Source organism: Oncorhynchus clarkii, chromosome 19 (assembly GCF_045791955.1).
Source record: "Oncorhynchus clarkii lewisi isolate Uvic-CL-2024 chromosome 19, UVic_Ocla_1.0, whole genome shotgun sequence".
NCBI lineage: Eukaryota > Metazoa > Chordata > Actinopteri > Salmoniformes > Salmonidae > Oncorhynchus > Oncorhynchus clarkii.
Genome location: NC_092165.1, coordinates 22,216,324 through 22,272,046, shown reverse-complemented (window position 1 = coordinate 22,272,046; position 55,723 = coordinate 22,216,324). Strand labels below are relative to the sequence as shown.

At 40.8% G+C, this 55,723-nt stretch overlaps 3 protein-coding genes and 2 long non-coding RNA genes across 5 annotated transcripts; all 5 read left to right on the top strand.

Annotated features, from left to right (window-relative positions):
• Window positions 1-1,718: 1,718 nt before the first annotated feature.
• On the top strand, window positions 1,719-9,499 carry LOC139374167 (SPARC-like protein 1). The gene is made up of 10 exons (XM_071115179.1): window positions 1,719-1,772; window positions 1,906-1,971; window positions 2,174-3,313; window positions 3,605-3,716; window positions 4,152-4,273; window positions 5,415-5,532; window positions 5,768-5,904; window positions 7,345-7,493; window positions 8,898-9,046; window positions 9,282-9,499. The coding sequence occupies exons 1-10, from the start codon at window positions 1,719-1,721 to the stop codon at window positions 9,308-9,310; spliced, it is 2,076 nt and encodes a 691-aa protein (XP_070971280.1). The 3' UTR covers window positions 9,311-9,499.
• A 2,478-nt stretch (window positions 9,500-11,977) lies between these two features.
• Window positions 11,978-15,687, top strand: LOC139374166 (uncharacterized). Its single transcript, XM_071115177.1, has 9 exons — window positions 11,978-12,027; window positions 12,204-12,257; window positions 12,537-12,572; window positions 12,819-12,929; window positions 13,240-13,350; window positions 13,469-13,540; window positions 13,705-13,779; window positions 14,250-14,303; window positions 15,393-15,687. The coding sequence occupies exons 2-9, from the start codon at window positions 12,213-12,215 to the stop codon at window positions 15,513-15,515; spliced, it is 627 nt and encodes a 208-aa protein (XP_070971278.1). The 5' UTR covers window positions 11,978-12,027; window positions 12,204-12,212; the 3' UTR covers window positions 15,516-15,687.
• A 7,376-nt stretch (window positions 15,688-23,063) lies between these two features.
• LOC139375549 (uncharacterized) lies at window positions 23,064-23,849 on the top strand. Its single transcript, XR_011627805.1, has 3 exons — window positions 23,064-23,162; window positions 23,415-23,561; window positions 23,795-23,849. It is a non-coding gene; the product is annotated as an uncharacterized lncRNA (long non-coding RNA).
• A 565-nt stretch (window positions 23,850-24,414) lies between these two features.
• Window positions 24,415-24,935, top strand: LOC139374247 (uncharacterized). The gene is made up of 3 exons (XR_011627651.1): window positions 24,415-24,467; window positions 24,653-24,740; window positions 24,847-24,935. It is a non-coding gene; the product is annotated as an uncharacterized lncRNA (long non-coding RNA).
• Window positions 24,936-27,939: 3,004 nt separating this feature from the next.
• Window positions 27,940-30,856, top strand: LOC139374165 (odontogenic ameloblast-associated protein-like). Its single transcript, XM_071115176.1, has 10 exons — window positions 27,940-28,031; window positions 28,171-28,236; window positions 28,329-28,373; window positions 28,531-28,590; window positions 28,912-29,154; window positions 29,383-29,445; window positions 29,748-29,873; window positions 30,342-30,425; window positions 30,573-30,637; window positions 30,775-30,856. Exons 2-9 carry the CDS (start codon window positions 28,177-28,179, stop codon window positions 30,606-30,608), a joined length of 717 nt encoding a protein of 238 aa, XP_070971277.1. The 5' UTR covers window positions 27,940-28,031; window positions 28,171-28,176; the 3' UTR covers window positions 30,609-30,637; window positions 30,775-30,856.
• Window positions 30,857-55,723: the final 24,867 nt, after the last annotated feature.

The window sequence follows — 55,723 nt, the reverse complement described above, 5'->3', positions numbered from 1 at the left end:
CGCACCAGTGGTCTTGGACCCTGCTGTACCTTTTGGGCCCACATGGGATTTAGCTCTGGTTTTGGAGGCATTGTGTGCTGCCCCCTTTGAGCCTCTGGAGTTGGTGGATCTGAAGATCATCTCCTGCAAGAGATCTCTGCTCATGGCTTTAGCCTCGGCTAAATGTGTTGGGGGCCTCCACGCCTTTTCCGTACAGCGTTCCTGTTCACCCCTGGCGACTCTAAGATGACGTTGTATCCTAATGTGGCCTTCATGGTTATGACTTACATGTCTTTAGCCTTTGAGCTTATTTTCCTTTTCACCTCCTCCTTTTGCTTCTGTAGAGCAACAGAGGTTTCATGCCCTGTCCAGTACTAGCTTTATGCACGCACTTTGAGCGGACTCGAGATAACCGGTTATGTGACCAGCTTTTTGTCTGTTTAGCTAATCCAGCCTGTAGCAGGGCGCTCTTTAAGCAACGTCTCGCCTACTGGCTTGTGAAGGCTATCCCCCTGGCATACAGCAGCAAGTGGTAAGGGTTATTTAGCGGTGTACCTGCCCACTCGACCATGGGTTTGGCAGCGTCTTGGGCATTTTTTAAAGGATTGACTGTAGGGGATATTTGCGCTGCGGCAAGTTGGGCATCACCACACACATTTGTGAGGTTTTATAGCTTGGATGTCACTTCTCCCAGTGTAGCCCACAGTGTGCTTACAGCTGGGACAGGAGAGGGTCATTAGGCAGCGCACAGTGTGCATAATACCCAGACTACCTTGCGGGTGGAGGTCTGGGTGGTCTGCCATGGGCCATTTCAGTCGGTATCCATTGGGGTCGGCTTGGGGCGGGATTTGAATTCTCCATAGTTGTGTTGAACCGACAGGGTTTGATAGGTTACTTTCTAAATAGAAATCATTAAAGTTACTAGTTACCTGCCCAAACTTGTATCAGTAATGTCATTTTTGGATTACCCAAACTCAGTAACATAATCTGATTACTTTCCTATTAAGAGGCATTAGTAGAAGACACAAAGGAATATTACCAATTGAACAACATCTATTGCAGGATCAATCAATGTTAGAGTTTAGCTGGCCAATAATGGATGTTGCATTTTACTTTATGGGTTAGGTATATTTCTAACCCATTGCTTTCTACTTCAATACAAATAATAATACGATTGGGCTATATCTTTATGTTAAACAACATCTGTCAGATTTCTAGTCATTTCAGTTGATTAAATACATACCCCTTGATCTTCAAGAATATGACTTGGAAATATTGATTAGAAAATATTTTTAACTGAACATGACCCAAAATGAAGGACTTATTAGCCTTATTAGCCTACTCTGTGTATATTTGTGCTGTAAAGGACTGATAATTGCTTCAAAGCATTGTTGAAAAATAAATGCTGTTGTCATGGAATGGCAAGCCTTGAGCACTTCCCGAAAATGTCTATTTGCATGTGAAAAAAGATCACCTGGCCTGTTGTTAAATTATTTTGTTTGTGACACTTTATCTCAATAATTTCAGTCAATTAAAAGTGCACAAGTTTGAGCATGCGTCCGTTAGGCCTATTGAAAATATTAAATCAGCTCAAATTAGATTGAGCAATAAAAAGTCCCACTCGTATGATACAAAACAAAGGGAAAATGTATTTTGACTGCACTGGTCCTTTAAACTTTATACTCAATTATAAATACTAATAAATAATATATTCCATTTAATTTGATGTCGTCATAGGTATGAAGACCCGTTTAATATCCCTTTGGCTATTGGCCTCAGCATTTGCTGTGTCTGTAAGTACTGATAAATCCACTCTTACTTTATGAACAGCTTTTTAATAATAGTGTATGATGCCAATCATTGTAGCCCTGTTGAACAACCACAAGTCTAATGATGTTTTATAAAGAATTATTTGCTATTCCCAAGGTCAAAGGCAAACCTCACGACAAACATGAAGCTTTGTCCAAGTCCTCACACATAGCTAAACAGAAGGTAAAGTGCATCCAACTCCTGTATTTTAAATAGGTTCCATACTGTAAATAAACCCCATCTCTATAAAAACAGAACACATTGACAAGGATTCTCCAGAAAATGTACCTTTCATTATATGAATGGCAAAAGTTTGTCCAGAAGCTATATCTTTTGTTATATTTACAAAATGTTTTTCCAGAAACTTTTCATTTTGTTTTCCAAGGACATTGTTCCAGATGATGTCAATGAGGGGGAAGTCCTGCCGACCTTCATGACCTTTGAGTCTAGCAGTCAGGAGCAGGAGGACGAGGACATAAGCTATGAGGACAATGCTAATGTTAATGTGGGTCCCTCCAATGAGGGAGGGGTGTTTGAGGTGTCCGACAGTGGTAAGAGGAGCACCCCCGTCCTGCTGAGAGATAAGGCACTGGTGGACCTCCTCCAGGGGGAGTCAGAGGAAGAAGAGGTGGAGGAGGAGGAAGAAGAGGAGGAGGGAAAGATCGAGTCTGAGGAGACACAGTCTGAAGAGGAGGAGGAGGAGGAGGGAGAAGAAGAGGTGGGAGACTTGGAAAAGGAGGAGGAAGATGAGGAGGTGGTAGAGGTGGATGTGGAGGCAGAGAAAGAGGCGGAAAAGGTGAAGGCGATGGAGGATGAGGAGGAGTCAGTTGAGGATGAGGAGAAGAGGGAGAAAGAGGACGAGGAGGAACATGTGGTCGGGGACAGAGGAGTAGAGGAAGAGGTTCAAGTTGAAGAGACGGACAGCAACACCAAGCCTGAGATTCTAGAGGATCTGGACTACGCCAGCGACAGCGACAACACAGAGCCTCTTGAAACTGAGCTTGAGGAAGGGAAACCCCTCGCTCCCCAGTTCCTTTCAAATAAGAAAGTGGAGGCCGAGGTGGAGGAGAAAGAAGAACAAGCTAGCAAGGATGACGAAATCCCCACTGCCACTGATGACTATGAGTCCCAGCCAGACATACAAGACGCCGAGTTCACTGAGAGCCAGGAAGTGCTCGGCCAGTACAAGTACGATTCCCAAGAAAAGGGGACCAATAAAGACGCAGACACAGACACTGAACTCCAAGAGACAAAGAACAGTGTGGATCTTGATGAGACACATCTTTCTGTAGAAGGGGGAGAAGAGAAGGAGGAGAAGAACATAAACAAGAGTGCCAGTCACACCAGAGGCAAAGCCAGGAAGCAGAAGAAGAACCAGAGAGTGAGGAAGCACCCCCTACAGAGGGATGAGGCCCCACCAGGAGAGGGAGTCCCAGACCACCAGGGAGATGAGGGCGTGAAGGAGCACTACCGTACCACCGACAGTGCTGTATACAAGCCCAAGAGGAGAAGAGCAGGGAAATGGGTAACACTCATCACATATCGCCCATTAGCTATAATGCAATGTCATCCTAAAACTTCAACCTACATTGAACCATGTAACCCCTATATAAAGCTAGGCCCTTTTCTGCAGGTGACCTATTTGAAATTAAATCCATGGATGGATCTACTCTATTCCCAGAGATTCCCAAAATGTGTGTACTATACAATATAGGAAATAGGGTGTAATTTAAAATGCAGCCCACATCTTATCTATTAACATCTGTGGGTGGTTTGTTGACCTCTATTGAGATTTCACCTTCCGTTTCCTACCCAGGCTCCTCTGGTGGGAATGAACCCGGTCCAGATCAGGGCGACAGTGGACCTCTACCCCAGCACCAGGCCCTCTTTGGCGGCCAGCCTATACAGACCCCAAGCGTCCGCTGCCGGTAAGTGTAAATCTCAGCAAGGCACGCACACACACACACATACACACCAGGAATCTGCTGACTGGGCCTTTTCACTAACACTCCCAGAAGAATAGTGCCACGCTACCAAAACAAACTCCCTCTCGTCTCCGCTGGATTAAGGGGTCAATGAGCGAGCTCATGTTGAATTCGAGCACAGTACAAACTCAAATGGCAATGGAATGCAGGGGGTAATGGCTGTGGTGGTAGTGCTGGGGTTTCCATTGACATCTATAACCAATGTACATTCTTGTGAATCATAATTAAGACATGATTAAAACATTAATAACACATGGACAAAGTATAAATACAATGCCTTAGTGAATCTAGCAGAAAATAAACAATGTTCACATCAATGTTCCACTGTTACAAAATTATAGGGCATGAGTGTTATTAGGTATTTTTTTTCTCTTTTAGACCCCTGTGAGAACTTCCGTTGTAAACATGGAAAGACCTGTAAACTCAACAAGGAGAAGAAGCCTGTGTGTGTGTGTCATGAGCCTTCTGCCTGCCCACAGAGTGTCACTGACTATGATCATGTGAGTATGAACAGTGGTCCTTGGGGTGGCCAGGTGCGTTTCAGAGTTTTAAATTGCCTCTGAATCAAATATACTGTAATGATCAGGCATGGAGCAGGTCTCAAACCCTCGACCTTCTAGCCCGAAGTCCAGCACGCTATCGACTGTGCCCCAAAAGCATGCTTGAGCCGCAGAGTCGATATCCCCACTTATAAACCCAATACTATACAGTATGTTACAAAACTATACAGTATGTTACAATACTATACAGTATGTACTGCTGCGAGCATGGGTTGAACCTGACCCACTGCTCTAGCACGTTCTCTCTATCCTGTCGAATAAACATAAACAATACGAAAGGAGTTCCTTTCAAAACATTTGGGAAAAGTTGCTATTAGGTTCAGACCATGGAAATTGATGTTACGTTGGTATGAAGAGATTCGGGAGACAGGCTCAGGAATGCAAATTACAGCGTGTGGTGTAAAGGCACGGGGACGAAGACCAAACAAACACGTGACAAAAACACAGGGTTGAAACCCCCCTAAAAGAGCGAGGAGTACCTAAAATAAATAACACTAACGCACAATGATTATCACACGGGACTAGACCCGTAATCATCTGCACAATCCACAAGGGCACGAAAGCCCAAAACACACAGCACAGGTACTCACACGCACCAACGGACATTATAACAATAATCGACCCCACTATGGTGAACAAAGGACACATATATACAAATACAATCAGTGGGAACAGGGGACAGGTGTGCACAATGAAAGTTCCAGAGATAACTCTGGCAATTGATAAGATCGGTACCACAGAACTATGCCTCTATAAAAGTTCAGATTTGGATAAGTATTCTGATCCTACATCTGTATTTCGAGGAAACTTGAAGGAAAAATGCCACGAATCTGGCAATGGTAGGTACAACCCTGACATGATATTCTAGCAACATTGGGGAGCTGTTGGTTCTGTCTAGAATTGTATCTGCAGACCTCTGTTCCTAAGACAGGTGCACTAGCCTCAGTCCCGATAGAGTTGACTATATTGGAAATATGTGATGCTTAGTTGCTTACCAAGAGCAGGATCACTACAATATCTTTATCTGAAGCATGTTCTTTGTTAAATCCATAACTCATGAACTCATTTATCTTTCATGCAGGTATGTGGAACTGACAATGTCACCTACACACCCTGTGAGTTCTTTGCCACTAAGTGCAACCTGGAAGGCACCAAGAGAGGCCATAGACTTCACCTGGACTACACTGGAGTCTGCAAATGTAAGACAACTATAGTCAGACCACCTCTACAGTTTCTGACCAATAAAGTAACTAACATGAAATAACTACATAAAGTATAACACATTTTTGTCAATTTCTTCTGCTCCATATATTTTTATTTCTCTCTCTCGTTTGTTTCTCACACTCTATATAATTCCCTCATCTTACCTTGTCTCTTCCTCTCCTCTCTTTCTCACTCTCTCTCTTTCTTCCCCTACCTTACTCTCTCTGTTAGTCATAGCACCGTGTATGACTGGCGAACTGGTCCAGTTTCCTCTGCGTATGCGCGACTGGCTGAAGAACGTCTTGCTGCATCTCTATGAACATGACTCCATGTCCCCTGGCTTCCTCACCCCCAAGCAACGCATCAGAGTGAGTAAACATATTTTTTTATTTGGATTTCATTTTTATACATTTTTATTTAATTGAATATCATTGGATCCATAGATTTGAAAAAAAAAACTCTCTTATGGACACACTTAACTATAAGCTTAAAATATGAGGGTAACACTTTACATTAGACATACCATCTATAAAGGGGTTATAGTAGTTTAAAACCTCTTACTTCTACCCCCTCCTTTTTCGAACATTCTGTTAAAAATCGCGCAACTTTTCAGCGTCCTGCTACTCATGCCAGGAATATAGTATATGCATATGATTAGTATGTGTGGATAGAAAACACTCTGAAGTTTATAAAACTGGTTAAATCACGGCTGTGACTATAACAGATCGTGTGTTTCATTGAAAAACGCAAGAAAAACTGCTCTCTGAAAGCTAAAAATAATTTCCATAAGTCACTTCCACGAGTTGTTAAAAGAGAACAGAATTTAATATCGACCTGCCTGCAATTCATACAAATTCCACACGATGTCGCCATTGTCCTCATTTTCAATTGAATTAATTGTTGGAAAATCCATCTATCTGGCATCCATTTTCCCAGTCTTCACCCGGATGTAGTTGATGAAGACATTAGCAGCCATTGATTTGCAAGCGAAGACCTATTGAAAATACATCGCCCTGTAATCATTTTGATAGATTATAAACGTTTACTAATACCTAAAGTTGGATTACAAAAGGATTTCGAAGTGTTTTGTGAAAGTTTATCGTTGACTTTTTTAATTTTAAAAAATTACGCAGCGTTTAAAAACAATGTTTTTTTCTGAATGACACAGCTTCCATACAAAGCTATTTTGGGTATATATGGACCGATTTAAACGGAAAAAAAGACCCAATAGTGATGTTTATGGGGCATATAGGAGTGCCAAGAAAGAAGCTCGTCAAAGGTAATGAATGTTTTATATTTTATTTCTGCGTTTTGGGTAGCGCCGGCTACCGCAAAATCTGTTGTTTACGTGTCGTGCTGGCATTTTGGGGGGTGCATGCTATCAGATAATAGCTTCTCATGCTTTCGCCGAAAAGCATTTTAAAAATCTGACTTGCTGGCTAGGTTCACAACGAGTGTAGCTTTAATTCAATACCCTGCTTGTGAATTTTGATCAAAGATTGAGTTGTAACGAGTACATTTAGCATTTAGCGTAGCGCATTTGCATTTCCAGGGGCATACTTGAGACGTCTGCGTCTCAAGTATGGTCAAGAAGTTAATTATTTATGTTTTCAAAATAATTTATATTCATATAAAGGGGCTTTATGAAGTTTAACCAACTGCATTCTTAGTGATTGATAGTATACATCTCAAAGACATAAAATCACCAGCACCTCACAACTGATTTTCTTGTTAGCACATATTCATATTCAATTCAATACAACTTTTATATTCATGTGTGACCATAAATGATGATGTCAATCTCCCAGGTGAGAAAGATCCACGAGAGTGAGAGGCGCCTCCATGCCGGCGACCACCCCATTGAGTTGCTGGCCCAGGACTTTGAGAAGAACTACAACATGTACATCTATCCCGTGCACTGGCAGTTTGCTCAGATGGACCAGCACCCTTCTGACAGGTACAGTACTTCAGGAGAAAGATGCATTTGTTTGTTGATGTCATAATCATGAAAAAGAACCAGAACGTAATTTTACACTGAGAAGCAAGATCCTCTTGCTTACGCCAAGCTTTCATTGAAATTAATATGAGCGTCTGTAAAAAGTTACACGCCTAGTGCAGCAGGCCAATATTAAAGAAGTGTAGCTATATGTCTTTGACATGATTCAAGAGTGAATAGCTTCACTTGTAGCTGTTCATCTACACAAGACATTACGGTTCGGTTCTCTGATTACGGTTCTCATTGTGAATCAGATACATGGTGGGTCTGAATCTAATATGAGATTATTAGAGTATACCTTAAAGCCCCATAGAGTGGGTGACACAAGTGGAAGCACAGCTGGGATATTACTGGAATTAGTCCCTTTGGGTAAATCCAGTTCAGACTGTGTGTGAATCGGTTCCAGTTTTGGGGTCAGACTCCCCCATATGCAATCCCCAATGGAATAAAATGGAGTGAAACAGGTAAGCACGATTTCAAAATCAAATCAAAGTGTATTTGTCACATGCGACTAATACATCAGGTACAGTGAAATGCTTACCTACAAGCCCTTAAACAACAATGCAGTTATAAGAAAAAATAAAGAAAGTAAGAGATAAGAATACCAAATAATTAAAGAGCAGCAGTAAATAACAATAGCGGGGACATATACAGGGGGTACCGGTACAGAGTCAATGTGCAGGGGCACCGATGTTGAGGTAATTGAGATAATCTGTACATGTAGGTAGAGTTATTAAAGTGACTATGCATAGATAATAACAGAGAGTAGCAGCAGCGTAGAAGGAGGGGGTAATGCAAATAGTCTGGGTTGCCATTTGATTAGCTATTCAGGAGTCTTATGGCTTGGGGGTAGAAGCTGTTAAGAAGCCTCTTGGACCTAGACTTGGCACTCCGGTACCGCTTGCCGTGCGGAAGGAGAGAGAACAGTCTATGACTAGGGTGGCTGGAGTCTTTGACAATTTTTAGGGCCTTCCTCTGACACCACCTGGTATAGAGGTGCTGGATGGCAGGAAGCTTGGCCCCAGTCATGTACTGGGCCATACGCACTACCCTCTGTAGTGCATTGCGGTCGGATGCCGAACAGTTGCCATACCAGGCAGTGATGCAACTCGTCAGGATGCTCTCAATGGTGCAGCTGTAAAACCCTTGAGGATCTGAGGACCCATGCCAGTCCTCTTAGGGGGAATAGGATTTGTCGTGCCCTCTTCGTGACTGTCTTGTTGTGCTTGGACCATGTTAGTTTGTTGGTGATCTATGTGCCAGTAATGCACAATTAGAGACACATTTTTGTTTTCTGTTGCAAAATGTTTAAAAACGTTCTCCATTGCATAGGCTTATGAACATGACACTGGTGTTCCTATCCAGGTTCCTGTCCCACTCTGAGCTGGCCCCCTTGAGGGTCTCGTTAGTCCCCATGGAGCATTGTACCTCCCGCTTCTTCCAGGAGTGTGACGCAGACAAAGACAAACATGTGTCCTTCAGGGAGTGGACCCACTGCTTCGGCATCAAGGATGGTAAGAGTGGCAGTCTTATACAAAGTGAAAGCAATTCATTGACCAAAGAATGAGGCTTGCGTGACATTGGCAATGTTGTAGTAGTTACATGTGAGTGAATGAATGAATGCTGCATTACTGTAGCTTACAGAAGGACCATGGTCATGTGCTTTCACACATTTGATAGTATGACCCTGCATTGTGAACTCTTGTAAAGATGTCATCTCTTGTGATTTCCCATTTTCCCCCTTTGCAGAGGACATGGATGTCAACCTGCTCTTCTGAGTCCAATCAGTACCTCATCAAGCAACCAGCTTAAATAAGCATTTAACAAAATAACCTTCAATTATGGCAGAACCACCTACCTTAATTGGAGAGTCACTTGTGTTGATTTCAACTGTATGTTTTTGGGATGTTCTGTAAAGTTAGCCTGGTGGAACCAGTCTGATCTCTGTGTTCACCATTCTATTTAACTTCACATATCAGTCTGGCATTGCTCCTTATTGAAACTGTAATGAGAGGCATTATTCAAAACTAACTTGTCAGTGATGAGATCACCTTTAACCAATCAAAGGACGACCTATTTCAAAGCACAGGATTTTGGGGGTGGGTTTTCTGAGAGGATGCTGATTTGACCAGTAATTTCTTGGTTTGTCCAAAACTCCCATCCATTGGAGAAAGCCCAGATGTATATGTGCAGTAATCAGGTCGGTTCCACCATGCTACTGCAAAGTACAATTGACTAAAAAGTAAAAGTGAGGATGGACCACTGTCCTTCCATGTCTTATGTCAGATGGAAGAGGAGGATAGTTCATGTTGTCTTATTACAGTTGTGGTGGTTAATTTCTTTCCTATCAAATGAGTAGAGACAAACTTATCACACAAGTCAGAGTTATACTTAAACTAAATCTTTAGTAATAAGAGCTTTGCAATAGCAATGACCTTCAACGATTCACCATTTCTAATGATCCGTTGAGAGTAGCAACACAATGGCTACTGAGATTTTTTATAGCAAAGTTCCACCCCCTAGTTGACATAACAAACCACAGATATTAGGAACAGTTCACAAAGTGAGACTTTATAAATGAGAAAGGAGTATCCCGTAGCCAGATAACATTCGCTATAAATTATTGTTCAGTTTGGCACCTAAGACGAGGTTGCTATCTTGTTCCTGTTACTCCTAGTACAAAAACACCAACTCATCCAATGGCATAAATCAATTGTCAACTCTAGACACTACCACACACATCCCCCAAGGCCAAAGGAGGGAGTGACTGGTGCACAGACATTGTGGAAACCAGTAATTGGTTCCCCATTAATCACACCATCCCTTCACATGGTTTAACAGATACATTCACATATGAAGACAATGTTCCCTCCTGTCCTCTTCCCTTTCTGATATTCTGCATAGCACCAGGGACATGTGAAAGACAAGCCTGACCTCTCCCCTCTCTGGGCCCCAGTTGTCTGAACCCCAGCTGAGGGAAGAAGTGCAACTGCCAACACCAGAGTCCGAAGGGAAACATTCTAATAACAAGTAAGCATATTATGCAGATAAGACATCTTTATTATCTGTTACCCAACTAATTCTGATTCATCCACCACACAGTGTAGCTATTACAGTGAAATACTACCATGCTATTGTTTGAGGAGAGTGCAGAGTCATGAACTAGAAAATGTAAACCAATTAGGCACATTTGGGCAGACTTGATACAACATTTTGAATTGAAATTAAACGGTTCTTTGGATCAGTCTAAAACATTGCACATACACTGCTGCAATTTAGTGGCCAACATCTAAATTGCGCCTAAATTGGAATAATACATTGTGGCCTTGCTCTTGCAAGGTAAAGCACATTTGGATCTATAAATATGTGGATGTTCTGTGATACTGTATAGCTGATAGTGGTATTAGTAGAGTAGGTGATGAGATTGTATTTTTTAAACAATTACAATGATATCAGTGTTATGAACACATTCCAAGAGGGGGAAAGTTTACGAGTGCTTTTTGTAGATGACAATAAACAAAACAAAAATGGACTTCTATGCAGGTGAAACAAATCACTTGACTTTTTGGCCAAAATATTACAGTATTTATTTTAAACATAAAAAAGCTATAGTTTTATGCAGGTGCATTTTTTGTATGGAAACCATTTATAATTGACTCTCACAATAAATTGAGCTTGAATATAGTATTTATTTCTATGTCAAAAAGATACATTTTAATGGCAGTAAATGTAGTAGAACATATGATGTTGACAGAATTACTAAGAGTTGAATGCTGTAACTGTTTTTTATGTCTTGCCTGATGTAGCTACTTCACTAACGATTTTAATAAAAGTAATGTTGACCTCATCGGATCTCATCACATTCCTGTTTGATTGTTTTACTTCATGCACAATTGAATTGAATGTAACTTTATTGATCCCTCCCACGAGGAAAATGTAATCAATAAAGTTATTTCATGCACTATGATACTATGATACATTTATACAATGAAGAGAAACTACTCCAGTATTTAGTTTTTAGGTTACACTGAATTACACTTAAGCCTTCTTTATATTCTTATTTGATAATTTGTACTGTACAATGACATAATAGGGAAGTCATTGTAATAAGTTGTGGTTGGTGATGTCACTTTCACGTCAGTGGTGATGCTTTGTCTCTTTTAATTTAAATGAAAATAATAACCGGCATCTATTTTACACAGCCACCACAGGTGAACAGTTGACTCATCCAACAAAGGCTTATAATAAGGACATAATCGTAATATGATAATATGGTTCAGATTCCTGGTCTGGGTTTGCAATCCATGTGATTTTGAATAAGGCCCTCTTTGGGTCAGCAAGCCACAATTGTGAGATCAACATTTAGAGCTGTATTCTGATTGGACTGTTACCAGTGGACATGGAGGAAGTGGCTCTTTATAAGAGCAAAACTAGAAACAACATGTCATCTTCAGAAGTGTCTTTGTGAGTTGAAAAACTGCCATCATTCACAGAGGTATGACAGATGACAACTTAACCATTTTCATGGAACAGCCTTCATGCAATTTAATCACATTTCAAGTATTGATTTTGTATTGATTGAAAATTTATGACACAGGGTTATTGCTCCTATCGGTTATATGTTTCCAACAATGAGATGCTTTTCTGACTTTCTTTTTTTGTTTGGTAAAGCAGAGCAACATGTTTTGTATGCTGTGGATCATCTTTCAGACAATGCCTCTCCTGGTAAGACACATTTAAATATTTATTCAATACTGTAGCTACCATAGCCTGGGTTCAAATACTTGGAAATCCTTTCGAATACATTGAGCATTTGCTTGAGTTTGCTAGTAGTGCCAGATTTGGCACATTCAGATTCAGGGTTTCCAGTTTTGGGACTTTTTAAAGTTAATTTAACTACATGTAGGCAAGCTCAAACAGGCACAAAGTATTTGAAATTATTTTTCAAGAATTTGAGACCCAGGTCTGATAGCGTCCACTGTGCTTTCCTGGTTTCATTTGTAGGTGGCGGCTGGAGGACAGTCTTCAGGTAGTGGTGAGGTATTGTGTGTTTCTTAAACATCTTAACAATAAGATATTGTTGATAAAATTGTCTTAATATACATTTACTTTCTGAGCTTCTTTACAATCACTGAGAGTATTTTTTACAATAATGTTATACATAAATACAATATAATACACAAATGTATCAATACAGTATAAAGAAATAGTGTGGACAGTATGACTCAGTGAGAGAAGTTAAGGCATTATGAGCTAAGTAATAGGATAATGTGCATTACTCCCCAGGGTGGTGGTGGTGGCAATGGAGGAGTTGTGAATGTAGGCATGGTCGGTAATGCTGTTAACCCAGGGGTTATGAATGGGCTTGCCTTAAATGGGCGACCCTTTCTGGCACAGGTACGTATACAGTGTGGGTGGTTAAAAAGTGTCCCTGCGCTGCAGCACAGGTTTAAAAAAACTGCAAAGTGAATATAACTACACCATCAGTGGCATATTTCAGAAATATAACTTATATATTTAATTACATAGATTTTTGTTAGATGATTGCAAGCAAACTTACTAGAGAATCATATAGACGATGCACTGGTGCTGCAGTACAGGCATTTTAAAAAGTAACTTTTGAACCAGCATCTGTACTATGGGCTACCTCTCTAACATGTCATATTTCTAATATAAACTGTTTCTCCTGGTCTAAACTATTCCCCAGCTGGTCCCCATTGGTGCTCTTCAGCAGAGTGGGGCACTTCCTGTAGAACAGGTGGGAGCAGCCAATGGCATGCCACTACAACAGGGACAGCTTCCTCAACTAGCCAATGGGGTTTGTCTCCTTTGTCCAACTTCACTTCTCTAACATTTACCAGAAGCCTAGAGATATCAGGAGTTTCTATTGAAAATAATCTGTGTTACAGTGTGACTGTTTAAACATATCTTTACAGGTTGTACCATTATTTGCAGTTCTGCCACAGGCAAATGGCATCGGAGGCCCCCAGGCTTCAATGTTGATGCAGGTATATCATTGCTGTTGTATCAGTAGTATGTCTTATAGTGTCGTACACCTAGATATCTCAATGCACCAAATACATCCCATTTAACAGTGTTCACACCTTGATGTCAATGACCCATGATGGTGATTTAGGCTCTCTCATCCTCTCCTCATAATCTCTCCTGTCAGATTATTCCTGTGGGTGGAGGAAACAATATCCAGCAGCCAGCTGCTGGAGGGAAGGCAGGCAAAGCTAGAGTCAAGGTAACATGATGGGCCACCTCTACTCATTAGTCATACAGTTGAGGGCACTAAAAAGTTCCCCAGGTTGACTGTGCTAAGCGGAGATGGCTTAAGTATCCGGTGAATGAGATTGGGTTGTTCTGTGGTATTAGTAGAACAATTGCCACAATGCAAGTGTGTGCAACACGGCCTTAACATATCCTAACAATACATCAATATAAAATCCTGTGCACAGGAGTGCGCCTAGATCCAGGTGCTGGCTTTGGCAGGAACAACTACTGTAGTATCCAATAATATACAGTAGTTTGGCATAAGTATAGTAATAGTTTGTCACAAAAACATGTACTGTGGCACCAGATTATAAAAAGGTTTTAGTGCTCACAACTGTAGATTGCACAGACTACATCGCAGTCACAAATAAATGTATTATGGACCTTGATATACTTTTGCAAGTGTTTCACCTGCTCTCTCATTTTAAATCCCTTTCACAGCATTCTGTCCCTTTCCATGGAATGGCCACATCAACAAGAACAAATACTCCACTGGTATATTCTCACAGTTATTCCTCCTCTTAACTTCATTTCTGACAGTGTGATTGCCCTTATAACCCTCATCATGTATTTGAATGAATTGCCCTCAAATAAAGATGACTCATTTCCAAATTACCAAGGCATCTCTCAAATTAACCTTTATCCATTGTTCACGTTTTAATGACGTTTTCTCATGAAACATGAGGCAACTCAGTGGCCTTGTGGTTAGAGCACAGAGTTTCTAAATCCAGAGGCGCAACATCGCGTGTCATCCGGGAACGCTTGCGAAACAGACCAAGCAGACCAGAGCGGGGTTTGGGGTTTGAGAAGTCAATGAGAGAAGTTTAAAAAAATGTTTCCATTGCTAATTTTCTCTTAATAATGTAAAGGACAACCTAGATTTGAGCCAATTTCTTAAGTAGTTGAACATGTTATTACTCCAACCTAGTGGAAGTGACAAATAGACACTTTTTCATTTTCATAAAAAATAACTTTATATCGAAGGAGTGCCTTTGATTTGATGGCCTGGACATGCACAGTTCGACTGCAGAAGGCTGTTAGACCCGATTACCTGTTTCTGAACATGAGTTTAGCTAGCCAAAGTCGCCATGACATTGCCTATTGGAAAAACTGTCTCTGCCTATCTGTAATCTGTACTGTCTTCGATTAGAGTGTCCACTCTGAGATTGGAAGGGTGGGGGTTCAACCCACAGTCAAGTCATACCAAATACTCTAAAAATGGGAACTTATGCCTCTCTTCTTGGCACTCAGCATTAAGGAGATGTATTGCGGGTAAGGCCTTGCGACAACTAGTGTCTTGTACATGCAAAAGACTAGCGTCTTGTACATCAAGCTGCCTCATGCTACAGAATCAAGACATACTGTAGTCTCCTGCCCCTATGGGCTGTTACGGCTCAGACAAGGCTTACTTGTCCAAGGTGTACTTCAAGAAAAATGTATTTTCATGAAACATGCATTTAAATACGTCACTAATAAACTAAGGTTGTAGCAATACATTTGTTGTTAATATAACACTTGAGGAAACAATAACAAATGTACAAAGTAGCTAATAATGCTTCTATCATGTTCCATTCTGCCCATCAGACGAAGGTGACTACTGGAGAGGTGGAAGAATCCTCTGGCTCAGACTCACCAGTGAATGCTGAAGTGAGGCTGAGCATCTCAAACCTGAACAGCATTCTAGCTATGGTTGCAAAATTCTGGTAACTGGGATGTGTGGAAAGTGGGAAAGTTAACAGAATTGTGCAACCCAAAATTAACTATATAACCTGTAATATCAAGTACCAGAATCTCGTCAAGCTGCCAATTCCAGATGACAAATGACCTCCACAGTTCAATTCCTGGGTGCGCTACTATAACTTGCTGTGTTGCCTTCTTGTTTGCCCCCCCCCCCTTACTTCAAAATATATCTCTGAATAAACTTGATGAAAGAAAAGTGTTATTCCAGTCTCCTTTGACAGAAACTAAAACTAGATTAACAGACTGTCTGACTGTATCTCGACTGTGTCCATATACATGTTTTGTAACGGCGTTCCCAATATTTTGAAAATGATTTTATCACAGCTGATGTCTTTGAATAAATTTATTCAATGGATGTCAATCTTTGCAGGTTCTATCTCTTCATGTCCTGCAATCTAATTGCTATTCATTCCCTATTATTATTATTGACCATTGACCAGAAGAAATTGCTTTCTTGGGAATATGGGAGAGATCTAGATAGGTATTGTTAATTTGGTGTTGGAGAGGAAATTCCCTAAGACTCATTGATAGCTGAATGAAACACCACTTTTTAAACCCTACAAATTCTCACTAAATGCCAACACAACAGCGGGGGCAACACAAGACTGGCATCATAGATGCCTGGTTGATGAGGGTAACAACTTTACAGAACATTCAGATGGATAGAAATATATTCTATAGGTAGAAATATATTGTATAGATCAGAATGACTCAGTTATTTTGAGAAGAGTATTAAAATGTCAGGTGGACCCTGATACAAATATTTCTCCCTTTTTTGGAACATCTACACTGCCGTTCAAAAGTTTGGGGTCACTTGGAAATGTCCTTGTATTTGAAAGAAAAGCAAAAAAAATGGTCCATTTAAAAAAAAAATCAAATTGATCTGAAATACAGTGTAGACATGTTAATGTTGTAAATGACAATTGTAGCTGGAAACGGCAAATGTTTTATGGAATATCTATATAGGCGTACAGAGGCCATTATCAGCAACCATCACTCCTGTGTTCCAATGGCACATTGGGTTAGCTAATCCAAGTTTATAATTTTAAAAGGCTAATTGATCATTAGAAAACACTTTTGCGATTATGTTAGCACAGCTGAAAACTGTTTTTCTGATTAAAGAAGCAATCTTCTTTAGAAGAACATCTCCAATCTAGTCGGCTTTCTATTCCGCAACAAAGGTTCCTTCACTCACGCCGCCAAACTTACCCTAGTAAAACTGACTATACTACCGATCTTCGACTTCGGCGATGTCATCTACAAAATAGCTTCCAACACTCTACTCCGCAAACTGGATGTAGTTTATCACAGTGCCATCCGTTTTGTTACTAAAGCACCTTATACCACCCACCACTGCGACCTGTATGCTCTAGTCGGCTGGCCCTCGCTACATATTCGTCGCCAGACCCACTGGCTCCAGGTCATCTACAAGTCCATGCTAGGTAAAGCTCCGCCTTATCTCAGATCACTGGTCACGATGGCAACACCCACCCGTAGCACGCACTCCAGCAGGTGTATCTCACTGATCATCCCTAAAGCCAACACCTCATTTGGCCGCCTTTCGTTCCAGTTCTCCGCTGCCTGTGACTGGAACGAATTTCAAAAATCGCTGAAGTTGGAGACTTTTATCTCCCTCACCAACTTCAAACATCTGCTATCTGAGCAGCTAACCGATCGCTGCAGCTATTCATAGTGTATCGGTAAATAGCCCACCCAATTTTACCTACCTCATCCCCATACTGTTTTTATTTATTTACTTTTCTGCTCTTTTGCACACCAATATCTCTACCTATACATGACCATCTGATCATTTATCACTCCAGTGTTAATCTGCAAAATTGTAACTATTCGCCTACCTCCTCATGCCTTTTGCACACAATGTATATAGACTCTCTTTTTTTTCTGTGTTATTGACTTGTTAATTGTTTACTCCATGTGTAACTCTGTGTTGTCTGTTCACACTGCTATGCTTTATCTTGGCCAGGTCGTTGCAAATGAGAACTTGTTCTCAACTAGCCTACCTGGTTAAATAAAGGTGAAATAAAATAAAAGATTAGTTGAGTATCTGGAGCATCAGCATTTGTGGGTTCGATTACAGGCTCAAAATGGCCAGAAACAAAGACCTTTCTTCTGAAACTCGTAAGTCTATTCTTGTTCTGAGAAATGAAGTCTATTCCATGTGAGAAATTGCCAAGAAACTGAAGATCTCGTACAATGCTGTGTCCTACTCCCTTCACAGAACAGCACAAACTGGCTCTAACCAGAATAGAAAGAGTGGGAGGCCCCAGTTCACAACTGAGCAAGAGGACAAGTACATTACAGTGTCTAGTTTGAAAAACAGACGCCTCACAAGTCCTCAACTGGCAGCTTCATTAAATAGTACCCGCAAAACACCAGTCTCAACGTCAACAGTGAAGAGGCGACTCCGGGATGTTGGCCATATAGGCAGAGTTGCAAAGAAAAAGCCATATCTCAGACTGGCCAATAAAAAGAAAAGATTAGGATTGGCAAAAGAACACCAGCATCCCGGAGTCACCTCTTCACTGTTGAAGTTGAGACTGGTGTTTTACGGGTACTATTTAATGAAGCTGCCATTTGAGGACTTGTGAAGCGTTTGTTTTTCAAACTAGACACTTTAATGTACTTCTCCTCTTGCTCAGTTGTGAACCGGGGCCTCCCACTCTTTCTATTCTGGTTATAGCCAGCCTTAATTTCTCTGAGCTAGGCAAGATCGAACACGGTTGATCACAGTATGGCAGAGAGATAATAAAACATAAAAACAAAGAAGATCAACATCTATCTCATCATTGCAGTTACTTCGTACCCTGATCAGCTTATTCTGGGCTATATGGAGCTTCCCCTTCAAAAGCTTAGATAAGCCCTCAAACCAGGAAGTACTAGTGTAGTCAAAATGGAGTCATTATCAAGCAGCTTGGACTTTCTAGCAAAAAATATGGTCCTGGCATTAACCTTCCCTAACACTTTAGTGACCATGCCCCAAAGCTTCCATCAAGGATGCATCCCAGATAGCTAACACAGGTTCTGGTAGTCAGCACCTCACCCGCTATATCCACTCTGTCTCCAGAGGACATTCACAATTTAGGTCTGGACCAAAAAATAATTGCCTCAGTTTTACTTAAGTGCAGAGATAGTAAGTAAAGCAGACATGAGTATGTTTTTCTAAACCCTTACTGAAAATCAAAGGTTAACCATAAACAAACATAAAACGACCGTGAAAGCCGTAGTGCTAAACACACTAACACAAACAATATCCCACAACCCAGGTGTGAACAATGGAGAACTTAAGTATGAGACAACAAACATCAGCTGCCTCTTATTGGGAACCATACCAAGAGCACCAACATAGAAATGAAAAGTATAGAACACCCCCTTGTCACGCCCTGACCTACAACACAATAGAGAACCAAGGGCTCTCTATGGTCAGGGCGTGACATTATCCTCTTCTTATACAGAGGTATTGTTCAAGAGAGAGATTAGTGATATGCCTAATACAAGGGCAATTTGCTCAGCAGAATCTCTAAGAATCCTTGCAGGAATATTATCCAGGCCTGTGGCTTTGGAGCATTCAAGCTCTGCTAGCATACTGGCTACCTTGGCTGTTGCTACCTTTGCAAAAGAAAAAGAGTTTGGCTGAGAATTTCAATAAGCATTTTTCTACGGCTGGCCATGCTTTCCACCTGGCTACCCCTACCCCGGTCAACAGCACTGCACCCCCCACATCAACTCGCCAAAGCCTTCCCCATTTCTCCTTCTCCCAAATCCAGTCAGCTGATGTTCTGAAATCTGGACCCCTACAAATCAGCCGGGCTAGACAATCTGGACCCTTTCCTTCTAAAATTATCTGCAGAAATTGTTGCAACCCCTATTACTAGCCTGTTCAACCTCTCTTTCGTGTCGTCTGAGATTCCCAAAGATTGGAAAGCAGCTGCGGTCATCCCCCTCTTCAAAGGGGGGGGACACTCTTGACCCAAACTGCTACAGACCTATATCTATCCTACCCTGCCTTTCTAAGGTCTTCGAAGCTAAGTCAACAAACAGATTACCGACCATTTCGAATCCCACCATACCTTCTCCGCTATGCAGTCTGGTTTCAGAGCTGGTCATGGGTGCACCTCAGCCACGCTCAAGGTCCTAAACGATATCTTAACCACCATCGATAAGAAACAATATTGTGCAGCTGTATTCATTGACCTGGCCAAGGCTTTCGACTCTGTCAATCACCACATCCTCATCGGCAGACTCGATAGCCTTGGTTTCTCAAATGATTGACCCATGTAAAGCTGACCATCCTACCGATCCTCGACTTCGGCGATGTCATTTTACAAAATAGCCTCCAATACCCTACTCACTAAATTGAATGCAGTCTATCACAGTGCCATCTGTTTTGTCACCAAAGCCCCATATACTACCCACCACTGCGACCTGTACGCTCTCGTTGGCTGGCCCTCGCTTCATACTCGTCGTCAAACCCACTGGCTCCAGGTCATCTACAAGACCCTGCTAGATAAAGTCCCCCCTTATCGCAGCTCGCTGGTCACCATAGCAGCACCCACCTGTAGCACGCGCTCCAGCAGGTATATCTCTCTGGTCACCCCCAAAACCAATTCTTCCTTTGGCCACCTCTCCTTCCAGTTCTCTGCTGCCAATGACTGGAACGAACTACAAAAATCTCTGAAACTGGAAACACTTATCTCCCTCACTAGCTTTAAGCCCCAGCTGTCAGAGCAGCTCATTGATTACTGCACCTGTACATAGCCCATCTATAATTTAGCCCAAACAACTACCTATCCCCCTACTCTATTTATTTATTTATTTATTTATTTAGCTCCTTTGCACCCCATTATTTCTCTCTACTTTGCACATTCTTCCACTGCAAATCTACCATTCCAGTGTTTTAATTGCTATATTTTATTTACTTCGCAACCATGGCCTTTTTTTTGCCTTTACCTCGCTTATCTCCCCTCATTTGCTCACATTGTATATAGACTTATTTTTCTACTGTATTATTGACTGTATGTTTGTTTTACTCCATGTGTAACTCTGTGTCGTTGTATGTGTCGAACTGCTTTGCTTTATCTTGGCCAGGTCGCAATTGTAAATGAGAACTTGTTCTCAACTTGCCTACCTGGTTAAATAAAGGTGAAATAAATAAAGAACCCCTAACTCGACATAATATTTCTTGACTTGGTCGTTTCCATACAAACCAGAACTGGTGGGCAGCTTGCTAACCACCATGCTGGCAACAGAAGGAAAAAAAATAGTTGAATTAATTGGCAACCTCTGCTTTTTCATATATCACCTCCCCCCTGATGTTCAGTCCAATACTTTTTAGTTTGTTTTTGGTAGTACTACTACAGCCTAGTTCCTTAAATGATTTCCAAAGCTTTTTAGGGTCATTTTTGTTCTCAATGATTTTATGAGCAAAGTAACCCTTTTGCTTCATTCATCCTGCTTTGTGCCTCATTTATGTGACCTTTATATAGGAGAAAATCAGACTGCTCTTGAGAGTTTTTAGATTTCTTAAAGGCCTTGCTTGAATAGATTCTAGAATCTCATGATTAAACCAAGGGCTAGATCTGTGCTTTACTCTGACCTGTCCAATGGGAGCCATCACATTCACCACATCAAGGAATCTATATTCAAAGGCTTCACAGGCACTGTCTGTCCGTATACTATCCAGCACAAGTGACCAGTCAATTTTACCCTCTTGCTTCCTAAGCATTTTCTCACATTATGTTTTGAGTGCTCTAATTCGAACAGTTCCGTGGCACTTAAATAGTGTATATCTTTAAAAACTCTCCTTGTGCAAAATGTTTAAAAATGATCACTGATTCCATAGAATATTACTCCTATGCAATGAACAAGCTGCACATGCTTTCGTACGACAGTGAAGTTCACATACTGCATTATGAACTTTCCCTGCCCAGTCATTCAAGAACCCACAAATATGTCACTAAAATGTTTCACATTTTCAGTAAGATGTTCATGACAAACACAAGCCATTGTGGATTGAACCATACTATGGGAAATTTTTTAAACAAAAAACATATTATATTCTATAATATTTTGGAGAATAGTCTAACTGTTTTTCAATGTGTGTGTATAACCAAAAAGGATGAGTCATTAGTCGTAACATATAATTAAAAAACAAAGTGGGGGCATTTGGTCTCATACTTCACAAATAACATGAAATTCTATTACCACAATACAGCCGCAGACTCACCTAGGTGGTATTTACCTATAATACTGTAGTCGGATACACCAATCTCAGACAACCTATGAGCTGCATGACACCCTTCCTATCCAACCACTATGGAGAAGTGTCGTAACTAAGCATGGGTCCTGTGAACATGTGCATAAGTGTATGGCTGTTACAGCATGTGAAAGAAAATAAGCAGTTTAAGGTTTAACAATGTCACAAGTCCGTTCACAATCTCTTTAGGAAGCAATAAGTACAGTATGCATTTACCCTGCTTAAGGGTGTACATAAGTACATGAGTACATTATTTGTTAAAACCACAACAATTGTCATAGTACATATAGTTAAATGTTTACAGAATCAATCTACAAACATATTATGTTGATTTGCATTCTTAGATTCTTTACCCATATGGATTTCATGCTTTACTTAGGTCACGGGGCTCCAGGATTACAACCTGGTTGTTTAATCTGTTTGTGATCTTTCACGGTCCTACTGCGGTCACTAGTGGTCACTTAGTAATATTTGGAACAATGGACAATGATCTAATTTTGGGGACCAGGTATTGGTGTCATTGAAGATTAAAACCACACAATGTCTTTGGCTTTATTTTAATTTGGTCCCTTCTGTTATTATGTGCATTAGGTGACCAACATGAAGATTTCTCATTTCTGGGCTCTGTTCTAATTGGTTACTTTAGAAGATCAAACGTCAATAAAAGGCTATGTTCAAATGTCAGAGGGCAACTGAGAATACTGCTTGGAGGACAGCACCTGAAACAAAACCATTTTCAACACCTTAAGGTCTGTATTTTTGCCTTCATATTCAAACATTATATATGATTCGATAATTTTGTTAGCAGCAAATAATCTATATAATGTATATAGTACAGTAGCCCCAGTAGCTTAGCAACAGTAATCACATTTGCGGTCTGTCTGTCAAGATTCCAGATTGCAAAATGAAGCTTCTTCTTTTTGTAGCCTTCATGGCCACCAACTTCAATGTGAGTATATCACATGATCATCACACAACAATGTACAACATCTAATGTTAGCGTTCAAAATGACTCAGCCAATATTTTTTTTCTCAATGATCTCTTTTTAGGTCAATGCTGGCAAGGTAGGATGCTGGACACTAAAAACATATTTATCCTTCACCAATCCAATGCTATTAGGTTGATGGGAAGTATTGAATGAGAGCACACTTCAGAAGAAGCTGTTGATAGAATTAAAGGTCACATCATATCTATCTTTGCCGTTTCTCAGAAGCTGAGGCTGCTGGGAGGTCTAAATGGTGGAGTTGTGTCTGGGGTTAACCCTGGACTGGTGGTGGGGGGCCTGAACCCTGGCCTCACTGGTGGCACTGGTTTGATTGGGCAGCCTATGTTTGCCCAGGTCAGTCATCAATATCTCTGTTTGCATTTTCATTCTATTTCGAGAAATGTATTATACAGTAACTGTTCACTACAGGTGGATAAACAAATCAGTAACTGTTTTTAAACTACTTATACACCTTTTTATAAATAATTTCACATAACAGTTTATGCAACAGACAGTCAATTGTGTATTAGGGAGAGATGAGGGAAAACAATATTTTTATCTAAGTGCTCAATAATTTGGCACGACTTTCTCCCCTCACTCATACAGATGGTTCCAGGTGTCCCCACGTATGTCATGCAGCCCCAAGCTGTCCCCGCTGGTCCCTATGGATTCCCAAATGTCGGGATGCAGCAGCCTCAACCGTTCCCTAACTTCCCTGGGCAGTACCAGTATCCTGGCACACCAGCTAATGGGGTATGACCCAAAATAAATACACTTTCATACTCTTATTCTGCTACATATATTATTTTCTGATATTTTAACATTTTATGAGTTCTAAAAATGGGAAATACATTGTACACATTTTTGACCTGCATGTTTATATTGCACATTATGCTTTTGTTTTTTGGTGTTATTATAGTATTATATGAGAAGAAACAATGGGAAAGGCTTTGCAGTAATTAATATGCCAATTCTCCCTTAAACAGCTGCCTTACTACATGGGCGTCCCTCAAATGACAGGAATGAATCCTACACAACAGCAAGTCATGGTATAGTCGACGCTATGTATTCAAACTTATGCTGTGTTCATTTGATGTCGGAAACTGGGAAACGCTGACATTTCAAATTTGCTAACCTAGGCGGAAGAGTTGGAATGTGAGTTTCCTACTTGGGAGGTATAAGAATTATCCAATAGGAAGCTCTTTACGCAAATAACTTATGTTAATTTTAACTCTGAGGTCCTGAGTTTCCGACTTGACGTGAATGCGACATGATCACCGGAGGGCGACATACCAGGAAAATACATGAATATATATTTTTTGAACATTTTGAGCATTCCATCATTTACAATTTATAATAAATGTATAATAATAACTCTTCCTTCTGGTTAGGGAGTCCAAGGTGCAGGTGGGATTCCCTTGATGCAGCAGCCACAGCAGGGTCCTCCACAAGCAGAACCAGTGAGAAGATTCAAGGTACAGTAATGGTCACTGACTGTACAGTACACGTGCCTCATGGTCAATAGTGTATCTCAATATGTAATTAACTCTGTGTAAGGAAAGGAATCTAGCTAATATGCGTATGTTCATATACGATTTTCACCTTTAGCGCTTTCTGATAAGGAGGGCTCACACCATGAAACCTGATTTGGACATTCAGGTACAGAATGATGTACATTTAATCTGATACATACATTAGTTATGAAATGCTTAACTACTGCTCATGAATGTGTTATGTATGGGTTATGAATGTGTTATGAACTTATAAACGACAAGATAGCTCCTGTAATCAGAAGGGTTCTAATGATTTGTATTTATACTTGTTGGCTATCTTTTCTCATTCAGATTTCAACTGAGACAACCACAACTCCATCCTCAACTACTTGTTTAGACAATATTCAAGTTTAGAGTGGACAAATTGGATTGGAACAAGGTATACATCAAAATACAAACAGTCTGCTTACATTTGTGGTATTGTGCAATATCTCATTATTGAAAAAAATGATAAACAAGAACTATCTTTGGTCATTTATTTACAGGTGTCTGCTCTAGAACATGGACACGGGAATTTCACCAAATTGTCCACAGCGCTTTAAGTTAATCATATCAGATAACATAGCGGTTAAGAACCGAACGGTTCCTGGTTCGAATTCCTGAGCTAACTAGGTGAAAAATCGGTCGATGTGCCCTTGAGCAAGACACTTAACCCTAGTTTCTCCTGTTAATCGCTCTGGATAAGAGCATCTGCTAAATGACAACGTATAATGTCTTCTAACATTGTATACATGCAGATCTTATGCCAGTTAGTTAAGAACAAGTTCTTATTTACAATGACGACTTAGGAACAGTGGGTTAATTGCCTTGTTCAGGGGCAGAACGCTAGATTTTTTAACCTTATCAGCTCAGGGTTTCGATCTAGAAACCTTTCGGTTACTGGCCCAACACTCTAACCACTAGGCTACCTGCCTCTGACCATGTATCTTTGTTAAAATATCAATAAACATGACTATTAGCCTTCATAAAAGTTGTTTGCTTGTTTGGTTTGAAATGGTTTTCCACCCCATGAAAGGGGTTGATTTTCGTCCCTTCCATGTGTATCATGCAAATGTATGGCATGTTGGCAGGATTTCTGGAATCTAATTTTGGCCTATATTGTCATCTAGTGGCAGAATGAAATTAATTTGAGTATCTAAAATATTATGAGCCCAGTTTACCGGACTCAGATTAAGTTTACTCCGTAAGAAGCACTTTCAATGGAGAATCTCCACTGAGCATGCCTTTTAGTCCAGGACTAGGTTGAATTTCTGTCCAGGAAACCAGATGTTTAATAATTTGTGAGGACCGGAGAAAGTGCAGAAACTTTTGGTGAAGAAGTACATAGACAGGCTACAAGTGACTCCAGGGCTCTATGAAGAACAGACGCAGTGCCATGAAAAAGTGACTAAGGGGGCAGTTGAAATCGGGGAGGAGGCACAATTTTGGGGGGTTCTTGCAATGGAATTATATTGAATTCTGCTTATATCACGCTATACCACAATAAAAATAAAGTTCAAATGCTAAGACTCCGAGACCATTGATTGAGTTCTTTTGAAGTGACAGGAAGGTGCAAAATCTGTAGCCTATCCTAACGGCACTGTATCAGCACAATGGACAGCTCCCTACACACTAAAGCAATTACACTTTGGAAATGAATATAGGCTACACGATAGATAGGGTCATTCACCTATTACAAACAACCTGTGTGTGTGAATTCAGCCATACACACAGCTGTCTTACCAAGATAATGCAAGCCAAATGCTGAAAGTAGTAGCCTAGTTATTCATGCATGCAAACAAAAATACTTAATAACAGTTTGGCTTAGAATACTGCTAAACTGCAAATACGAACAAATGAATGAGAGCAGAACAAAACAACTGTACCAAGTAGGCCTGGTAGAGAAAATATCAGATGGATAAAGACATGACACAATCTATATTTAGACTAGTTACATTAACAGTAACCAAACTATCAGATGGATAAAGACATGAAACAATCTATATTTAGACTAGTTACATTAACAGTAACCAAACTATCAGATGGATAAAGACATGACACAATCTATATTTAGACTAGTTACATTAACAGTAACCAAACTATCAGATGGATAAAGACATGAAACAATCTATATTTAGACTAGTTACATTAACAGTAACCAAACTATCAGATGGATAAAGACATGAAACAATCTATATTTAGACTAGTTACATTAACAGTAACCAAACTATCAGATGGATAAAGACATGAAACAATCTATATTTAGACTAGTTACATTAACAGTAACCAAACTATCAGATGAATAAAAACATGACAATACCGATCTGTAACTATACCCATGGGCATCATTTGGGTTCTTGCATTGGATTTACATTGAATTCTGCAGTAACCCAGTATTCCAGAAACTCTTCCTATGAACCAAATGCTATTTAATGAGAGTTTTTGGACAGAACCTGCGGATAGGGTTGTATTCTAGATTAACCGGGGCTGGCTCCTCTGTTCCAAGATTGTCAGGAACAGTCAGAGGTGGAGGGGGCTGTGGAGCCAATATCCTGGCAGTGCTTGTGGAAGGGTGGGTAGGCTCTGCCTGCGAAGCTAGCTGGAGATTGGCTGCATCATCGCTGCTGGGCTTGACGGTGGCCTCGTTGGTTTGATGCTACAGCTGCTGCTCATCACTCCCCCCCCCCCCACACACACACACATACACACATCCCATGCTCTCTGTCCGCTCTGCTGACACAGAACAGTGGAGATACAGATTTTGCACCAACCTGTCACTTAATCATTTGAACTTTTTTGGCTATTTTTATATAGGGACATAGAACTAAAACTGAGGGGAACTAGGCCTGATGAAGAACAAGGGCAAGTGTTCTACTGTAGATGGCACGTCTCACACTTCCTCAATCTCTTTTAGAGATTGGTTTTATCCTAACCAAATGATGGCGGTTAGGATCTAAAACCAGCAGCCCTCCTGTTGCCAGTTCAGCAGCCTTACAGCTACCTGCCCATAATACCTTATTTACAGGACACAATCAACACTGAAAATGTCAATCAAAATACTTCCATTTACACATATCAACCCCACACCAGTCCATAGACAAATCATCTGTCTGAAAACTCTTAACCACCTGCAGCAAACTCTCTTTCAATGATACATTATCATCACAGGTCTCTATGAAAGGTTTACAAAAAAAATGCAGATTCATGGTCATAATAGGCATTGAGTTCAAGGGTCTTTTGGCTAATATAGGGAAAGTGAAGTATAATAGGAGATGATGTATATATTGTGAACATGCTGTAGGGGCAGAATACCCATTGAAATAATGGGAGAAGAGTTGACTGTTATCCACCTAGTATGTGTCACATACTGTAGAGTCAACATATTAGACAACAACATGAGAAATGGAGTATGACACCCCTGATAGATAATGTCCAGCCATGAGATTCATTTTGACTTATGGTCAGTCCATAATGATACAGCTGCACCGTAACTGTCTGAGTCTGAGAGTGATGTCATCTCAAAGAGCCTATGCGTCATATTGACCATAGTCTGTGTGTGTCTGGGACATGACAGCTCAAATGGGAAGATAGAGATAGTTTAAAAGTAGGAGAGACACAGTAGGCTGCACAGAGATATAAAGAACACACAGGAAAAAAGGAAGACGGACTGAAGCTGGCGTTCTCTGATAAGGTAACACTGTCATGGACTATCACTTGCTTTTGTGTCAACAAAAACAGTTAAAAATAAGTATGTATCACATACAATATGCTCAAGATGGTAACATGTATTGAAATGTCAGATATCAACATCTGTTCTGTCTTCATTGTAGGATATCATGAAGCTGCAGACTGTAACTGTTTTGGTCTGCCTTTTTGGTGCTAGCCTTTCACTTCCTGTGAGTTTCACACGCTACTTGAATATTCCGTCATTTATAGCACTACACTTCAAAATGAATCATAACAATCTGTTTTTGTTTCTTTTTTAAAGTTATATCAACAGCAAATTGGAATCCTAGCAAGTAACAGCAATGAGGTACATTGAATTGCCCCATATGTTTTTGTCTGCAACTCTTGACATTGCATTTGTAGTTCATGATTTTTCCTTTTAAATTTATGTTTAGTAAAATACAATGCAATGTAGAGTAATGTTTGTTAGAAACATTTTCTGACTGCTCACCCATCCTTTACAGATCTTGCGATTCAATGGACTGACCCTGACAGGTGTAGGCTTTGGGCAAACACAAATGCAGGTACTGAACCAATCCAATAGAACTCAATCGAGATAGAAATAATTAGCCATGATAATGCTAAAGACATACTGTAGAACAAAAAGATTGATATCATTAGCCACATTTGTAGACAGCATAATAGTTCAAAATGGTCTCCAGTAATGTATTTCAGGAGCAGCTTCCATTCCCACTACACCTTGAACTACACTAATTTTCAGCTTTGGCACATCAGCTGAATTGTTAATTCAATTGCTCATCACCACTTGAACAACTTCGGTCAGCAAAGCTTTGAAATGATCTTAGGTCAGAGACAGATTTTTTTACCCAACCTTGTTTGCTCAGGCGTCTCCGTTCATGCCCCAGTACGTGATCCAGCAGCAACCTGAACTGGGACTCCCCCAGATGGTGAACTTTAACCCCCAGGTGGGAGGCCCTTTCGGCCCCCAGAAGATGTTCCCTACACAGGGGAACCAGCTGCCCCCCGTGCTGTACACCAATGCCCAACAGGAGCATCCTGGGGCCCCCCAGGACCCCAACAACCACAATACCCAAATTAACCCCCAGCAACCTCAAAACCCTGCACAGGTAGATCAGTCAGTTAGTCTATGTATGTTTATACACAAATGCATTGAAATATCAATGTATTCGATGGATACCAATGACAAAAGGCTTCCCAGCTTTTACTAATGTTTATTTCCTGAAGTCAGTTTGTCTATGTTTTTTATACAAATTCTATGTAATTCAATGAAATACCATGTGTCAGGTAATTTCCAGTATTGATTGAAGTTGTATTTCTTTGATATTTTCCTGAAGGGGGTTCCCCAGTTTCCTCAGTACTACCCATCCTTTTCATTTCCCCAGCAACCAAGAATGCAGGTACAGTGGAGTTTTACTCTTTCGATGTGATTTGATCCTCAATGTGCATCTGGTATTCACTGTAAGAAATGATATATACTCTTTATTCATATTAAAGGATAGCTTTACCACCCATTTTGTGTCGAATTGTGTTAATTAGTCCACTGTTGATATGGTCCCCACAAAGTGTGTATGTCAAGTTTTCAAGATAAAGCACTTAAAAAGCTAAATGTGTGATCATGATGCGTTTTGAATAACATGATGCAAAACATATCATCATCACACTTTTTGACTCTTAACTTTCACAAGTGTATCTTCCCTAGGGATACCCCTACTACACGTCTTATGGTTACCCCAACTACCCCCAGCCTAACCAGAACAACCAGGTGAACAGGCAGAACCAGCAGAACTCGGAGAAGACCCCTCAGAAACCACAGCTCCCACTACAGGTGAGGAGTGGTCATTACATCGGTGTGCTCTCCCTTCCCCTGATACTGGCCTGCTACACTAGATGCATGACTTTTGCAGAGTGTGAGACGCTCCAATTAATTTCAATGAATCTATGCATAAGCGGTACGGTTCCAGGATAATACAAAAGTTGACTGTGGCAGTTTGAAGTGTGATGAAATATTCTCAAAAGAAAGGAAATTAGAGACAATGAACCGATAGTATGTCGTCATTTCATGATTTTGGTTTCATTTGAAACTAACAATCATTTTATAGGCCAGACAGAGTATCTTAATTATTATTATTTTCCCTTTCAAAATTGCCCAACCTCAGGCACCAGGAAACGTAAGTCATCTCTTACTACTGTGTTTGAATCATGTACGGACGGGTAACATTAATGTGGCCTCTATGTGAGGGCTGCTGATGGAGGCTGTGCTGTATGATATCCAACTGTATTTTTGTGTTGATAGACATGGCCTAAAAGATTCCAGACAGAGGCTGCCAACCCTCCACCAGATCACCGTGGAGACACAGTTGACCCTGGCATAGACGAGGTATGACCTCTACTTCTTATACTATGACTATAACAATACTAATATAATATATTATAGTATGTATACATTGTCTATATAGATTTTTAACATATTATGAAACATATGTTGTTCTTGTTATCATGTCATCATGCTAAACATTTTTTACAGGGTCGTCCCAACTTCTCATTCCTGTTTGAGCCATAGAATTGTATGTGGGGGCAAGGAAAATTGAGGTAGGGTAACATTAGGGCCATTTCCAGGATTTTAATATGGGAAGGAGACATATTTTCAACTGAAAATCTGAAATGTATTCATATCAGGAATATACTGTACTTCCATTTAAGTGTTTCTTTTTTTGTTTAATTTTCAGGGATCGGCACATCAATATTTAAGATCTGTTTTCAGTTACAATATGATACATTTTCTATTGTCAAATAAATCCATTATCAAGCAAAATCCCAGTTGTCAATTGTACTTTGTATGCACACAAAAACAAGAGCTCTTAGTTTGCATGGTGGACGTTTAATTGAATGTTAGATAGCAATTGATTGAGAAGGTGTCCAATTACATCACAGAAGTAACCTCCACCAACACCTGCCATGTACTGTATAGATATAAAGAGGATCTAAAGAGGTCACACATAACTTGCCACTGGTGTGCTCTTAAGCCAAAAGGGGTCCCCTGAATAGACAGAAGTATCGTCCTGAAATGACCTCACTGCATACCCATACCAATGAGTAAAATCATATATTGTTAGCCTAAAACTAAGGCTTGTGTGGTCTCATGAGTTAAGAAATTGATTGGTATTTAGGAAAAATATTAGGAACTAAAAATCCATTGTTCATCTTTAAAGTTTCATGTACTCCAGGAAGATATGTAAATTTGTCATCTCAATCCAATCAACGAATCCAATCCAGATGCAAGCCTTGGGCTTCTTCTCCCTGTAAACAGGGAGAAGTGCTTGAAGCCAAAGTGCTTGACAAGTCAGGATAGCCTCACCTTCCACACCTTGTATCCACCATATCATTTTCCTTTCCCCTCCCAAGTCTCTGTCTCCTCAGCCTGCAGATATATCAGTCATAAAATGGTTCAAGTAGGAAATATACTGTAAGAATACAGATACAACACATCATATTAGGAAGAATATAGCAATGTTATTAGTAATTTCTTACCTTCATGAATGATGGGAGCTTTGGGTATAGGTTGAAAGATTAAAATAATGCATGTTTTAGATGGTATTGTGAGTGACATTTGATTGAAAAATAAGCAATATTGTTAAATTTGACAATATTTATTCATGACGACACTAAAGCTGAAAGGAAAAATTTAAATCTGAATAAGATACTTACAAGTGTTGTTATCCCATATTAAAATGAGATTTTTGTCTGCAGGGAAAATAACAGATAAACATTTAAACATTTGTAAATGTAATTATAAAAACGCTCACAAAATATTTTCTGTTAACATTGTGATATTTTGATCACGTTAAAACATAAATGTTTACATACTGTAGCTGAGGGGTTGTAGATGAGCTTCAGGTAGGCTGGAATTGAGACAAATAACACAATTTTTTGTTATTAGTCTAATTTTAAAATCAACTTGTTCTCTGTTTGTTCAGCATTGTAAATATATAACAAATATTTTCACCTCTTAAGGATCCGCCCCTTTTTTTAAATTTTGGCCTAAAATGACATACCCAAATCCAAATCCTGAAGCAAGCATATGCATATTCTTGGTACCATTTGAAAGGAAACACTTTGCAGTTTTTGGAAATGTGAAAGGAATGTAGAAGAATAAACACAGTAGATCTGGTAAAAGATAATACAAAGAAAAAAACAACTGTTCTTTTGTATTTTTCTTGTACCATAATCTTTGAAATGCAAGAGAAAGGCCATAATGTATATTATTCCAGCCCAGGTGCAATTTCAATTCTGGCCACTAGATGGGAGCAGTGTATGTGCAAAGTTTTAAACTGATCCAATGAACCATTGCATTTCAGTCAAAATGTTGTATCAAGACTGCCCATATGTGCCTAATTTGTTCATTTATAACTGTTCATGTTCAAAATTGTGCACTCTCCTCAAACAATATCATGGTATTCTTTCATTGTAATAGCTACTGTAAATTGGACAGTGCAGTTAGATTAACAAGAATTGAAGATTTCTGCCAATATCAGATATGTCTATGTCCTGGGAAATGTTCTTGTTACTTACAACCTCATGCTAATCGCATTAGCCTACGTTAGCACAACCATCCTGTGGACGGGACACCAATCCCATAATATCAAAACAGGGGACACATAAAAAATATTGACTGCTTTTCAAGTTCTTTCAAGAAATTCATACTTAACCAAAATGTAGTGAATTTGATTTAAAATGTCTGTCCCAGACCTGCTGTTTTCAACTATCTAGAGACAGCAGGAGCAGTAGAGATATGAAAAGACAACTGAAATTTACTCCTGTGGTGCTGACTTGCTGCACCCTCAACAACTACTGTGATTATTATTATTATTTGACCATGCTGGTCATTTATGAACATTTGAACATCTTTGCCATGTTCTGTTATAATCTCCACCCGGCACAGCCTGAAGAGGACTGGCCACCCCCTATAGCCTGGTTCCTCTCTAGGTTTCTTCCTAGGTTCTGGCCTTTCTAGAGAGTTTTTCCTAGCCACCGTGTTTCTACACCTGCATTGCTTGCTGTTTTAGGCTGGGTTTCTTTACAGCACTTTGAGATATCAGCTGACGTAAGAAGGGCTATATAAATCAATTTGATTTGATTTGATATGTTCGTACCCCTAATTCTTGAGGTCGTTTACGTACATTCAGTAAAACATATTAAAGCCACTTTAGTAGATTCCAGTTTTCGCATCTGTTATATACAGTACAATGGCATACTTCCTGTTATTTTGCCTACAATTACTTCAGAGTAATAGAATTAAGCTAAAATGGAAAGTGACACCAGGCTAATCCATACCATTGGTGGGGGTGTTCCTCTTCCTCTCTGATAGTAAAGAAAATACAGTATTTTTTGTACAGAATTCAATCATGGAGTACTGCAGCCATCAAAATACTAAAATAAATAATTTTGTGTGTGAATTCCTTACCTTTGGCAGCAGGAAAATGTTCTCACCCTACAAGGGAAAACGTGTTTGCCACATGAACAGATATAGAAGACATAGACTATGAGACTGTGACTTAACACATTGATACCATGATAACAATGCAATAGCCTGATTTAATCTTAGATCATTCAGGTAAATTCATTATTTACCTCTTTCAGGGGCAGACCGCTAGCATTCTGGGAAGGAAAAAAAGCATTTTGTTTCAATATGAGTTTCAGCAATATTGGTTTTAATGTAAATACACTTAGTTTTCGATAGTAAAAGTCACATCGTCAGCCTGTAAAAGAATCATAACATGAAAACTAATATTATTTCTAATTTCTCAAACATTTCTAAATTAATAAACAAGGAATAACTAATTAACATAATATGTAATTACATGTATTACATTATATGTAATTATCAATGTCTGTATTCTCAAAGCAATGTTCTTCATGACATACATTAATTACCAATGACCAAAGAACTGTACCTGAAAAAAGGGGATGAATTCTCTGTTGCCCTTAAACATTTAAAAAAATTGACGTTAGTACATATTGCCTACATTAAACTTTATGCCGGGTAATGACATAACCAGGATCTTTTAACAACCATCTCAGGTTGCAATGGTCTTCCTACAAAGAAGGTGTCATCAAATGGAGGCCGTCCACCTGCTCCAGATGGAACAGCTGAGTGGCGAAGGGGGTTCCTGTCAGGCTGGGGAGATACAGAGAAACCAGACCCTTCATTATCAAGGGCTAATTAGTTCTGTAGTCTCCTAGCCCGTGTCCCATAACTCTTAATGAAGAAAGACAGAGAGGGATAAGTTGGCTAAAACACTAACAAACTGGACCGCCAGGCCAGTACTTTCCAATATGGTCTGACATAAAAGTAAATATTTTCTTACCCTTGCATCAAGGTTTCTCATGTTGGGTCTCCATCCTCCTGTGCGCCCTGCAGATCTACCCCATCGGCCCTCTGGCCCGCGAGGGAGGCGCTGGCCAGGGTGCAGTCCAGGTCCATTGGGAGGATACCCAAAGTCAGATCCCTGTAGAGAGAGAGAAACATCAAAGTCTAGTTCTACAATCAGGTAAGCATCTTAAGTGGGATTGGTGATTGTATTCATAGCAGGTTGAATGGAGGTTGCCATTACACCGGCAGGGGATGATGATCCTTGTCTCCTCTCATGGTTCCCTGGTTCCACCATGGACCTTCATCCTCTCCCTTGACCAGCAGCGGACATCATATTTTAGATTTTCAATTGATCGCTGACAGCTTTTATATTTGTATCCTTTATTTATTCAGGAGATCATATTGAGAGTATATATTTATTTTCCAAATTGAGACCTGAGTATATCACGGCAATAAAAATATCACAAAAACAACATATGACAAGTAAAAACATCCTAAAAAGCAATACATTACAGCAATAAGAAAAAAACATATTTGAAAATAGAATTGAAAATAACCAGACTCTACATGCCCTTTTATAACCCCGATCAGGGTAGTCAGGGGGTCCTCCAGACTCGGGTGTCCCCCCGTTCGATCCTCCAGATTGGGGGGTCTCCCCGTTAGGCCCTCCCATTAGTCGCTGAGTGTCCCCACTTCCTGGGCCTCCAGAGGGTCTGTTTGGGTACCAAGGGGGCATTTGATCCTCGTTGGGCTGCACAAAATACATTATCAAAAGTACTATTTCATGACTATTAGTGGATACAATGAATTCATAGTTTGGGAATATCACATTTGTTAATCAAATTAGGCCATCATACCCATCCTGGGCTGTCAGTTTGACGCATATTCCATCCTTGCCACATAGGTCCTCCCTCGATTGTTCTAGAGTTCTCTCCTCCTCCATTGGGGCTGGTCCCAAAATGGAGGGAGGGAACCATCCTGCATCCAGGGATCTCTACCATCTCTACCATTGAGCTTGACAAAGTAAAGGAAAATAATATGAGCTTCAATTATTACCATTAAGTAAGAAAACAACTTTATCAAATCTAGAATGGTCTGTTTTTCTCTATATCTTGATTGACTTTGATTAGGCCTCTTGGATCTCTCGGAAGTCTCTTTGATATTTTTCTCTTACTCTCGTAGGGTGTCTGTCTGGACTTTGTTGGGGTCTGCCAAAGGGGGGAAATTGAGTGTCTCCCTGTTGCCATTGTCTCCATGGGTAAGCCTGGGGAAAGTAAATCACAATTTAATAATATACATGATCTGCCGTGCTGAAAATTAATCAACTGAATGCATTGCACCAACATATATTTTTACAGATCATTCTCCATTCTCTATTGACTATTTACTCACATGTGCAGCCACAGCGGAGAGAAGTAAAACGACAGCACAGAGGTACTCCATTGCTTCCTATTAGCCTGTAAGACAATAATTAATATTTAAACACTGAAAACACAAAGTTGTTTAACACTGATTTTGTTAACACTGAAAACAACGTTGTGTAACAGCGATGTTTTTTAAAAATGAAAACACAAAGTTGTTCAACACTGATGTTGTTTAAAACTGTAAACACAAAGTTGTTTTACACTGAAAACACATTCCTGGAAACAGTAGTTTTAACACTGAAAACACCAAGTCGTATTTGCCACCAGATTGCTTGAAAACAATCTGTCTATTCTAAACCAAGTGTTTCTCCCTAGCACTTACCTTCTCCTCGCCAGTCTCTTTGTGTTCTAAGCTTCCATGGACACTTGTATTAGACGTGCAGTGTTGAACAATCTCTATACAGTTTGAGAAAACACGGTTTCTGACTCATGCTTTGATGTGTGCAATAGGGCAATTATCAGACATGCTTTGCTAAAGGGTATTTAATTGACATGGAGTCCCACAATGGCAGTTTTCCAACAGAAAGAGCAGTCTGACAGTAGATCATTATAAGTGTACTTAAATTGTATTATGTATTATTATGTATTTAATATTTATTTCACCTTTATTTAACTAGGCAAGCTAGTTGAGAACAAGTTCTCATTTGCAACTGCGACCTGGCCAAGATAAAGCATAGCAGTTCGACACATACAACAACACAGAGTTACACATGGAATAAACAAAACATACAATCAATAATACAGTAAGAAAAAAAAGAAAAAAAGTCTATATACAGTGAGTGCAAATAAGGTCAAATAAGGGAGTTAAGTAAATAAATAGGCCATGGTGGCGAAGTAGGCCATGGTGGCGAAATAGGCCATGGTGGCGAAGTAATTACAATATGGCAATTAAACACTGGAATGGTAGATGTGAAAAGATGGATGTGCATGTAGAGATACTGTGGTGCAAAAGGAGCAAAATAAATAAATACAGTATGGGAATGAGGTAGATAGATGGGCTGCATACAGATGGGCTATAAACAGGTGCAGTGATCTGTGAGCTGCTCTGACAGCTGGATCTTAAAGCTAGTGAGGGAGATGGGAATCTCCAGCTTCAGTGATTTTTGCAGTTCGTTCCAGTCAGTGGCAGCAGAGAACTGGAAGGAAAGGCGACCAAAGTAGGAATTGGCTTTGGGGGTGACCAGTGAGATATTCCTGCTGGAGCGTGTGCTACGAGTGGGCGCTGCTATGGTGACCAGCGAGCTGAGATAGGGTGAGGCTTTACCTAGCAGAGACTTGTAGATAACCTGTAGCCAGTGGATTTGGTGACGAGTATGAAGCGAGGGCCAGCCAACGAGAGCGTACAGGTCGCAGTGGTGGGTAGTATATGGGGCTTTGGTGACAAAACGGATGGCACTGTGATAGACTACATCCAGTTTGCTGAGTAGAGTGTTGGAGGCTATTTTATAGATGACATCGCCGAAGTCAAGGATCGGTAGGATGGTCAGTTTTACGAGGGTATATTTGGCAGCATGAGTGAAGTAAGCTTTGTTGCGAAATAGGAAGCTGATTCTAGATTAAATTTTTGATTGGAGATGCTTGATGTGAGTCTGGAAGGAGAGTTAAAGTGGGCCACCAGTACCTGCCAGCAAGGCAGCGCACCGTCCGACTGATGCCAGGATGACCAGAGGAGGGTGATGTGTGAGCCCAACAGATCAAACGATCGCGGACATCAAACGGAACGTACAGACGCCCAACTGGACACTCAGGGGGAGTAGGCTCTGCGCGTGACGCCCGCTCAATGTCCGCATCCACCTCCCATACCACCGTTGCCACCAGGCGAGAAGCTGGAATTATGGGAGTGGGATCCGTGGACCGCTCCTCTGTATCATACAGCCGGGACAGTGTGTCTGCCTTAACGTTCTGGGAACCTGGTTTGTAGGAAAGGGTGAAAACAAAACGGGTGAAAAACATGGCTCACCTTGCCTGGCGAAGGTTCAGTCTCCTCGCTGCTCGAATGTACTCCAGATTGCGGTGGTCAGTCCAAATGAGAAAAGGATGTCTAGCCCCCTCAAGCCAATGTCTCCACGCTTTCAGAGCCTTGACAACAACCAACAACTCCCTGTCCACCACATCATAGTTTCGCTCCGCCGGGCTGAGCTTCTTCGAAAAGAATGCACAGGGGCGGAGCTTTAGTGGCGTACCCGAGCGCTGAGACAGCACAGCCACTATCTCTTTCTCGGACGCGTCCACCTCAACTTTGAACGCTAAGGAGGGATCAGGATGAGCCAACACGGGAGTCGAGGTAAACAGAGCCTTCAGGTGACCAAAAGCCCTGTCCGCCCCAGCTGTCCACTGCAGTCGCACCGGTCCCCCCTTCAGCAGTGAGGTAATGGGAGCCGCTACCTGACCAAAACCCCTGATAAATCTCCGGTAGTAGTTGGCAAACCCTAAAAACCGCTGCACCTCGTTTACCGTGGTTGGAGTCTGCCAATTACTCACGGCTGAAATGCGGTCATTCTCTATCTCTACCCCTGACGCTGAAAAGTGGTACCCTAGGAAGGAGAACAGACATTTCTCAGCCTTGACGCATAGGTCATGTTCCAACAGTCTACAAAGCACCCTGCGTACCAGGGACACATGCTTGGCGCATGTAGCGGAGTATATTAGAATGTCATCTATATACACCACTACATCCTGCCCGTGCAGGTCCCTGAAAATCTCATCAACAAAGGATTGGAAGACTGATGGAGCATTCATTAACCCGTACGGCATGACGAGGTACTCATAATGCCCAGAAGTGGTGCTAAATGCTGTCTTCCACTCATCTCCCGCCCGGATATGCACCAGGTTGTAAGCACTCCTGAGGTCCAATTTTGTGAAGAAGCGTGCCCCGTGTAATGACTCGGTCATACTGGCTATGAGCGGTAGCGGGTAACTGTATTTTACCATGATCTTATTTAAACCTCGATAATCAATACACGGGCGCAAACCTCCATCCTTCTTCTTCACAAAAAAGAAACTCGAGGAGACAGGTGAGATGGAAGGTTGTATGTATCCCTGTCCCAGAGATTCGGTGACATATGTCTCCATAGCCACCGTCTCCTCCTGTGACAGAGGATACACGTTACTCCTGGGAAGTGCAGATTCTACCAAGAGATCTATCGCACAATCCCCCTGTCGATAATTGAGTCGCCTTCTTTTTACAGAAGGCGAGTGCCAAATCGGCATATTCGGGGGGAATGTGCATGGTGGAAGCCTGGTTTGGACGTTCCACCGTAATGGCACCTAAGGAAACACCTACACCCCTCCCTGAACACTGACAGGACCATCCCTTGAGAGCCCTCTGTTGCCACAAAATAATAGGATCATAAGAGGCCAACCAAGGAAGACCCAATACAACAGGAAACGCAGGAGAGTCGATCAGGAAGAGACTAATTCTCGTCCCAGCCGCGCTGCCGGATAGACAAGTCCACCAGCTGGTTAGGTTGAGAGTAGTGTCCCTGCAGGCTAGCTCCTTACAAACGTCCTCTCGTAAACTACACCTGTAGTGGTCGATCAGGGCCCGCTCATTCCATCCCGCACCAGCTGCCAGAGTTATGAAGTCCAGTGCGAACTCTTGAACGCTCCTCATCTCCTGTCACAGATGGAACAATCGCTCTCCCGCCACGTATTTATGCTGCAGTAGTTTGTGTCGGGGGGCTAGGGTCAGTTTGTTATATCTGGAGTACTTCTCCTGTCTTATCCGGTGTCCTGTGTGAATTTAAGTATGCTCTCTCTGATTCTCTTTTTCTCTCTTTCTTTCTCTCTCTCGGAGGACCTGAGCTGTAGGACCATGCCTCAGAACTACCTGGCATGATGACTCCTTGCTGTCCCCAGTCCACCTGGCCGTGCTGCTGCTCCAGTTTCAACTGTTCTGCTTGACCTGTTCACCGGACGTGCTACCTGTCCCAGACCTATTATTTGACCATGCTGGTCATTTATGAACATTTGAACATCTTGGCCATGTTCTGTTATAATCTCCACCTGGTACAGCCAGAAGAGGACTGGCCACCCCTCATAGCCTGTAACGGTTGTCGGGAGGGAGACTCTGTTTGCTCAGGACAGATGGGAGACTCTGACAGCGCTGAGCAGGCGGGAGCACCTGTAGGGAGGAGACGGAGAGACAGCCTGGTGCGGGGGGGCTGCCACCGGAGGCCTGGTGTGTGGAGGAGGCACCTGATAGACCGGACCGTGGAGGCGCACTGGAGACCAGATCCGCTGAGCCGGCTTCATGGTACCTTGCTCGATGCCCACTTTAGTCCGGCCGATACGAGGTGCTGCTATGTAGTGCACCGGGCTATTCCTGTGCACTGGGGACACCGTGCGCCTCACGGCATAACACGTTGCCTGCCCGGTCCACCTCTCTCCACGGTAAGCACGGGGAGTTGGCGCAGGTCTCCTACCTGACTTAGCCACACTCCCCGTGTGCCCCCCTCATTAAATTTTGGGGGCTGCCGTTGCTGCCTCCTCATACCACCGCCTCTCGGCTTTCGCTGCCTCCAGCTCTGCCTTGGGGCGGCGATATTCCCCAGCCTGTGCCCAGGGTCCTTTGCAGCCCAAAATCTCCTCCCATGTCCAGGAGTCTGACGAGGAGGAGTAGTAGGAAGGATCGGAGGACCAATGCGCAGCGTGTTAAGTGTTCATGATATTTATTATAACTCAGAACACTAAAGAATAAAACAACAAAGCAAACGAAATGAAACCGAAACAGTTCTGTCTGGTGCAGACACAAAACAGAAAACACAAAACAGAAAACGTGGGAAAAGGCTACCTAAGTATGATTCTCAATCAGAGACAAGTAACGACACCTGCCTCTGATTGAGAACCATACCAGGCCGACGCAAAACACAACATAGAAAAAGGAACATAGACAACCCACCCAACTCACGCCCTGACCATACTAAAACAAGGACATGACAAAATAACTAAGGTCAGAACGTGACAGCCTGGTTTCTCTCTAGATTTCTTCCTAGGTTTTGGCCTTACTAGGGAGTTTTTCCTAGCCAACGTGCTTCAACACCTGCATTGCTTGCTGTTTGGGGTTTTAGCCTGGGTTTCTGTACAGCACTTTGAGATATCAGCTGATGTACGAAGGGCTATATAAATACATTTGATTTGATATGGTATCAGTATCTGCATGGCTCTTGCTATACACAGTTATAAAAACGTATGATTAACTACTCAAATAAACTATGTATAGTTATTGTGTACACTGTACACAATTGAGACTCCAGTAACTACATTCGTTTTGATTATCCTTCTTTTTGCCTCCTTCTTCTAGCGTGGCGGTGTCTGTGGCTTTCCGAACTTTCTCCAGCAGTACAACTACCTTCTGCTCCTGCAAAGACTTGGTCTTGTCCCAAACCTTGCAGCTCCGGCCCCTGCAGCACTGGCCCCAGCCCCAGCTCCAGCTGGTCGCCGAGAAAGGACATGAATCAGAACCTTCAACCCGACAAGAGCAAACTACGGTTGCTGAAATGACCAGAACATTAACTGACAATATGTACTGTAATAGCTGTTTTCAAGATTTTGCTGGAGTTTCCCTTTAATGTACCTGCTGTGATATGTCTATCTGAAATGCAACAAAGAGGATTCGAAGTGTCATATGTCCCCTCCTGCACGTTTTCTTTTGCCTGAGAAATATGATTTTGAATTCAAACGTGTACACAGTTTGGGCGTTTGTTTAGTCAGAGCTGGATGTATGAAATAATGTTGGAACCTTTTGCAAATAAGAATGTTCTTAATTGACTTACCTTTATAAATAAAGCTTACATTAATTAAACGACCTATGCAGTTGAAGTCGGAAGTCTACATACATTTTAGCCAAATACATTTAAACTCAGTTTTTCACAATTCCTGACATTTAATCCCAGTAAAAATTCCCTGTCTTAGGTCAGTTAGCATCACCACTTTATTTTAAGAATGTGAAATGTCAGAATAATAGTAGAGATAATTATTTAGTTCAGCTTTAATTTCTTTCATCACATTCCCAGTGGGTCAGAAGTTTACATACACTCAATTAGTATTTGGTAGCATTGCCTTTAAAAAGTTTAATTTGGGTCAAATGTTTCGGGTAGCCTTCCACAAGCTTCCCACAATAAGTTGGGTGAATTTTGGGCCAATTATCCTGACAGAGCTGGTGTAACTGTGTCAGGTTTGTAGGCCTCCTTGCTCGCACAAGCTTTTTCAGTTGTGTCAAGTAATGTTCTATGGGACTGAGGTCAGGGCTTTGGCCACTCCAATACCTTGACTTTGTTGTCCTTAAGCCATTTTGCCACAACTTTGAAAGTATGCTTGAGGTCATTGTCCATTTGGAAGACCCATTTGCGACCAAGCTTGTCTTGAGATGTTGCTTCAATATATCCACATAATTTCCCTACCTCATGATGCCATCTATTTTGTGAAGTGCACAAGTCCCTCCTGCAGCAAAGCACCCCCACAACATGATGCTGCCACCCCTGTGCATCACGGTTTGGATGGTTTTCTTCAGCTTGCAAGCTTCCCCTTTTTCCTCCAAACGTTATGTTGGTAATGATGATGGTGTTGGTAATAATGATGGTCATTATGGCCAAACAGTTCTATTTTTGTTTTATCAGACCAGAGGATAATTTTCCAAAAAGTACCATGCAGTTGCAAACCGTAGTCAGGCTTTTTTATGGCGGTTTTGGAGCAGTGGCTTCTTCCTTGCGGAGCGGCCTAGATATAGATACTTTTGTACCTGTTTCCTCCAGCATTTTCACAAGGTCCTTTGCTGTTGTTCTGGGATTGATTTGCACTTTTCGCACCAAAGTACATTCATCTCTAGGAGAGAGAATGTGTCTCCTTCCTGAGCGGTTTGACAGCTGCGTGGTCCCATGGTGTTTATACTTGTGTACTATTATTTGTACAGATGAACGTGGTACCTTCAGGCATTGGGAAATTGCTCCCAAGGATGAACCAGACTTGTGGAGGTCTACAATTGGCTGATTTATTGTGATTTTCCCATGATGTCAAGCCAGGAGGCACTGAGTTTGAAGGTAGGCCTTGAAATACATCCACAGGTACACCTCCAATTGACTCAACTGATGTCAATTAGCATATCAGAAGCTTCTAAAGCCATGACATAATTTTGGGAAATTACCGACTTGCCAAAACTATAGTTTGTTAATTAACAAGACATTTGTGGAGTGTTTGAAAAACAACTCCAACCAACTTCAAGTATATATGCATCACTGGACATCTAGCTAAAGAGAGGAGAAAATAAGAGGGGTAGTGCGTGTGAGAGAGAAAATGATTAACACATTACTTAAATCTGAGGATTAGCATCTTGTTTTGTCCGTTGATATTTCTTTATATATTTAGAGGGAGGCTATATTGGTTGCGAACTATATTTGAGTTTAAATATGTTTTAAATCATATTCACATTAGGATGAGTAAAGTAGGATAAAGGTAGTCAAGAAGCCAAATTAAATGGTCAAACATTTAAATCACGGCCTCCCGGGTGGCGTAGTGGTCTAAGGCACTGCATCACAGTGCTAGCTGTGCCACCAGAGACTCTGGGTTTGAGCCCAGGCTCTGTCAAAGCCGGCTGTGACTGGGAGGCCCATGGGGCGGTGCACAATTGGCCTAGCGCTGTCCGTGTTAGGGAGTGTTTGGCCGGCAGGGATATCCTTGTCTCATCGTGCACTAGCGACTCCTGTGGCGGGCCAGGCACAGTGCACACTGACCAGGTTGCTAGGTGTATGGTGTTTCTTCTGACACATTGGTGTGGCTGGCTTCTGGGTTGGATGTGCACTGTGTTAAGAAGCAGTGTGTCTTGGTTGGGTTGTGTTTCGGAGGACACATGGCTCTTGACCTTTGCCTCTCCTGAGTCCGTGAGGGAGTTGTAGTATTGAGACAAGACATTAACTACTAACAATTGGGGAGAAAAAGGGGGTAACATTTATTTTTAAATAAAACTATCCTAAATATTTTCACGTCAGTATATAATTGATTAAAACACACTGTTTAGCAATGAAGGTCTACAGTAGTCTCAACAGCCCTCTGTAGGGTAGCACCATGGTGTAGCCAGCCAGTGGACAGCTAGCTTCTGTTCTCCTCTTGGTACATTGACTACAAAACCTATGAGGCACTTGGTTCTCACCCCCTTCCATAAACTTACACAGTAGTTATGACAACTCTGGAGGACGTCCTACAACCTATCAGAGCTCTTGCAGCATGAACTGACATGTTGTTCACCCAATCAAAGAATCAGATAATTAATTTTTGTATTTATGTTTTTATTTAACCTTTATTTAAGTCAGAGAATGAATCTAGTACTAAGCAACAGATAGCTAGCACCGCAGTGCATAAAATGTGGTGAGTAGTTGACTCAAAGAGAGAGAAAGACAATAGTTGAACAGTTTCCAACAAATAAATTTCTTCAAAAATAAAGTAAAGGAGAAGCGAGAGAGAGAGAGAGAGAGAGAGAGAGAGAGAGAGAGAGATTTCGTTATTTTTTCCCCATCTTTCAGTTTCACTTACTTAGCTAGTAAATGCAGCTGGATAGTTTTGTTACTCAAACACCCGGCTCAAACAGATGGATGCTGGCTATGATTACCCAACACTGGAACTCTTCCAAGTCAAGGTAAGCTTTGGGTTGTATTAATGTATTGCCACCGGACACCGATGTAACTGCTTACTGACTATACGCTGTAACGTTACTGCATGATTCTAGCGGGTTTCTAACACATTAGTTCTATTAGCTATGTTGACTAGGACGTTAGTTTAGCTAATATGGGAACAACAATGTAGGCTGTGTGTCGTGGTTATGACATGGTTTGGCTTGGAAAGGTTATTTCACCTGGTCACATACAGCTGATGTGTTGTTCATTGAAGTCCACAAACAAAGACAAAAGGTGAGCGGAAGAGAGTGCATAAAGGCGAGAAGGAACACAACTTGCTTGCTATGAAAGTGAACTGTGTTTATGCGTGATCAGGAGTGTATTCATTCCGCCGATTCTGTTGAAAAATGTTTCTTAAACGGAAGCAAACGAAACTGGGATAAAAATACTCTCGTTTACAACTGTTGGACTAATGATTACCTCCTAGATAAGCCAGATGCAGGCAAGAGTGTGCAAGGCGGTATTGAATGTGTCACTGTCTGTACATTTTTCTCTCGACCTGTGTGCACCTACGTTGTAAACTTTCATTCATAGGCTAGGTTGTAGCAACCTCATGATGGGTTTAGTGAAAATTTGAGTATCATGTAGTGGCCTAAACCTATCTATGTTATATTGAACTGGGTGAATGGAATAAGAATGACAGTCATCCAACATGCTGTACTAAAAATAAGGCCATGCTCAAGAAAAAAATAATTGTCCTCCCTCATCATAAACAGCACTGACAGCCACAGTGTTACATATATTTAATTATTCAACCTATTCCCACTCCACTGCTTATTTTACCAGGCTGCTTATGATGATAAAGTAAATAAGTCACTGGGTTACAGTTACTGTATCTAGAAACATGTGCACATTCATAAAAGGACAAGGCAAGTCCAGAACAAGTGGCAATACTAGTTCTGGACTTATTCTCACAGGAGGTGCTTTGCTATACTGAGAGTAAGATAGTTGTACTTTCGGAAGACTTACTCTCAAAGTTACCATCACATCAACAAAGAAAAAACTGATTTAAAGATAAAGAAAAGAATCAAGGCACTACTGTAGTGATGAATCGTTATGGAAACAATTTCAATGTCATGCCATTAGTGACACCATGTGGTCAAAGGTCAAATACCTCACCTGATGTGTGTTTTTCTGGTGCGTGTGAGTGTGAGTGTAAAGACTTTTTGACAGAAAATGACCGTGTGCCATCGAGTCATTATTTATTCATTCAGAGCCCATTATAATGGATTAAGCAGATTATGCCAGAGTAACAATATTGAGACAGTGAAATTGGAGAAAATTTGTATGACAATCTCGACACAGAATTAACCCTCTCAGTCGCTGCAAGATTAACAAAAAGCTAATATTGTCAAATGAGTCTAATAAGTAGATAGTAATAGTTTTCATTGCTAATTAACGTATTTATTTAGAGGTTGCTATGGGACAAACCACATCGGAAAATAGTCTCGCCAGTCTCTTCACCTGGCCAGAATTTTTGTGCTCTAAGCTTCTACTTTTGGACACTTACATTAGACATGAAGTGTTATGCAATCTCTATACGGTTTGAGAAAACACAGACTCTGTGTGATGTGTGCAAGAGTGCAATTATCCCTCAGGCTTTGCTTATGGGTGTACCCTCTAGAGTAGATCTCCGAGACCCCACGGAAGTCTAATTAGCATAATACAAATTTCCCTAGAAGAATGTGTCAGTTTAAGCTAGAGATATCTGTTTTGTTTTTGCATTGGAAGCGTCTCAAGCCACTGCTTCCTCCAAGGTTGCATTTACGCATCTGCGGTGGAAGGTGACAGAGCTAGAGCGATGTTTGTCAGACTATGAGACGTCCCAAAACATTGTCTTTTCACAAAATTGGCTGTAGCGTTTCAACGGATTGGTCTGCATGACCCCGCTATGGGGTCATGCAGACCACTGAGACATGCAACTACTGAGACTCTCTTTTTTGCTCTATGACCTGCACAAGCGTCTTGGGTCTCGTCTGTAGTACTGCCAACTTCTAAATTGTAGCATCCGAACAGTTTGGGCTACACACTAATATGACCCCTCTGTGGAAAGGTGAGACACTCACTAGCACGTACATGTTGGTTTGCTCTAGGATGCCCACAGCCCTCACAAGACTTGTCTGTATGTCACCCGGTACCAGTTGAAAAATTAATGGAAATACTGTATATATTGTATGGAGACTGTTTATTGCAAAAATAGAACATAAAATACAATTAAATATAAATGTTTTCTGATCTTTCTTATATCACTCAGATATAGGACAGACACTTTAGAACAAACATTTTTGGGGGGAGTATCTATTTTTCCATGTAGGGAATCTGTTATTCAATGCGTTTGTATGGGCTAATAGTAGTAAGGCCACTCGGTTATTTCATGTATTGTTTATAAACGTTCTCTAGCTGCCCTCAGTGGTGCCATAGTGGCGCCCTAAAGTGGTGATAAATCCAGTCATTCTGAATGTAGGCTAAATACAGTTTAGTCTAAATTATACAATAGTGTCTAGAAATATGATCACATTGCTAAAGTAGTCAAATATTTAGTAGGAAACAACTTTGCCAATGTTATCATCTCATCATATTTACTTTAGACAGATAGCAATGTTGTCATTAGCCAGCAAAGTTCAACAACAATAGCTAGCAATGCTAACATTAGCTAGCTATAATCCAGTGGCTTCCCATCCATTTTAGCTAGCTCGCTAAAGTTATACTGCATCTAAAGTGAACCTGGTGACATAAAAATTATGAGAAAAGGTTTTCCTACTAATTACTTGCCTACTTTGAATGCCATTGTATTTCCAAGCCACGGTAATGCATTTTTTATGAAATCTTCATCAGTGCTCAATTTCGATGCATTGAGTAGAATGCTCAGTAGGGCATCAGTCCAAAACGAATGTTCAAAACAATATTGTGATGAAACATGCAACACATGAGTAGAACCCACCTCCCGGCTTAGGCAGGGCTTAGACTGTAATGTGTTAACTGACCCAAAGTCCCACAATGCCAGTTTGCCAACAGAAAGAGCTCTGTGATTGCAATGGTATTCTGTGGCAGTTTGACAGTGGCTCGGATAAGTGTCCGAAAGATGAGGAATATATATTTTATAATGTATATTAGTTTACTTTTCTACAAAAATAGATACCTTTAAAATGTGTGAACTTGTAAAATGTATCTGAAATTAAACTTTTTGCTTGGGGCCAAATATACATTCAAGAAAGAAAAAAAGTTGGACATTTGTGGTGGCAAGGTGGGGATTGGGTTTCATATTATACTTTTTAAGCTGGTGACTCAGTTTAACTTGTAATCATAAGCCTACTTAATTCTATAATCAAGTACTTCCCATGGTGATTTGGCAACAGAGCGGGGAGCGAAGTGGATTTGTTCAAAACTACCTTGTCATAACACATCTGGCAGTCTCAAATGCATTAAGAAGGAAAGAAATTTCACAAATCAACTTTTAACAAGGTACGCCTGTTAATTAAAATGCATTCCAGGTGCATTCCAGCTTCACCTCATGAAGCTGGTTAAGAGAATGCCAAAAGTGTGCAAAGCTGTCATCAAGGCAAAGGGTAAAACTAACCTGTCTCACGACGGTCTAATCCCAGCTCACGTTCCCTATTAGTGGGTGAACAATCCAACGCTTGGTGAATTCTGCTTCACAATGATAGGAAGAGCCGACATCGAAGGAGAATCAAGTGTTTAACACTTTTTTGATTACTACATGATTCCATATGTGCTATTTCATAGTTTTGATGTCTTCACTATTATTCTACAATGTAGAAAATAGTAAAAATAAAGAAAAACCCTTGAATGAGTAGGTGTGTCCAAACTTTTGACTGGTACTGTACATATTAAACCTCTATCCTCTTGGGCCAGGGGCTCAACGTATGCATTTATGGTTGGATCAGAATCGCCACTATAATCCTTGTAGAATGGAGAATTAAGTAAAACCACAAGTCCAAACCTAACTAGCCACCAGAAGACAACAACACAATGCAACAATAAAAATACAAATCTGTGAATAATGATATTTGGTTTGTGATGTGATAGGTCTGAAGCCAAATCCAAACTGGCTTCCCTTGACACTTGACACTTTTTGGTTTGCCAGGACCATTCAAAGCTGAGCTCATTCAGTTTAGGTCAACGCTGATATTGGCTATTATTATTTTTATTTTTTCAAGGGAGGCTTGCATTCATTGCTATGGGTGGCAACAATGTCATATCCTTTCTTACCAGACAGCAACAAATAGATAGTCAGAGGGGCGCTGTTTCTTTCACTCTGAAGCTTTTTCCGGTGAGATACATTCAGCCTCTTGCAAATTGAAGGAAATGTATGATCAAATTATTTATATATATTTTTAGTTCATTTTTGGGGAAGCCTGGCTTTCCCTGGCATCCATGAATACACACCACTGATGGGTATGCTTGTAATCTTTAATCCAGGCTCTATCACATCTGGCCGTGATTTGGAGACCCATAGGTCATAGGACAATTGGCCCATTGTAAATAAGAATTTGTTCTTAATTAACTGACTTGCCTATTTAAATGAAGGTTAATTAAATACAAACATATTTTTAAAAGGACTGGGGAGTTTTTCAGGATGAAAAATAAACAGAATAGAGCTAAGCACAGGCAAAATCCTTGAGAAAAACATGGTTCAGTCTGCTTTCCACCAGAAACTGGGAGATAAATTCACCTTTCAGAAAGACAATAACATAAAACACAAGGGCAAAACTACACTGGAGTTGCTTACCAAGATGAGATGAATGTTGTTGAGTGGCTGAGTTAAAGTTTTGACTTAAATCTACTTGAATGGTTAATGAGTTACTATCTTCTGACTTAAACTCTAAAGATGTATACAGATATATGTTACATCAATAACAGTCAATTATTAACTACTACGTCTCATAATTCTTGGATATCTGCACAAACACTAATTGATAAATCAGCAATACACAAATTGGCTTAATAATTTTTAAAATAACTACCTAAATAATCACACAGAAATACATGCTCGGAAAAGAAATGCAATGTATATATTTATGTGTGGATGTCTTTGTTGTCTCTCTGTTGAACTCAATGAGTCCTATGGAGAAGTTATTGAGGGATGTAAGACTCTGGTTTGTCCACAAGAGGTCACAATGTTCTTTGTAGTACAGATTTTCTGGCCTTGGAGTGTTTGTTAAACTAGATACTTCAGGTGTACCACACGGTGGTCAGACTGATTTGTTCTTCCCCCTCGTCTTTGGTCAAATGTCCTTAACTACTTTACATGCACAGCTAAATACTGTGAATGTTCTGGTCTAGTCTTTCATAGGTTCCCACCATTTCGTAACGTTCAGCTCACACTGTCTGTCACGCTGGTCTAATGTACATTTCGTTAGCGAGTCCTTTTAAGCCCTCTGACCAAAGAGGGTGCTCCGTCATGTTGAAACGAACTCTGAGCTCACTTGGGCGTGTCTACTGTATGGGCACAAGGTTCCATGAAAAACAATTCTCATTTAGAAGGCTAATATCTCATTGCTATCTTCAGAAAAGTATTCTCATATTTAATAATATAATTTGTACTACATTTAAATCTAAACCTGATATACACAGTGTACAAGCTCTTCAAGTTACAATGTTTCCTTTATAACGTCTTTATATCAAATTTAATGACATCACAAAATAGACATTACTTTTCCATATTCTATCTCTCATCATTCCCAACATTTGGAAGTTGAAATATATTGTCCCAGTGTTCATTGTTTGATGTTGAAGTTTTGGATGGCCACTTTTCTGTAACAAAGGGATTTATTTCCCTTCTCATACTAAAGAGCCAAAGGGAGAGTTTCTGCAAGATATTTATGACCGGCTGTTGAATCATAAAACCGTCCGGGAGCGGGGGGGCGGGAGAGGGGGGGGCTATCTGTCAGCCATGTTCCAAGCTGATCTGGCTAGAGGCGAAAGAAACGCACACCTATTTAGGCGAGGTGCTGGCTAGCTGAGTGGAACACTTGAAGCTGATCTGGCACCTTTGATCCTCACCAAGGAGAGAGAGTCATGACACTGTAAACTAAAATGGTCTATAAAAAGTACATTCTAACTACTCAGTTGCAATACAGCATCAGTGTCTCATCTTTAGAACCAACATTTTAAGCATTTTACATCTTTACATGAACAGGTAAAAGGTTAAAAGAATACTGTCATGGAATTTAGGCATTGAATTCACTATACATCTTTTTAATTTCAAGAATTCCATGGCGACCATGAAACTACTATTCCTAGTGATGTGCCTTGGACTTTGTTCTTCCATTCCTGTAAGAATTCTTGAAATACAACATCAACCCTGCAATTTACAGATCAATAAATCAAGAAATTGCTGGTTCCACAGATTGCATTGCATTGGAATACGAAAATATTTTAATTATTTCAATATGATGGACTTAAGTTCACACTTTGAGTGGTGATTCCTTTATACTGTTTGTGTGTGCAGGAGATTTCGGCTAGTGATGAGGTGCAGTACGATCTATTGTTATCTATTAGGCATTCTATCTATTAGAGTACTGCAGTATGGGCTACTATTTGCATATGATTACTAGTATGTTTGAATTCCGAACTTCCCTCTCTCTCTCTCTCTCTCTCTCTCTCTCTCTCTCTCTCTTCTCTCTTCTCACCTTTCTCTCTCTCTCTCTCTCTCTCTCTCTCTCTCTCTCTCTCTCTCTCTCTCTCTGTGTGTGTGTGTGGAGGCACCGCAGAGGATTAAGGGGAGGACCATGACATTTCATAAAAATAGTGAAACTATTTATATTTTTTTTAAACAAAACTATACTAAATATATTCATATTTCACCAAACAATTGGTTGTAATACACTTTTTCAATTAAGGTATACAGTAACTTCAACAGCAATGTCTGGACTAGCATCATGGTGTAGCCGGAGGACAGCTATCTTCCGTCCTCGTCTGGCTACATTGACTTCAATACAAAACCTAGGAGGCTGGTAGGCCTCACCCCCTTCCAAAGACATACAGTTGAAGTCAGAAGTTTACATACACTTTGGACCACTCCACACATTTCTTGTTAACAAACTAAAGTTTTGGCAAGTCGGCTAGGACATCTACTTTGCGCATGACACAAGTAATTTTTCCAACAATTGTTTACAGACTATTATTATAGTTATTATATGTTATTATTATATGTAATATATTATTATTATTATATTACAGATTATTTCACTTATAATTCACTTACAATTCCAGTGGGTCAGAAGTACACATACACTAAGTTGAATGTGCCTTTAAACAGCAAAAAAATATCCAGAAAATGACGTCATGGCTTTAGAAGCTTCTGATAGGCTAATTGACATAATTTGAGTCAATTGGAGGGGTACCTGTGGATGTATTTCAGTGCCTTTGCTTGATATCATGGGAAAATCACAAGAAATCAGCCAAGACCTCAAAATGTCCTCTGGTCTGATGAAACAAAAATAGAACTGTTTGTCCATATAAACTGGTAATATCATCAACCATGTGTAGTAACTAGTGATTATGATGGCCTTTACCATCATTATGTTTGGAGGAAAAAGGGGGAGGCTTGCAAGGCGAAGAACACCATCCCAACCGTGAAGCACAGGGGTGGCAGCGTCATGTTGTGGGGGTGCTCTGCTGCAGGAGGGATTGGTGCACTTCACAAAATAGATGGCATCATGAGGATAGAAAATTATGTGGATATATTGAAGTAACATCTCAAGACGTCAGCCAGGAAGTTAAAGCTTGGTCGCAAATGGGTCTTCCAAATGGACAATGACCCCAAGCATACTTCCAAAGTTGTGGCAAAATGGCTTAAGGAAAACAAAGTCAAGGTATTGGAGTGGCCACCACAAAGCCCTGACCTCAATCCTATAGATAATTTGTGGGGCAGAATTGAAAAAGCGTGTGCGAGCAAGGAGGCCTACAAACCTGACTCAGTTACACCAGCTCTGTCAGGAGGAATGGGCCAGAATTCACCCAACTTATTGTGGGAAGCTTGTGGAAGGAAATGTGATGAAAGGAATTATTAAATGTCAGGAATTGTGGAAAACGGCGTTTAAATGTATTTGGCTAAGGTGTACAGTATGTAAACTTCTGACTTCAACTGTATGTGGATGATCAAGGCTTTATTCAGGAACGTTTCTTGGGTTACTTTGATGTGTCAAGTGGGCGAGATTCACAGTCGGAGTTTACCTGATATTTTATTTAACTAGTCAAATCAGTTAACAACAAATTCTTATTTACAATGATGGCCTACCCTAGCCAACGCTGGGCCCAATCATGGCCAAATGTGATGCAGCCTTGATTTGAAGCAGGTACTGCAGTGATACCTCTTGCACTGAGATGCAGTGTCTTAATCCAGTACGCCACACGGGAGCCCCTAGAGAAACTCTTCATCCAAACTAGAGGTCGACCGATTAATCGGAATGGCCGATGAATTAGGGTCGATTTCAAGTTTTCATAACAATTGGAAATCTGTATTTTTGGACACCAATTTGGCCGATTATTATTATTATTATTTTTTTTTTTTTACACCTTTATTTAACTAGGCAAGTCAGTTAAGAACACGTTCTTATTTTCAATGACGGCCTAGGAATGGTGGGTTAACTGCCTTGTTCAGGGGCAGAACGACAGATTTTTACCTTGTCAGCTCGGAGATTCAATCTTGCAACCTTACAGTTAACTAGTCCAACGCTCTAACCACCTGCCTCTCATTGCACTCCACGAGGAGCCTGCTTGATATGCGAATGCAGTAAGAAGCAAAGGTAAGTTGCTAGCTAGCATTAAACTTATCTTATTAAAAACAATCAATCAATCATAATCACTAGTTAACTATACATGGTTGATGATATTACTAGTTTATCTAGCGTGTCCTGCATTGCATATAATCGATGCTGTGCGCATTTACGGAAAAGGACGTCGTTGCTCCAACGTGTACCTAACCATAAACATACACAAGTATATATTTTTAAACCTGCATATTTAGTTAATATTGCCTTCTAACATGAATTTCTTTAAACTAGGTAATTTGTGTCACTTCTCTTGCAACAGAGTCAGGGTATATGCAGCAGTTTGGGACGCCTGGCTCATTGCGAACTGTGTGAAGACTATTTCTTCCTAACAAAGACAGCCAACTTCTTAAAATTAATACACAGAAGTATATATTATTAAACCTGCATATTTAGCTAAAAGAAATTCAGGTTAGCAGGCAATATTAACCAGGTGAAATTGTGTCACTTCTCTTGCGTTCATTACACGCAGAGTCAGGGTATATGAAACAGGCCGCCTGGCTCGTTGCGAACTAATTTGGCAGAATTTTACGACATGACATAACATTGAAGGTTGTACAATGTAACAGCAATATTTAGACTTAGGGATGCCACCCGTTAGATAAAATACGGAAAGGTTCCGTATTTCACTGAAATAATAAACTTTTGTTTTCGAAATGATAGTTTCCGGATTCGACCATATTAATGACCAAAGGCTCGTATTTCTGTGTGTTATTATGTTATAATTAAGTCTATGATTTGATATTTGATAGAGCAGTCAGAGCGGTGGTAGGCAGCAGCAGGCTCGTAAGCATTCATTCAAACAGCACTTTTGTGAGTTTGCCAGCAGCTCTTCGCTGTGCTTCAAGCATTGAGCTGTTTATGACTTCAAGACTATCAACTCCCGAGATTAGGCTAGTGTAACCGATGTGAAATGGCTAGCTAGTTAGCGGGGAGCGGACTAATAGCGTTTCAAACGTCGCTCGCTCTGAGACTTGTAGTAGTTGTTCCCCTTGCTCTGCAAGGGCCACGGCTTTTGTGGAGCGATGGGTAACGATGCTTCGAGGGTGGCTGTTGTCGATGTGTTGCTGGTTCGAAAGGTATATGAAATACAAATGGTATAAAGAGAAATAGTCCTATAAATACTATATTAACTTCAACCTAAAACCTCTTACCTTGGAATATTGAAATCTCATGTTAAAAGGAACCACCAGCTTTCATATGTTCTCAAGTTCTGAGCAAGGAACTTAAACGTTAGCTTTTTTACATGGCACATATTGCACTTCTACTTTCTTCTCCAACACTTTGTTTTTGCATAATTTTTTGGGGTCCTCCAATAATCGGTATCGGTATCGGCGTTGAAAAATCATAATTGGTCGACCTCTAATACAAACCTACGATGGCGCAGCTGTAATGTAATATATCTGCTATTTGTATTTACAGCTACAGTAAGTCCCCTCATGTTCCCTGATTAAGAAGTCATGACTATTCCACTCCACTACCATTGTCAACTTTCTCCTGACATGAACTGAAGCAACAACGTCTCATGGGCCCGCTCATCCACTGGCACATTGACTGTTCCAAGCACTGTGAGTACAGTACCCCTATCAATTTTCTCCCATTACCATATGTAGACTCAATCACATACACAATCACATTATTATTACACATCAAAGATTTTACTCCATGCTTGGACTAACTTATTCTTAGCTCTTTTGTCTAACTGTGTAGTGTCGTGTTGTTTTTTCCTGTCTTCCCTGTAAAATCCTGTCCCACACTGGTCAAGCCTCTGAACACCACAACTCATGTCTCATACCCTCATTCAATCACTGCTGTGATACCATTCCAACACTGTGTAAGTAGCCCTCTCATTCCCCTTCCCCATAATATTGTACTATAAATATCAATATTAAATGCTTTAGGTTAAAATAATTAGTCTTTGATGATTTTTGAAACACACTTTTTGGTGTCTGTGAGTTCCGCGCCTATACCGTGGGTCTCCCATCCTCCTCATTTTCTAACCCCACCTGCTTCCACTGCTCTATTTCTCTTTCACTCTTTCTCTCTCTCTCTCTCTCTCTCTCTCTCTCTCTCTCTCTCTCTCTCTCTCTCTCTCTCTCTCTCTCTCTCGACAGGTTCAGGGGTTTTGGGGGTGATTTTTGGGTGTTTTACCCCTATCAGCAGCCTCAGTACCCATCATGCTTCCCTTACTCCTAGCCTCCCCAAAGTAACTCCGCCCTGACTGCCACTCCTGCTGCAGCTCCCGCCACCCCAGCTGCCACCTCCCCAGCTGCCATCACCCCAGCTGCCATCACCCCAGCCTCGGAAGCGGGTGGGAAATGAGATGGCCGTCGCCAGAGGAAGCAGAGAGAAAACTCTGACTCCCATTCCTCCACCTTGTTTACTTCAAAGTCCTAACACAAGTATGAAATCAACAAAACGTC

What these genes read in the sequence shown, in the direction of transcription:
- LOC139374167 (XM_071115179.1), top strand. Translation starts at nt 1,719, where the DNA reads ATGAAGACCCGTTTAATATCCCTTTGGCTATTGGCCTCAGCATTTGCT. An exon ending in CTACACTGGAGTCTGCAAAT is followed by an intron (nt 5,533 to 5,767) that starts GTAAGACAACTA and finishes TCTCTCTGTTAG; the next exon opens with TCATAGCACCGTGTATGACT. An exon ending in CCCCCAAGCAACGCATCAGA is followed by an intron (nt 5,905 to 7,344) that starts GTGAGTAAACAT and finishes TCAATCTCCCAG; the next exon opens with GTGAGAAAGATCCACGAGAG.
- LOC139374166 (XM_071115177.1), top strand. Translation starts at nt 12,213, where the DNA reads ATGTTTTGTATGCTGTGGATCATCTTTCAGACAATGCCTCTCCTG. An exon ending in AGTCTTCAGGTAGTGGTGAG is followed by an intron (nt 12,573 to 12,818) that starts GTATTGTGTGTT and finishes ATTACTCCCCAG; the next exon opens with GGTGGTGGTGGTGGCAATGG. An exon ending in CAGGCAAAGCTAGAGTCAAG is followed by an intron (nt 13,780 to 14,249) that starts GTAACATGATGG and finishes TCCCTTTCACAG; the next exon opens with CATTCTGTCCCTTTCCATGG.
- LOC139374165 (XM_071115176.1), top strand. Translation starts at nt 28,177, where the DNA reads ATGAAGCTGCAGACTGTAACTGTTTTGGTCTGCCTTTTTGGTGCTAGC. An exon ending in GTGCTAGCCTTTCACTTCCT is followed by an intron (nt 28,237 to 28,328) that starts GTGAGTTTCACA and finishes TCTTTTTTAAAG; the next exon opens with TTATATCAACAGCAAATTGG. An exon ending in AACCTCAAAACCCTGCACAG is followed by an intron (nt 29,155 to 29,382) that starts GTAGATCAGTCA and finishes ATTTTCCTGAAG; the next exon opens with GGGGTTCCCCAGTTTCCTCA.